Here is a 70,771-nt window from a genome sequence, read left to right as displayed (position 1 = left end):
GAGTTTTGGCCCTAGCCACGTTTGCTGATAAAATAAGTCTCGCGCAGAGAAACACTTCCTTCCGTATGCATCCAGCAACGAGAACGTCGTCAAGTGAGCAGTGATGTCTTCGGCACTTTCATCAGCACTGGGGTGGTCTCGCGAACATCAGATGGGCTAGAACTTCGCATACAGATAGCGAGACTGAAACAAGCTGGATACCCTGCAAAGATTTTATCGGCTGTGCGCGAAAGCTTGCTGCGGCAGTACAAATACATTAACATCAATCGAACGTCTTTTCACCCACGAAAGGAAGTGTTCGAAACCAAGGCTTTATTCTTGGTTTTGCTACAATCTTGAGCAGACTGTCGCAAGCTGCTATGTGTCCGTTCGCTCCTCCGCACATAAAAAGGCTATTTCTATATGCGCGAATGTGAACCACGAGGCAGTGGACCCCAGATGTTATACGCAACATCAAAAGCCGTATGCGTCATGTGATCTAGGCGCAGCCTACAAGTTTCCTGTGTCGTGTGGTATGGTGTATATCAAGATGAGCTGTAGATGTTTTATTGAGCGAACGATGGAACACCCGAGGTAGGTTAAGAACGTTTCTGGAAGCAACCTGGGTCTGCATATCAGGCATAGTCTCCCAGGCGAATGCAGTTCCCGTTTGCAGGATTCTGTTTTCGCAGCTAGAAGGAAAGATGCGCTAACACGCAAAGATTTGGAGGTTGTGGCAACTGCTGCTTTCAAGGAGGCGTGCATCAGCACCCCGTCCGTAGCACGTACTGATAAAGGCTTTAAATATCTCGGTCAATTATATGCATTTTTCGCCTACGCCTTCCTTTACATGGCTTGTGATTGCCTTCACGCTTGCTCTCAGCAAATGTTGTTACCTTTGCCTGTTGTTTGCTTTTAGTTATGTTTAACTTCTGTCTTTTTAGCTTTTCAAGGGGCGCTTTGCTCCTCCCGTATTTTAGTGGTTTTATTTCTGTGTTGTACTTTTATCCTATGACAGGAATACTTCTGTTTGACTGCATTACAGAGCATTCATCACCATCGTTTGCTTCCCTTCTTTCCCTCCTTTCTCTCTATATGTGCCCGTTTTTATATCGATAAAGCTCAGCTGTTAGTCAGTCTTGTGTACCTGCGTTCCATTCTGTATGATGTTTTTGTTTGCTGTGGTTTCTCGCAATCATATTCCACCAACTAGCTCTTAATAAGATTGTTGTGATGTGTGCCGGTTATATGAGCCAAGATTCAACACAAGATCTAAGATATCACTAATAATTATCATATATCAATCACACGTGTGAGCGTTATTTCACACATTTAATGTATACTTTATTTGAACGCCGCAAAACCACGCACAACTATATCTTACAAATATCACAGATGTTTCTTTCAAGATGTTTCTGTCTACTCTAAGTAAGGTCTGTGCAACATATTTGATATTTATCTACCCCTCGCAAAGTTCCGGTACCTTCAATACTGAGAAAAATACGTTGCACAAGTCCTATTTGTCCTTTTTGTCCAGATCCACGACGAAATCGTTTATTCCTAAATAATAAAAACCGAATTACAAAAACCATTCATTACATCCTTGACGCTCGCCTGTAGCAAGTTAAACTTTCTGTTCGCCTTCTTATGGTTTTTTCATTGTTCAGTTTGCCTTGATTTTGGCGATATATGTATATAAATATACATATATATATATATATATATATATATATATATATATATATATATATATATATATATATATATATATATATATATATATATATTTATATACGTGAAGGAAAGAAGCCAACAGTCGGCGAGGCCGAGGAAAGCATTGGGGATTGTACTTTTATGTCTTTTTTTTAATTATTACTTCGATAATCACAGAAATTAGTAATGTAATCTGTTTAGGGGAAAGAGAATAAACACAAAGTAGAAGACAAAACAACGTGCCGATGGTGGGAACCTAACCCATGACCTCCGAATATCGCGTCCGGTGCTCTGCCTATCAAAGAAGTATGGAATTGCTCCTCAGTGCAGCCACGACCACTCAATTCATTCTCGCCCCAATTATGAATAAAGAAACCTGTAACTGAGCTAATTATGCAGTATGATTAGCTACGCATAGCTAAATGGATATACCGGGAATGTCCTAATATATTGTTGAGGGTAGAAATAGCAGAACACCGAAAGTCCGTTCGCCAGTCTTCGAGCACGAGCGCACTTCTGTCTCTTCGTCTTCTCAAGAGTGGCCACACCAGTTTTGCAATACATGTGGCATTACACCCTAGTCAAAAGCAGAGTCGCCCGATTCGAAAAGACGGGAAGCGAAAATAAAAAGAAAGGTGACAGAGAAACGGTCAATATCAAGGCAGGAAAATAACGGCATGCACGAATACTGCACTTAACAGGAGTGGTACTGTTTCAGAAGGCTGACATGCACAATGTAATTCTGAGGACCACGACGCGACAAGCAGACAGTCTCTTCAGGAAGGAATTCGTAATTAACGGCACTAACACGGCAAAGGAGTATATAGGGGCCAAAAAACCTACGCAATAGTTTTCCTGAGCAACCTCTCTGTCGGATGGGGAACCATATCCAAACGTAGCCATCGCGATGATATACGACTTCCCGGTGACGGAAGTTGTATCGCTGGACATCAGGACTTTGTGTCTGACGAATGCGCCGCCTAGCTAGTCGGCGGGCTTCTTCGGCAAGCTGGGCGAATTCTTCGGCGTCGAACAGGTAAGCGGGTGTACCATCCTGGAGGAGTTCGCTTCTAACGTTCTAGTCACATCCCGTCTATGAAGATGGCGGAAATGCGTGTAGCCGGTAGTTTCTCGCACTGCGGTGTTATATTCAAACATCACGTAGGACTGAATAGCATGCCAGTCTTCTGAATTACGACGGCGTACAGAGAGATCATGTCGGTGAGGATTTTGATCAAGCGTTCCGTCAATCCATTCATCAGAGTGTGATAGGCGATACTTCAGCGGTGAGCTGTGCAACTGTGCTGCATTACTTCCTCCACGAGCTCTGCATTAAATGCGGTTCCGCGGTCAGTGATAACAGCTGGAGCGCCGTGGCGCAGAAGAGTTTTTGATGAAAAACTGAGCAATTTCGGCAATAGTAGCAAGCCGGAGGGCTTTTGTTTCGCAGTAACGTGATAAATAATCGGTGGCAAACAGCAATTCATTTGTGACCCTGACATGACTTAGTGAACGGGCCTCAATACGTCAATACCGACTTGATGAAATGGAGATGTTTGTGGGGGAACAGGTCAGAGCTAACCGGCAGACTTTAGAGGCAGGTTATGGCACGGGCAATCACGACAGGTTTTCACATACTGTCTCACTGTTGCCGCAAGTTTGGGCCAGTAGTACTTCTGATGTATTCTTGCCAATGAGCGACTGAAACCAAGATGTCCATACGAGAGTTCATCGTGGAATATGCGCCGAAGTTCAGCGCGAAGGGCAGCATGAAATACTATTATGTGCATGGGCTTATACGCTGCGAACGTTCGTTTTTGCAAGAGTTCTTGTGTAGCTAAAACGAGGCCAGCGCTCGCGAAAAACGTTGAGGTGGTAGTGGCATGCGGCCTTCAAGGTAATCAATGAGCGGACGAAGCTCAAGGTCTTCACGCTGCGTTTGAGCAAAGGTTGACGTTGTGACTACTCGAAGGAAGGTTTCGTCGTCCAGAACAGCGTAAGCCAGGTCTAGTAACAGTGGTGCACGCGAGAACCAGTCTGCATCGGTAGCTTTTCGCAAGCCACATATACCACAGCACCATCAAAAGTTTGTATTTGTAGACTCAAACCCCACCGGACAAGGCGTCCAGAAGTGTCATAGAGGTTCTCCAGCAGCACATGGAATGATGGCCACTGACGACCCGTGAGCGGTCGTCCGTAAAGGTATGGTGCGGCGCCCAAACCAACGAGAGACATACTTTTTCCATTGTCGAATAGTTCTTTTTGGAACGAGAGAGCACGGTTGGCGTAGAGATGACATGCTCATTTTCGCCCTTCCACTGTACAAGTACGGCACCAAGTCCAACATTGCTGCAGTCTGTGTGGAATTCTGTGGCAGCGTTCTCGTCAAACTTCCCTACAATTGGTGACAGCTGTAGCCGCCTTTGATGGTTGTTCCTGGCCCCAGAGAAAAGGAGCGGCATCTTTGGTAAGGCGAGCAAGGGTTCCGATGTTCCAGGCGACAAAACGCCGGTAGTATACACACAGGCCCAAACACTAGGACACGGAGGAGCGCTTTTCGCTTGATGTCGAAAACACTGCCCCCGCGATCGTCTTATCAGGGTCAGGGCGGATGCTATCGGAGATGACAAGGTGGCCTAGAAATCTTAGCTTGTTGAAAGCATAGTGGCACATCTCCGGTTTAAGGGACAAGCCAGCAGAACAAATGGCAGTGAAGATGGCATGAATGCGGTTTAGATGCTCGGAAAACGTCTCAGAAAAAAAACAGCTACATCATCTAAGTAAACGAGGCAAGTGTTCCACTTGAGGCCGGAGAGAACAGCATCCATTATTCTTTGGAAAGTGGCCGGTCCTGAAGAGAGTTCGATTGGAAGCACCTTAAATTTATATACGCCATCTGATATTACAAAGGCGCTTTTTTCACGATCACGCTCGTCGACTTCAATTTGCCAATAACTGCTGCTCAAATCCATAGACGAAAAATAATGTGCAAGGAGCAGGAATTCCAAGGAATCATCGATTCGGGAAAGGGGGCAATCGTCTTTTTCAAGTTGTTGACCTTTTAGCAACCGACACAGAAACCTAATGTGCCATCTTTTTTCCTCACCAGCACAACGGGGCATGCCCAAGGACTTGTTGACGGCTGTTTAATATCATCGTCTAACATTTGGCGCAGTTTATGGCAAATCGGACCTCGTTCCGTTGGAGACACTCCGTAGGAGTGCTGCCTCACTGGTCGTTCGGTGTCTTTGGTAATAATTTGATGTTCGCGAACGAGTGCAGAATGTCAAGAAGGCTCGACGGCTCTGTTGGCGACAATTTGGCATCATTGTTCAGCTTGGCAGTGAGAGGAGAAGGCTGATGTTCAATATCTGCTGAAATTTCAAAGATGCGGAGGCGCTTGTTGATTGTGTGGGTGGCTTTGAAATAGCCAATGCCACTGTGTCTAGGCAGTGTATAGGGCTCCGAACTAAAATTTCACACAAGGAGGTGGGTAGTCCAAGCACGATGCGCTACAACAGCACTAGTGACACAGATTTGCCTCCCAAGGAGCAAATACGCGTTTCCTTCTGCGATTACCTGAGCGTTATGTTTGTCTTCACAGCCAACTGCGACTACCTTGCTGGCTTGAGAGGGTAGGCGAACATCCTCATCGTGGATGCGCAGTGCCATAACGGATCGTTCGTCATCTTCGGTCGGGAGTAGTGGAGCAGTAGAAAAAGAAACTAGAAGCTAGCGAAGATTTATAACTGCTTCATATTCCCGAAAAAAATCAATCCCTAGAATTAGTTGCCTGGAGCACTCACCGCAAAATAACGAAGCATGCTGAAAACGCAGCCGAGCAGTTTCCAATTCGAGCAGTGTATCTTCCAACCGGATGACTGAATGATAACCTGCCATACGAACTTGTGGGCCGAGCTACGGCGTCATCACTTTGTTGGGTTCAATGGCCAGTGCCCGACTCAACTGAATAATCGGCGCCTGTGCCCATGAGGACACTGACTGCAAGGCAGTCAGCATACACTTGCAGGTCAACGGAAGCAATCTCGGTAACCTCGATGAACGTCGGCGGAGTGGCAGCGGTATTACCAGGCGTCAGTGAAGGATGTTAGGAACTACAATGAACAGCAGCCGCTCACCCGGAGGTCGCTGATTCTAGTTTCCCAGGCGCGGACTGAGAGACCTGGGTCTGGCAGGCACGGAGAACACAGGACAATTCGGTGAAACACTGCAAGGAGACGACGACCGTAACTGTCTGCTGAGAGGACTGGAAGAAGGGAGACGGCCGGTGAGGTGCTCTTCAACTTCTTGCGGTCGTTAGCGAAAACGAGGAAGATGAGCATCAGGTGTAAAGCCCTTCAGGCCTATCTGGCGGTAACAGTAGTTTAGATATAAATATCCTGGCATTCCGCAATGATAACAAAGAGGACGGCGTCTATCAGATGCAAGCCAAACGGCTGCCCTCCGTGTAGGCTACTAGGTCTGGTTACGGGCTGCAAAAGTCCAGAATCGCTGCTGGGGTGGTTTGGGCTCTGGAGGAAAGCGGGTCGGGTTAGGCGGAGGTGAGCGTTGAAACTCAGCATAGGAGAAACCTGAAGGATTAGCAGGCCGTTGTATGATGAGCTGCATCGCTTGTTGTACTTCATCGCGAATAATTTTAGAGATGGAGGCGGCAGCTGAGACGGTGAGTGCGGAAGTGTTGCAATTCCTCCTGAACAATCCGACCCATAAGCACCAGGAGTGCATGATCGTGGTTATCTCGTGGCAAGGTAGAGGAATTGACGGCTGATATTTGTATCCTGTCGTCATACTGGACGGTGCGTTGCAGCAGTTCTCGTTCCATGGTGGTAGCTTTGCAGACAAATTCCTCCAAGACTGACAGCGGCTATGAGTGAGACCAGCAAACAGCTGCTTCTTTACATCGTGCATTAAAAAACGTAGATTTTTGGTTTCGGCCATGTTCGGTGTAGCACGCCGAAGATGTCGGGTCCCGTCTTGGATTCAACACTGGAGAGCTTGTTCAGCCCTTGCGTTCCGTTCGGGGCTTCCAACGCGACCGAGAAGCTGACTATGAAACTCCTGCCAAGTCGTGAGGGTTGACTTAAGATTCTCTGAGCACGTCTTGGCAGAGTCCTCAAAAGCAAAGTAGACGTTCCGAAACTTATGATAGTCTTTCGAGTTGATGTAGGTGGCGACGCGATCTTAGTGGTCTAGCTAGTCTTGAACATCTTCAAATGTGTCGCCAAGGATCCTTACACGCGTGGCGACTGGATGATGAACGAGGAGAACGTTGTATCCGTTAGGCCAGTAGTGTTAGTGGCTGTTGTGAGGGGAATTTTGTCAGTGGGAGACTTTATGTGCGCAGACAATTCGGGTGGAAGGCCTTGCAGGCGGCGGCTTGTTCGAAGGTCGGTGGGCGCGGTAAAGTCGTTACTACGTTATCACTTCTGTCGAGGACAAAGAGCAGATCTATACGGTGGCTGCAACAAATGCTACAAGCGAGAATAGCGGAACAGCCAAAGTCTGTTCAGCAGCCTCCGAACACAAGCGAACTTTTGTCTCTACGTCTTTTCACGAGGCGCCACAACAGTTCTACAATACATGTACAATTGTGGGTATGGAATTGAATCAGTACTTAACCTTGCAACTCATTGCTCCTCACCCGAGTCCTGCTTCCAATCTTCTTTATCCTCCATCAGCTTTCATCATTAGGGTAAATATCCCTAATCACTATCCTGTAGCGCTCACGTTTCAAAATAGTCCTGGCACCATTTATACACTTTCTCCAAGACCGTATTTGATCACCCACACTTTCAACACTTAATCTCTTCTATGACTGGTCGAATATACCTTTGATGACTGATGCTCAAATGGCATATTGTACTTTCTCATCTATAATTACTGATTATTTGGCTTCCTGTACATCAGCCGTTATTTGTCGCAAACATTACTCATCTCCTAACAACCCTTGGATTACCAAAGGTCTTCTTACGAGTCTTATAAATAAAGAAAATCTGTACAGAAAAACTAAACGACAACCATATAACACTCGCCTACATCAACGTTATAAAAAGTACTGTCGCACTTTGGCAATACTTTTGAAGAATGCCAGGAAACGTTATTACGAAAAGTAGATTCTTAGCTCCGGCTCTGATTCCAGTAAACAGTGGCGCTTTATTAACTGTTTTCTCAACAGGAACTCTAATTCATCTATATCAACAGTCATTCATGACGGAATACCTGTTCATAACCCTGTAGACATTGCCAACGCTTTCAGCGAATTCTTTTCCTGTCCACCTTTGGCTCCTACTTCTACCTACACTGACTGTCCCGCTTTCTCTGAGCATTCATTCTTTCTTGCCCCTACGTCACCTTCTGAAGTTAAAAGCACAATCTTAAACATGAAAACGTCGTCCGCTGGATTAGACAATATTCACGCCAGTAATATGAAAGCGATTGTAGATAGCATTGCTGGTGTCCTCGCCCAAATTATTAACTTAATTTTTGAATCTGGTGTTTTTCCTCAAGAACTAAAGGAAAGTAAAGTCGTGCCTATTTTCAACAAAGGGGACAAAAACCTGATTAATAATTATAAGCCCATCTCTGTCCTTCCATTTTTCAGTAAAATCATTGAGAAGCTGATTCACGTAAGACTCTCTAATTACCTAGCAAATTTTAACATGCTGCATGCGAAACAATTTGGATTTCGTTATGGTTTTTCAACTAACCTCGCTTTGACTTACTTCATCGAGAAATGCAAACTTGAAATAGATAACGATAACTACGTCGGCTCGGTTTTTCTTGATTTTACCAAGGCTTTTGACACAATTAATCACGATATACTTTTTGCTAAACTAACGTTCTTATGGCATTAATGGGATCCCTTTAAAATTTTTTCGTAGCTTCTTATCTAATCGAGAACAAACAGTGTGTATATCAGGTTTCTTTTCTAATAAAAAAGTTATTAACATGGGTGTCCCACAAGGCTCAATTCTTGGTCCACATCTATTCCTAATCTATATAAATGATCTTCCTAGCTGTCTCTCTCCTACCACCGATTGTATTCTTTATGCAGATGATACTACCCTTATCTCGTCACATAAATATCTGGATATCTTGACATCCAAGCTCAATTCAGATCTGATTAACATTGCTCCTTGGTGCGTCAAAAATGGTCTTCCGATTAACCCTACTAAATCCAAGTTCATGGTGTTCAGCTCAAAGCTTACTACTGTTCCAACTTTTCTTTCAATTAGTTATTGCCATATACATCCCTCAGATACTTGTACATTTCTTGGTGTTGAACTGGACCACCACTTGAAATTAACCACCCACATTCAACAACTTCGATATAAAATATCATATGGGATCAGAATTCTTCTAAAGGTACGTCATTACTTTAGTTTACATACTTTGTTTCAACTTTATTATGCTTTCATTCATTGCCATCCTAACTATTGCATCACCTCTTGGGATCAGACATATCACTCTCATCTTTCTGCACTTCAGATTATACAAAACCGAGCAGTCCTTATAATCACTTGGTCAAATAGGGATTCCTCCATGTCTTTTTTATACTCTCACCTTAATATCCTTCGTATTTCTAAGGTCATAAAATTTAACCTTGGAGTATTTGCTTATCTTGTGTTAAATAATCGTAACCTTCTGCAGTACATTCATATGCAAGAACTGATCAATCGAAATAGTCGAAATCAATCGAAATCAATCGAAAAAAAAAAATAGTACTAGATTTGCATCCTACAATAATCTTGCACTTCCAAAAGTTCGAACTATGGCATTCAGACTGTCGGGTTTTCGCTATTAAATCTATTCAATTTTTTACCTCATTGTATAAAAACCATCTCATGTGGATCTTTATTTAAACGTGAGCTCCACTCATATATTGTTTATTCCTGATGCCATTTTTTTGTCACTGCATATCTATCCGATTTGCTTCCTTTAATCCTGTTTAAGTGTATTTGTTGCTCGCTTTTTATAATGCAATATTGTTTTTTAAATTTCGCTAACAAGTGTTAAATCATGTAATGCTGCTTCATGTTGTTATTTGTTCTTTTTTTCGTTTGTACATAGAGGTCCCACTATAATGTCAAACTTTGGGAACTCTTTCTGTAACCTTCTGTATAATCAAATGATTTATTTATTTCTGAATGAACTTTGAACTTTGAAACTTTGAAACAATATAGAACGTAATGAGATAAACAGTGCAATTTTAGTAGAACACTGAAAAGGTGGGTATGTAGACAACGAATGTACCATTATGGATGCACTGTTGCAAGGAAAATGTCGGAATCTCCAGTTTGCTCAAATGTATCCGCTTCAAAACTCGACACAAAAGTGCAAAATTACAAAATGGCAAAGATATTCCTGTAACCGAAGGAAACACAGGCAACAAAGAACACTCATTTCGAGCTTAAGCTTGCACGCTTAGAGGGAATAATAGAACTCAATGCGTGTCTATATACATTTCAACGTAGCACACATCGATCTGTGTGTCCAGTAATATCAGAACCAATTTCCAGCTGTATTATGTACACTACGCATGGTCTCCTTGAAAACGCAGAAAAGCGTTTTACCCCATGAAGCATTGAACATTATTTGAGCAGAACCACCGCATTGCATCAATATTTATTATAAATATGCCGCATGAAAAAAAAAACTATTTCCATTCTAAGCTTTCTGACCACAATATGATTTAATTGTACCGTTTGCGTGCGGAAACACAAATGAAAACATCGCGATGAGCCTGGGCTGAAAATAGCCGCAAGCCTTATCCTCCTCGCAAAATGGCCGGCGCATGCATCTGCTTTCTTTGATGTCTACGAATGAGCGCTACTCCAGATGTTTTTTATAAACTCCTGTGGTTGAATCGAGCTAGATAAGCAATAGCTATGTTTTATATTGCATTTGCGCTGTTTAGCGTCCAATTTTGCATGCTATTCTTCGAGGAATTGTCAGCGCTATATGGCAAACTATATTTCTTATAGTAAGCGTTGCATGTAGCTAGAATCTTTCCGGCCTTTGTTATAGACAGAAAATGTGCTACTGAACATTATCGCTTACTTGGAGTAAATTGTTTTCGGAAGGCAGACCGTGATGAAGGAGCCACTCTGCATTTTTAATTCTGTCGGCCATTTTTGCCCATTTTGTCACGCGTAAAGGAGGGCGAAATGTTTGATTCATAACTAATGCGCATATATTTAACTATTTCGGGTTTCCAGCGCTTACGATGTGCTCTGTACCACAAATAGCGTGCGTGACGTGACTCTTGATCTTTAAATTAGCTTCTTCTCTAGGCTTAGGTTACACTTGAGTAGCTTTTCCCCTAAACATTCGACATAGGGAAAACAAGGTATATCAGTGCATATTATTAATTTTGTTTGAAGAATTTCTTAGCACTGTTCGTGGCTGTCATTTTCATCTCTACATGTTGATCAAGGTCGGTCACCTGCTCCTGAGAAGACGAACTGTAGATGGAGTATGTCTATTTATTAGCTTCTGCTTCGGCTGATGTGGAAAGAGAACCGTGAACCTGCCGGTGCTTCGTGTCTCAGAAGAAGTGGAAGTGTCTCTTGATCCAACGTCAATACGCGCCACCTCTTGGGGCTCCGTTCCGGTCGTATTGCTGGCGATACATCAACAGTCAAGGCGCAATTCGATTCGTATTCGCCTGCTCCATCTACCTGCTCTATTTTGCTTCTGACTATCCTCGACCAGGGCACACAGATGTGAGTATGTAATGAACTGACAACGTATGCTTTAACATGCACAGCATAATTATTGACTATTATTTGAAGAGTTTTATTCATTTCTCCGGTACATTAAATACAATCGCTATGAAGAGTGTTCATTCTCTTTCATTCGCTGCGCAGAACAGTGCAGCTTTTGGCCATATTGGATAGATGATATTAGTGCTCATACCATCGAAAACATGATGCATATAATGGAGTAAACCCTGCGTGCTGAAATGCTACAAAATGAGCCTACTTTCACGTTACAACTAAGGCTTCAATAAGCGCAAATGTGATTTATGTGATCTGTGAAACTGCAGCAAAAATCTGCTTTATTAATCAATTTGAAGCAATGAGGACACAAAGCAATTCAACATATTGTTACGTGGCAGGAGGCATTCACACGACGTAAACACTAGCGCACTCACACAGAACTGGACACAAGAACAACGCGCATCGGACTTGAAAACACAGAGACGCCAGCGATTTAAGCCCCGAGCACGTGCCAAGCGTACACACACTTTGTCAGTCTCATCTTCGATGTGTCTACCCGTAGCATAGCCCCTGGGCACAGAATTACCGTCGCGGGGCTGCTTAGTGAGTGTCGGGCAAGGTACGTTGTAGGGCTTAAGGCGCGAGACGTGAACAATATAGGAGTGTCCGATACGGGAAGCGCTCTCGGAGAAGGCAGGGTCAATCTCGTAGGTGACGGTTGTTAATTAGCGCATCACACGATTCGGGCCCACACAGCGGAAAAGAAGCTTTTCCGAGAGCCAAATACGGCGAGAAGGCACCCAGAGCAAAACAAGAAACCCAGGTGAGAAAGAGCTGTCGAGGTGGCGGCTATTGTAGTGCGCTTGTTGGGAAGCTTCGGAAGCTTGCAAGCGGGAACAGGCTACATGGTTAATATGGTCAGCACGGGCAATGGCTTCACGCACATATTCGGACTAGGGGGGGGGGCAAATGTTCGAAAGAAAGTGTCAAGCGGCAGTTGAGGCTCACGGCCATACAAGAGGTTAAACGGAGAGAAGCCGGCAATGTCGTGACGAGATGAATATATGCAAATGTAACGTTGGGAGGGTGACGTCCCAGTTACGGGGATCGGAGGAGATGTACATGGTGGGCATGTTAGTGAGAGTGCGATTGATCCGCTCAGTGAGGCTATTAGTTTGTGGCTAGTAAGCGGTCGTCAGCTTATGTTTAGTTGAGCACGCGCGAAGAATGCCGTCCACAACAGCTGAAAGGAAGGTGCGGCCACGGTCAGTGAGCAGTTGGCGGGGAGGTCCATGATGAAGAATAAATTTGTGAAGAACGTCGGCGACATCAGCGGCAGTACTTGTGGGGAGCGCGCGCGTTATCGCGTACCGGGTGGCATAATCTGTGGCTACTACAACCAATTTATTGCCAGAAGTGGACTCAGGAAAAAGACTGAGAAGGTCGAAGCCGACACGGTAGAATGGCTCCGGAGCGATGGCGATGGGCTGAAGAAAGACAGCGGGAGCAGCAGCAGGCCCCTTTCGACGCTTACACGCATTGCAAGGCCCAACATAACGGTGCACTGAGCGGTAGATGCCAGGCCAGAGAACCGACAAACAGGAGGTAACGACTAGATGGCCAGCAGTTGGGAGATCATGGAGTTCGTGGAGAGCGACTGTTCGTAAGTGCATGGGCATGACTATGAGAAGATTAGGACTAGTAGGCTGAAGATTCCGGCGGCATAAAATTCTGTCAGCGAGAGCAAAGCGGTTCAGTGAAGGGTTCGTTTGGGCGGACGTTAGGCGATTAATGACAGAGAGAAGCTCCGCATCCCGACTCTGTTCTTCGGCAATATTTGTAAACGCTGAAGCAGAGAACAGGTAACGTGTGCATGTACTAGTGGCAGGATCAGTGTGGACAACGGGGTAACGAGAGAGGCAGTCGGCATCTTTGTGCAACCTGCCAGACTTGTAGATCACAGTGTAATCATACTATTGGAGTCGTAGCGCTCAACGGCCGAAGCGGCCAATGGGATCCTTCAGAGAAGAAAGGCAGCGCAGAGCGTGATGATCTGCGACAAGCACTCGCGTTCGGTAATAGAGTTGTTCTACTCTGCAGGGGGTAGAAGCCGGCTGGCATAGGCGATTAACCGATGAGTGCCGGATTGGCGCTGGGAAAGGATGTCTCCAATGCCATGGCCACTGGCATTAGTACGGACTCTGTCAAGACCGGTGCGGTGGTAAGCTTTCTTATAAGTCGCGCAAGGACTTGGTATTGAGACAACCCTTAGAAAAAACTGACATTATTTTCGAAGATCTGTGAGCGGCTAAGCAATGTCGGCAAAAGTGAATAAATCTGCGAAAGTAGGAACAGAGACCCAAAAAACTTCGAACGGCATTGCTACAACGCGGCGCCTGGATGACCTTTACTACTCGCATCCTATCTGGATCGCGGAGAACCTCCGTAGCATCAAAGACATGACCTAGCATATTGAGCTGACGACGGGCGAAAAGGGATTTCGAAGAGTTGAGCTGTAGTCCGGCATGGCGGAAGAGTGAAAGAACTTTAGAGAGGTGTGTCATGAGGGACGAAAACGTAAATGAAAACACAATTACATCCTCTAATAGCACAGGCAAGTGGACCAGTTGAATCGTTACAGCAAGGAGTCCATCATGCGCTCAATAGTGGCTGGCGCGTTACATAAGCCAAAACCTTAAACTGATACAGACCATCTGGAGTGAAAAACGCAGTCTTCTCTCAATCCTGGTCATTTACAGCAAATTGTCAATATCCAGATCATAGATTAATGGACTAGAAGAATTTGCCTCCAGCATCGTCGATTCTAGAAAGTGGATAAACATCTTTCTTATTGATCTTATTCAGGTGTCGATAATCCACACAGACGCGCCACGAGCCATCTTTCTTCTTGACCAGGACAACGAGCGAAGCTCAAGGACTATGAGAGGGCTCAATAATGTTCTCCAGCATTTTTGCCACTTCCGCCTGGATTACGTTGCAATAGGCATACACACGACGCAAACACTGGTGCACCCACACAGAACTGGACACAAGCACCAAGCGTATCGGACGTTAAAACACAGAGACCACTGCCAGGCATTAGGGCCCCGAGCACACGCCAAGCACACACACACTTCGTCAGTCTGATCTTGGATGAGTCGACTCGTTGCAATATTTTGGGTTCTTGTATGTTTCATATCTATTGAGTGCCAGATCAAATAATCTTCATAACAAGCTGAAAACTACTTTTTGTAATGAAAGCTAATTGCAGCACCTTTAGAATTTCCATGTTTGCAATAACCATAGCAAGAGGAAACACATTAGAAATATGTTGTTAGAAACATTCCTCAGATTTCTTCAGTTGAGAAAAATAATGGCCGTAGGCCTATTTCAGTGTAAACTTTCCTTTAGAGAGACAAATAGTTGGTTTTGAAATGTGCTAATACTTTAGAATCTGATCTGAAACAGATAATGTGTTGATTACGTCTGTTGGGTAAAATTTTCGATTATGCATAAAACCTACGCAGTCGCCGACTGAATACGTACAATCCAAATCTCCCACGCCCAGCGCAACGGCTACAGAGGAGGAAAACAGAGAGAAACCTCGCTACTGCTGACTGTTATGAACCCATATGTAGGCGCCGGGGCAGACAGCCCCACCAGGGAGGTGTCGCCATGCGCTGTTCACCGTCTTGCGTGCGTTGTGGACCTACAAACCTCTCAACTTCATCATGTGCGCCCTATAAGACACTACTGTGCATGGGTTCGGATGCACGATCAGTAACGCCGACCAAAGAACACTTTCCACTCGAACCATTTCCGTGACTGCGACTACGTGTAGTTCCGAATGCAATTTCTCTAGAGCTTTTCAAAAAGGCATAGCTTAATTAGGACGGAGATTGTCCATTTCATTCGCACTAAATAATCTAATGAGTTACCATTCCAAAAAACCGCTTTGCTTAAAAGAGGAAAAGGGAGGTAAGCACCTGTACTTCTGGTTGTAATTATATTAATTTATGATGACTTCTCAGCTTCATGCCAAACGCAGCATTAACCGTTGATAAGATATGTTCATTGAGTGCAATCTTACGATGGGACTGGTAGACAGAATAGTGTGAAATGCGTGTCTCGTTTTCTTGGGCAAAGATACGCTGAATGGTTTCCGTTGCAAAGATCACACAGCTCATCAACCGCCCACGCTTCTGATCACACGTGAACGAGCAGGTGATTAAGAACCCGCTGTTGTGATGCCGCTCGGTTGTGACTATGCAAACGAGCAGGTGAATAAGAGCCCACTGTTGTGATGTAGCTTGCTTTTGAATGTTCGAACAAGCAAGCGATTAAGAGCCCGCTGTTGTTTTGCAGCTTGGCTGTAAGTATGCGAAACAGAAGATGATTAAGAGCACACTATTGTGTTGCAGCTTGGTGTTGAAACCGCGAATGAGCAGGCGATTAAGAGCCCACTGCTGTGTTGCAGCTTAATTGTGACTATGGGAACAAGCGGGTGATTAAGATCTCATCGTTGTGATGCAGCTGGGTTGTAACTATGCAAACTAGCAGGTGATTAAGATACCGCTGTTGTGCTACAGCCTTGTTGTGACTATAAGACTGAGCAGGTGATTAAGAGCCCATTATTGTGATGCAGGTTCGTTCAGACTATTCGAATGAGCAGGCGATTAGGAGCCTACTGTTGTGTTGCAGCTTGGGTGTGAATATGCGGAGGAGCAAGTGATTAAGAGCCCACTGTTATGACGCACCTTGGTTCTGACAATGCGAATGAGCAAGTGATTAAAAACCAACTGCGTTATGCAGCTTGTTTGTGACTACGTGAACGAGCAGGTGATTACGTGCGCACCTTTGTGATGCTGTTTTATTGTGACTATGCGAATGAGCAGATGATTAAGAGCCTGCTGTTGTGATGCAGCTTGGTTATGACTATGAGAACTAGCAGGTTATTAAGAACTCACTGTTGTGTTGCAGCTTGGTTCTGACTATGCGAACGGCAGTTGGTTAAGAGCCCATTGCTGAATTGCAGCTTAGTTGTTATTATGCGAACTAGCGGGTGATTAAGAACTCACTGTTGTGATGCAGCTTGGTTGTGACTGTGCGAACGAGCAGGCGATAAAGATCCCACTGTTTTGTCAAACCTTGGTTTTGACTATGCTAACTAGCAGGTTATTAAGAGCCCACTTTTTTGATGCAGCATAGTTAAGTCTGCGAATTATCAGGTTATTAGGAGACTGCTGTCGCGTTCTAGCTTGGTTCTGACTAAGCGAAGGAGCAGGTGATTAAGTGCGAACTGTTGTGTTGCCGATTGGTTTTAAATATGCGAACAGCAGTTTAGAACATCCACTATGTGTTCGCGCTTGGTTGTGACTATGCGAATGATTAGGTAATTAAAAGCCCACTTTTTGATTAAACTTTGTTGTGACTATGTGAACGAGCAGGTGATTAAGAGTCCAATGTTGTGCTGCTGCTTGAGCGTCACTATGCAAAAGAGGAGATGATTAAAAGCCTACTGTTGTGTTCGAGCTTAGTTGTGACTATGGGAACAAGCAGTTGATTAAAAGCCCACTATTGTGTTATAGCTTGGTTATGACTATGCGAACGAGCAGGTGATAAAGAACCCTTTGTTGTGATGCAGCTTGGTTGTGTCCGCTTTTCGAGATCGTACCCCGCACGGTACTTGTCTGACGTGCTCGTAGAACCTCTACGGGAGAGTTGTGAGCTCAGGCATGTACCGCACAACTGCGTATGGGTGCGTCCATATGTATAGCACACTTACCGAGGTTTGGCTAGATGCGTCCAAGCAAGTTATCACTGAAGTTATGTGGGCTACGTGATTTTGCACCGGTTGCTGCCCCGTCACTTTAGATAGTCCTGTCTAGTTGTGGATGCCAATTAAATCAGAAATGGAATCGACGAGGCTATTTCAGGATTTGAAAACAATTTTTGAAGAGAACGGCACTTCTCGTGGCGGTATTGTAATATTGTTTGCGTTTCATCGTATAACAGTATGCCGCGATGCTTGCCATCCATTCGCGCGGTATATCCCCTTGGCTAGCGCAACTGGCATAAGAATCGTTGCAATGATTGCAAACCTTTGCGACATGTACAAGTTCATTTGGTGGAAAAACACTGCAGTGATCAATAGCGGGCTTACCTCTGAAAACGGTTCAATTGTACAGAGCGCTCGTAATACTGCACATCTCGATTATGGTGCCATCCGGTCAGCCATTACGATTTGCTTGATTTTGTTTGCTCGGTTTGTGTGGTTCACCGTCCAAAAGTGGCTCAGGCTGAGAGACGCTTTAGTGGAAGACTCCTGAAATTGCGACCACCTGAGGTTCTTTGACGTGCACTGACGTCGCAGAACACAGCGGCGCCGCGACCACGATTTCTATCCCACATCATTTGGCACACTAGCGCCATAACCACTTCACCACAATTGTAGGGCGAAACATTATGAAGGCCTCCTCGTACTTTCACAGCTATTCAATTATTGCGTCCTCATATTTTCAAAATTTACTTCGTAAAATATTTGTTTTTCTCAGAGAAGAACAACGGAATAATAATGATAGGCCTACCCCTAATAGTAATAATGGACATCTGGGCCACTTGATAGAAACAATTGCTTTCAGCAGGAAAATATATCAGCAGCGGTGGAAAGTGTTTGGTATTATTCTCGTTTTGAGAAGTGATCTGCGGTAAAGGTACTCTAAACAAAATTACAATTTTTAATTGAGGGTAGATAGATCCTCCAACTACAAAAATATTTTGTAGTTTGTAATTATTGGCAGGCCGAGATATTTTCTGATAATAAACGTTTATATCATTCAATCTTTAAACAAACTCTTGTGAAAAATCAGGCAAGCGGTGAATTTAAACAATATAAGTGAGTACCAAAGCTGAAGTAATAGCAATGAACAGATTTTCTTACAGTTAACTCGCCTGTAGTTCTAGAGAGCCCTGCGTAAGCAATGCCTCATGAGGATTCAGAGCAAAAAAAGCTTAAGTTATGCGCTGAAATGTAGGACAAATTAGGCGCCCAAATGAATTCATAAAAAGATGAAATTTTTTACTGAGTGTGGCCGCTTACCGCTAACGCATGTTTCAATGCGGAGGCCCCAACGCACAGTTGCCAGTGGAAGGCAGCAAAGTGCACACGAAACATCCGCACAGAATTCCGGTGATGGCGAGGGACAGTGGTAGTTCCGAGAGTTCCTCAACATTTTTCTCTACGACGTGGCGGAGCGGCTACTCCGGCGACTCACGCGGAAAAGACGACAATAGAATGACAGTCCTACTTCAAGCAACAAACCGGAAAACCCGGCGATAATGGTGGCTGTAGGCGATAATGGTGGCACATTTATGTGCCTTTTATGTGACGTTTATGTGCCTTTTTGTGTCCCGTTTTTGGCGCAAGTATACATAACCTTTCAAAGATTAACCAACTCGCCCAAACAAGAGTATTACTAGTGACTGAGTGAATTGGATATGCCAGACCCCTCTTCGAGCGTCTGTTGTCGGGGGCCCCGGCGTTTGGAGGCGCCCTACATGCGAATGTCTAGCGCTGTTGCGTCATCCTTGGGCAGGGCATCGAAGCTTCAGAGAACTGACTGTTTTCATGAAATATCATTCTGTGCCTACATGTTGACATTTCTGATCCGGATGAAAGAGGTTGATGCCTCAATGAAGAAAATTGTGGCGTGCATGCTATCTCCCGGTTTCATTTTCATGTCCTCTCCAGGTGGTCATAAACAGAAGTAGGCGGGTTTTATTGCTAGAAACGCACCATTGGTGACCCTCTGGATATATTGGGGCTTCGTGTTGAAAAATAAAGTGCTGCCTTTCACCGCTGTTAGAGCAGTGGCCTCGTGTAACGAGTCATGTGATCGACGGGGGCGATGGCCCGTCAGTTACCAGCGGCACTGCATTGGAGCGGACCACAACTGTCAATCCTAAAGGGTTCAAAAGGAGAGCAAGCCACGGTAACGGCCATAGAGGGCCAGTCAAGAGGTGAGAGGCCATCTTGTGTTATTTAAATATAGTACAGAAGCGAACATAGCGATGTAAAAAAATTAGATTTGCACCATTGGTATATCTGATTAGGGCGATCGTATGCCTTCGGACGCCTGTTGACTGCACCAGTAATTTTATTATGGTCCGTTCGCTTTCATCAGAGAGACCAGATTTTTTTAAATGTCGAGATCCGGCAGTGTTGAAGCAGCAGGTGTAAAAAATGAGAAAAGAATATTTATTCACAGTATTTACCGCGCCTGTAACGCCAAGTGGGGCAGTTGAAATCACGCAGACATGGTGAAGAACTGTAACTAAAGAATAAAATAATCTCACAAAGATAATATGTATAGGACTCCAATGCTTGGCTGAAAGTTTAAGTTAAAGCCTCAAAATAGTACACGTACATGGTGCCTCATAGTACATGGTGCCTCAATCAAAACATTACTGTCCTCAATAAATTTCTCTTTTTGTACCTTTAATGAAAAGAAATAGAGGCTGTCAATTTCAGAGGCTGGATCCAAGGATACTCAGTATTACCCATGTTGCCGCCCTCCACGCAACTGCCCCCCCTCAATTCCTGACACCCTTAGAGACCCGCTCGCTAGCCTTCAGCAACAACAGGGAAATGGCCACAAACGAAGCCAGAAGCGGTTATACCTGTGGAGCCTGTGTTCCCTACGTACATTACACTGGATGTTCTCGCCAAACTTCGGACATTATGTCTATGATTGTTGGCTCATCGGTGAGCAAAACGGGGGTAAATTGCCGTTTTAAATAACGCCGAGCAGTCTGCCAGAAAGGCGGTATGATGGCCTTTGCAGGCAATGATGACCAAGTTTCCTTCAAGGCGATATGTTCTAATACGGGCATGGCCTGGCTCCCTTGCAGAAACATCCTCCGGGGGCAGCTGACAGGTGCGGAAGGTTGTGGTGTTCGGCGAAATTATTGCGCCGGTGCGGCGGAGCCTGTCGGCCTAAAATGGGAATGAGAGGTGGAATAAGAGTGTCCGCATTGCTGTTCTAAGTGCTCGTAATTGTGACAAAGTGACCCGGTTTCCCACGCAAGGGACCTACAAAGAGGCAACTGTTTCCTCAAATACTCTATGCCGGGTTTGCCTGACTACAAGAGAAACAGGTGTTATGTCCTGCAGCGGGAAAGCGAGTGGCTACCTGAAGGCAGGTATACCTAATTCCATGTCGTTCACACCTGGGCATCATCGCTCGTTTTAACGCAGCGTTATGCTAAGGTCCACGAAAACACTGAACCCGCATTTCTAGAACTTGGAGCTGGTCTTAATAGGAAATAGTAAAAGTCGATTGTATACCTCACCTAACAAATACAAACGCAGTACAAGGATCGCAAAGTTGAAAAAGGATTTATGCTCTTTTTTGGACCCACTGTGTAGTTATCCTGCCAGCTTCAATGACTACAGTATGCTCCCTCAACGGCATTTTATTATAACTTCTTGAGCGCACTCAACGCACTCAACGAAATCGTAGACCTTCAAACAAGCCCACTAATCACTTCGCTTACGTTGTGTAGAATTCACAGCAGATGCCGCTGTCCTTAATTCACTACATTCCCCTGAAACGTGGGGCATCCTAAAATATATTCACAGAGAAGAAGGGTATGCAGCTCAGCTGACACAAATAATCGTAACTTACATTAAACTTGGCACTGGAGAAATGGTCTCAAAATTCACAGATGAACGGACTGACTAAGCGTCTGGTCTAAATCTTAGCCGAATGCGAAGAGTTAGTACAAGATTCTTTCTCACACTGTTATTCCCATCTAAACACGCGATTCCAAAAACAACCAGGTTTATTCCTTTGCAGACTGTCTGTGGCAGGAAGTCCGCGGCAGCTTCTGCACAACTGCAGTGCTGCTGCACATCAGGGTCGATGAAAACCTCGATTCGTTGTATACCTTAAGCGAGCATTTCCTAATTAAAAAAAATGTGCAAAGGTTTAGTCTGAAACAATAAATGAGCTGGAATACAAAAAGGAACCGCAGTTATGGCATATTCGCTTAACGATCGCATAGTTACAGTTCTCATGGAGGGACTTTGTGAGGAGTAGAAACCGAAAAAAAGAGGCAACACGTTGGCAGATGACAACAGAGGCCCTGGTAGTTGTTTCCCGTTATTTTTCATACAGCTCTGTGTCGTGAAAAAGGCAAAACCTTAGCAATGACGCTGAATTTAATAAAATGCAGTGAACCTTTTTCGGAGCACTTTCCTTTAAATGTTGTAGCCAGATAACATGTTTAGCAGATGCAAGGTGCCGAGTCATTTCGGTGGTTTTAAATGTTTGTTTCCAAAAGCAGGTGGGCAATTTGGTCTGATATACAGATTGAAGTCGATGTTATGGCGAATGCCTTATTTGGCCAGTAATCTCAGAGCATTGTATACATTCAGACATATTTACTTCTGCATATAAAAAGTGCGAACACATTAACATATATTTTACGCATTTTATAATTGCTCTAGATAACATGAAACAAATTTTTTTCATGATTACACTCAGAAGTAATGCAACTTGAAAAATGAACCTTCCCTTTAAATGAAGGAGCAACCTTTCCCCTTACTTAAGGTTAGAACTTTTATTTATCCGCCGCATGTTAGAGGCATACATTTACTGAACTACCGTTTTACAGCTCGGCAAATCGCTGAGGTACAAACTATTTATGATGTCACATGAATGCATTTCTCTCTGCTTTAACTTGGGTGGGTGCCGTTGGGTGAACAGATTTTAAGAGCACAATTGCAAATTTTTCTACTTTTAGCTGGTCTTACAGTACGACCGCGTGATACATGATATGAAAGTGAGCCGTTAGAAAGGGTTTTCGTTCTCAGAAATAAGGCGATTAAGCATATTTCAATGTACAAAGCACAGAATATGATTTTCGGCTTATACGAATGTTAAACATTTTTTTTTACTGCAAATAGCTCCACAGTATTCATAATTATTATGAATAGTTCAAATAAATATCTAGATAAAAGCATTCAGTCATCTTGAAAACGTAACACAGCTTTTAGAAGGATTCATTATGGATGAAAGTATAAACCAAATTTATTCATGCTTTGAAATATATTTATGTCTCAGGAACCATATACTAATGCTGCTGCTTGCTCTCATGGAGTAGGGTGTTTGGCTTTGAAGTTCGGTAATGCTGCTAACGGGAGTGCGGCTTTGCCAGATTACGAGACGTCAGAGGATGCTGCTTGGAACGCATACTGCCTAGTGCTTTCGGTATTCGCAAAAAGAATGTCTAATTTGGATCGGTAAAATACGAAATATTCTAATTGGCGGCAGAAGGTGACCGCGGATTGGTAAATACGTCATCATCGTAATCTGAAGCCACTGATTCCGAATTCCAAGAGGAAGAGGAGTGACGCCTGCTAAGATCCGGAAGTGAACGCGTAGGTGAAGGAGGACTGTGATAATTAGTTTTAGGCCATGAATGGCGACGCGGGTGAGTGCTTCGCTGCGTTTTTAGGTGTTCGTAATTATCAGAGAGCGAAAACTGAACCGAAGGAGCTTGACGTCGTCTAGTTTCAGGATATGTACGACGACGCCTGACAGGACTTGTCAGAGATGTTTCAAATGCAGTCCTATGAGCCACAGTATCTTGCGGCCTGGTCGGTGAACTTCCACGCAAATCAACTTGAGCAGGTGGAACATAAACCCAGCCAGGTAAATCTTGAAACGGAGTGCCCTGAGTTGGTAAGCCATGGGGCGTGTAGTCTACGACTGCGAATTGAAAATGATAACCCCCAGACGCAGAGGCAGGAGGAGAGGAATGGCCAGGGGAAGAAACAGGGGACGTCAGACTGTGTGGTCTTTTTCTGGCTCCCGTGCGTATGCGAGAAGAGGGCCCAGGTGACGAACCTGTGGAATGTGGAAATTCAGTGTTAAATTAGCCAAAACTACAATTAAGCATGCATATATAAGACAATCATAATCAGCGTTTTATCAAGCTTACTCTAAAAATTTTGAGGGCAAACTTCTTTCGAAATATTTTCGCACAAGACTTATAATAGCGCCGCAAAGAAAGCCCGCACTGTGCGCACCCTATCGCAGGTAAACAGTTTTTTAAGCACATCAAAAATGGTAATAATTGAAGTTTGTGCGAGTATTCTACCCCACGATAAGGTTGAATCGATGGTACATAATGACTTTTATTTTTGACCGATTTACAAACAATGAGAGACCATTTAAATTTATTTATAGTTTTCACTCCATCTCACCTAATACATGTATACGTTCACTAGAGTGTAAACGCGTCCCCTTAAAACAGTCACACATCTAAAAGACACACAGTCAATGCTTTGCATTCTGCGGAATGGCCTGTATACGGAAAGGTCACCCAAAATTTGAATATTAATTTCACAGCTTATTTACATCATTAAAAGTTCGTCAATAAAACAGAAAATTGAGTTTATTGGTGCAACATTTCCGAATTACACACCGCAAAAGGCGAACGACAAGCGAGCAGACAGGAACAGGGGAAAGACAAGCGAATAGGCGGGAACAGCGCTGTCCCCGTCTACTCGCTTGTCCTTCGTTTGTTGCGCTGTGTGTTTAGCAAATTCGTCCTTTTCTAGAAAACGTAATGACTAACATATGCTACGCTCGTTCCGGCAGCACCTTTACACCTGCGTTTGGTTTGGTTTATGGAGTTTAGAGCCGCAAAATGATAAAGGCTTTGAGAGACATCGTATTGAAGGGCTGACATAGCACACACAATGGCTCTTTGCGTTTCGCCTGCATCAAAAAGCGGCCGCAGTGCCCATAATGGAACTCGCCCATTTGGGCACAGCAGTCGGAAAACATGGATATTATAATTTCCGTTATAATACCAGCTGAAATTTACAATAGCAGCTGTAAATATGGACGGAGAAAATATACGTATTCAAAATGCAGTTTCGTTATTTGCTATGCTTGACATTCAATAAGACACACATTTCCCCAAGATACTATGCAGTACCTTATCTTACTCAATAAGCGCAAAATGTAGGGACAAAATTACATGTGGCTGAGAGTAGTGATGTGCAAGAAGGGTCACTCTAGTACCGATAGCAATTTTTTCCGCAAAGACTAAGTTCAAGGATAAATTTGAAATGATTGCTTAGTAGAATATCAAAAAGCAGCAAATTTAGAAAGGGGTATGTTATCGTTGTTCAAACAACGCGGAGTAACAGTGATCGCTTGTTGATGACGTTAATGATGGATATAAATTTGTTTTTAGTATTTATTTCAAGCCGATGTTTTGACACCAATCAACTAGGTATAAAAGTTCCGCACTCAAAGTTGTGACTATATCATTTGTGTTTACGTAGACAGTAAGTAGTATGGGATGATCTGGCGACGAAATATTGTTAGATTTCTTACGCAATCTGGAAATCTCGTAGCTCCGTATTAGGAAAAGCAGCGTTCATATTACTTAAATGTTTCATTCATTAATAGATTGTGACTCGGACAAAAATCTGCAAACTTTACTATTAACGTCTGTGAATAGGATTACTGTTTAAATTTGTTCCAGAGGCTACAGTTTGGACGAAAAGAATAGTGTGTATCAACTGTATTAGATTTCATCATCATCCTCAGCCGAACTACACCCCCTGAAGCGCAAAGGCTACTCCCATATTGCATCAACGAATCCGGCCATATGCTAGCTGCATCCACCTAACCCCTGTAAACCTTTTAGCCTAATTAGCCCACTTTTCTGGCGCGCCCTGCTATGGTTTCCTCCCATTGGAATTCAGGTTTTTCTCCTTAAAGACCTTCACCTATCTTTTCTTCGCGCTATATGTCCTGTCCACGCCCAAGGCTTCCTAAATCTCCACTAGAATTTAATTAGGTCGAGTTATTTCTCTGACGTACGTTTCAGGCTTCCTACATTTTAACGTTCCACCTGCCACTTTGCGTTCCATAGATCTCTGCTTTGTCCTGAGCTTAAATACAGCCTTTTAGTTAGCCTCCACGATCCTGCCCCATACGTGAAAGGTAAGATGCAACTGTTACAAACTTTCTGCTTGAGAGATAGCGGTAAACTGCTTGACATATTCTGCGACTAATTGCTAGAAGTGCGCTATCCTAATCTCATTCTCCTGATTATTTCACTTTCGTGGTCTGGATCTGTGGTTATCACTTTTCCTAATAATACCCATTCGCTTACCGCTTGCAGTATTTTGCTATATATTCTAAACCGCTGTTCCTTCCCGATTTGATTGAACATTACCTTAGCCTTCTTTTTCTGCTTTTTCTATCTAGGTCATCAATTATTCTTTCGAATTTATCTCCTGAGACGCAGAAAGTCAATGTCATCATCGAAGATTACTGAGGTACGTTTATTCACTCCCTATCCCTCACTGCTCTCCTTCTCAGTTCATGAATGCTTTGACTAAGAAAGCTGTGAATGTAGTGGTGGAGATTGCATCTCCCTGTCTTTCACTTTTCCTTACAGGAATTTTGTTACTCTGTTTATTACTTTTCTGATATTACATTTAATTTTATGGTTTTATTTTCTACACTTTAACAATTCGTCTGACTGTAAACAAAGGTCAGATATTTATTAACATGTATAAAAACAGCACCTCTCAGCTTTGGTCAATACAAAATTTGATAAGGTCGTTTGAAGTAGCGGGAGCCTAGAAATTTAGAAGTTTTTAAATTAACTGCATTTGTAAACGCCGTGATTGTGCAATAAAATTTTTATAGGAATAAATTATGCCCCACACATCATGCTTGTGGAAATAAAGTTTGCTTTTTGAGCTCACTAAGGATGTTTATTTGACTGACTATTAAATAATGACGGTTTTGCTCCTGTATCTATTTCTCGTTAGGTAATCGCTTCAGAAATCGGCTCGTTCAAAGAGATTTATTCTGATCGCTGCATGCGCTACTTTATTTTACTTTTGTAAAGAACGCGGCCTTATTCGAGACTGGTAGTCATCGCCTAGGGGCCGTGCCTGCTGGCCTTGCAGAACTCAGCCTGCTGTTACGCTTTTACTACTTCTCGAGTTCCCAAGCTCTAAGAAGCAACCCCCACCTTACATTTGGTGGAGATGCCTGGTGTTGTCGATGTTTTCACCTTGAAACTCCACAGCTGCACATTACCATTTGCTGTGATGCCTGAAGATGTGAAATACTAAGCTATACTCGTGGGTGCGACCGCCAGACATGTCGGTTCTCTTAGCCGTTGAGACCCCGCCATCTTCAGCATCATCGACGGACATCGTGTCTTGGAGTGGCTCCCGGATCCGATCAAGAAGCCGCACCTTTTGGCTTGATTTGGTTTGTTGGGTTTAACGTGCCAAAGCGAATGAGGCTATGAGAGGTGGCGTAGTGGAGGACTACGGATATTTCGACAACCTGGGGTTCCTTGGCGTGCACTGGCATCGAGGAGCACACGTGCGCATTGCTGTTCGCCTCCATTGAAAAGCGGCCGCCGACGCCGGTATTCGATCCCGCATCCTTGGAAATTGTGGTCGTGCGCCGAACCACTGCGCCACCCCGCCGGAGCATCCACACATTTTATTTGACCGGATTCTTCACTGGCCAATTCGTGGCGCTCGTCTGACATTCGCTCCATTTTCTACTTCTGCGGATTGTCTGTTCATGTCGTGCGGAATCGCCGCAGACGGTCTCCAATTACGGAAAACGAAATCAGTACTACCGTCCTGCTGAACCCGCGCCATGGTGAATGCGTCAATACATTGAAGCTACTCAAAATACAAGATGAGTAAAATGCTTCAAATTGGAGTTACTCATAACTTAATTGCCAATGAGCCTCACCTCAACTACTAGGGAAGAAAAAGAATGTTTTTGTTCTTTTTTGCGTTCATTACCGCTGCAATAATTTGATCCCTAGAAAAGACCACTGACCTCTGCTCTGTATTTAAGATGCTCTAAACTGCCTGCATGCGGAGAAGCTCCTTACGTCACTCGACTTGCACTCTGGTTTTTGACAGGTCCGAACGCCAGCTGAAGAATAAAAAACCGCATTTGGGACAACCAACCTCAGTACGAGTTTACCGCTGTGCCGTTCGACCAATGCAATGCTTCGGCAACTTTTGAGCGAGTGATGGACACAGTTCTCAATGGCCTCAAGTGGAAGGCGTGTCCGTGCTTTTTTGACAATACCGCCATCCTTCCGCGTGATTTTGCAGCCCTTCCATGTCACTCCAAGGGACATAGATGCGTGTAAAGTTGGGCGGAACGATATATGCTTCAGAAACTCCGGAATAAAGTTGAACTAAAGAATGCAAATTTGATGCCCAAGAACTCACAATTTGATGTCGCGTTGCTTCGAACGACCATGTAAGTCCTGATTCCGCCAAACTTCGTACAATTACAGTTTCCCCAGCTAACCTCCACTAAGAAATAAGGAAGTCTCCTCGAATTGTGCTCTTATTCCAGGCGCTTCATTCGCAACTTCGCATCAATTGGTGGTTCTTTGGCTAGAAGCTTGTTAGTGATATCGCGTTATCCACTTAGTCACTTGCATGCGACTACGTGTAAGAAACCCACCCGTCTTTTCCTCACGGCTCCTTTCATTTTTTGCCCTGTGAGCCCATTGGCTCCGACTGATGAAAACACACACGCCAGGAGTGTTGGTCTCGCTGCTGTGTTTGCCCAGCGGAAATCTGACGTCAATGAACCTGTAGTGGGTATGCCAGCATCACACTTTCCGAAGCTGAGCACAACTACTCTAATCAAGAAAGATTGCCTCGCCATAGTGTGAGCCGTAGGCAAGTTTCGGCATTACGTGTACGGCCGTTCTTTCGACATAGTTACGGACCATAATTGCCTTTGTTGGATTTCTTCATTAAAAATAATTATGGTCAGCAGGCCGCATGGCCCCTACGTCTCCTGGAATATCATACTCACGTCGTGTATCCGTAAGCGTGAAGACGGTGACGCTTTGTCTCCCTCTCCGCTAGCAGACAAACGTGCCTGCCTCTGTAAAACAAAGATTCCTGCACTATCTCCCGCTAGCAGTGACATGCATTCTTACAGCCTAAAGCTCGCTATATTTGCGCTCTTCTTGACTTTATCTCTGACTGATTGACGGTTACATTACCGCGGCCTCTGCGGCTTCAACCACCTAATTTTACAATAAGAAACAACCTTCTCTAACGCCAGAAATACCATACTGATGGACGCAAATGGCTCCTCGTTATTCCCCGACAATAGTTCTACAGCTGTTCAGGTTATCACGCAGACTTGCAATATGGTCACGCGGGCGTTTGGAAGACTTACCTTCACTTGCGCCTCCGAAACTACCGAAACAATTTTGTTTTGAAACACACACGCTCGCCTGTCGTCTGCCAATGCTGAAAGACACCTACTCCCCCCAGGCAATCGGTCCCTTGTCCACATCGCCGGGTTGACCATGCTGTCAATGATATATTCGAGACTCTTCCGCTCGGTGCATTTAAAAAAAAAATGGGTTACTGCTAATATTCATTACTTGACGCGGTATGTTATGACCGCTGCGATCTATGCTGTGACAGCACACGATGTGGCATCCTTTTTTCTGAAGCTGTTCGTCCGATAGACACGGCGTCACTCGTGACCTCAGACACCGCTTCCGCATTTTGTGTGATGTTATCCAAGCTCTGCTCAGATTGCAACGCTATTCTTCGGGCTTGCACTGCGTACTATGTTTAGTCAAAAGGCCTACTGAATATTTTATTCGCGCTCTGATTGGCATGCTGCTATTACGGCGGCTCTAATCACCCTCACTGGAAAACGTTTTCTCGGTAATTTGGTACGATAATTCTGTGCGGCTCTTCGGTACAGAGGGGAGGACAAAGCAAGAGTGGTAACAGGTCAAGTGAACCACACATGCCAAGTCCTGAAAGAAAGGGCTCAAGGGCAATCGAGCAGGAATCAAGTTTTGAAGAACATGTGCAGCTTATGCTATTGCGCACCGCCAATAGAATGTACTACATGTGCCGTGAATAAACTGTACAATTAACGCTATATGGGATTGTTTCCCTAGTAGGTGTGGCGCAGAGGGAATACATTGAAAGGATTTTATCACTCCTTTGGAGACATATATTCCTTCTGGTTCCAATTTTGTACATTTATCGTTCACATAAGCCTCTCTATATTTTCAGCTCTTCGAAGAATTAAAACCTGACAGGAAAATATAGAATTTAAATTCTTCGAACTTACGCTCTTTTTGATTAAAATGCAGGGAAAGTGCTTCCGGGAGGTTTTTCCTGTCTCTGACCAATGGCAATTTTAGCCTATATTCTTTGATTGTCTTGTGTCTCCGAGGTACTGTTTATGATAGAAGGAGCATGGCGGGGCGTGGCAGGTATAGTTCACTGACCTGTTATTATTCTGTGTCTTTGTCCTTCTGCCCTCTTGGCGGAAAGCTTTTGAGAACAGTTCACCTGCAAATGCTTTCTTTATGAGGACCCTTTAGAATGCCTGTCCCCTAATCTTCATTCTCCCCGCATTGTAGTTTTCTGTGCTGCTGCGCTTTTTATTTCCCTTTTAAGGTCGCAAGAACACCAGTTGCAGGCTCAGAATTACATAGCGAAGAAAAATTTTTTTTTTACTCCTTAACCTAAGTTTTTTACCTGCACTGTCCTCCATCCCTCATCAGCTTTTCTTCATCGGAAGCAAAAGTGTTTTCAGACCCCTGCTTGTGGTCGCGCTTCCCCTACGAAGGCAAATCCAGTTGCCGAAGCGTAACTTTGACTTTGAAACTGACGGTCCCCCCATTACCCTTTTTCAGAGGTCTTTCATAACGTGTGCCATCTTGCCATCTTCCGTCTCTCGTTCTACCCTTCATTATATGAGGGAATCAAACCCTGTCTGCTTTAATTTATGAAGGAAATGCAGTCGGCGATGATTACGTTTTCTTTGGGCTAATGCATGTAAAAAAGCCGAGAAGCCTTTGTGAGAGGTTAAGATTAGCATACTTTTTCAGAACTGAGGAGAGGTATTAAGTAACAATGACACGTATTTCAGAACTTCCTGAAACCTAGCATTGATAGTGGCGCTTATCGAGGATTAAGGTGAATGATGGTCCTTGAACCTAATCGCAGTGGGTATAAAATAAGACAGCCTAAGTTTGGAAGGAAAGGGCGAGGTGGGAGGATATGATTCAGAAATTTTTTATTGTGGCTGAGTGTTGCGTATGACTGGAGTGATTTAGAGAAATCCGTGAACCATTCCCTTTGTACAGAACGAAGTTCAGCTGAAGATGGTAGCACACTAATTTTCAGTGATTGCGATTGGTCATCTTGAGGAGGCTGGCTGAGCACAATAAAAAAAAAACGTCTTAACCTTGGTATGTGAAAAATCAAGTCGGACTCCTTACACTCTACATTTCCTTCCCATGTACGCTTTTGAGGCTATAAATAATGCATTGTAGTTCATTAGGCGCTTACAATAGAACCATCCAATGCAAATTCTTATTTCTGATAATCTCCCAAGTCGATTAGAGATTCGAACATATTAAATTGTTCAAATTAAGTAGTCAATGACGACTAGCGTCGTGTCTATCCACACCTTATGACTGCTAATGAGTAATGATGCGGAAAATGACGGGAGGAGCGAATAACATCTTTGTTCCATTTCGTACACATCACTCAGGGCATCATCATCAGCCTGACTAGGCCCACTGCAGGGCGAAGACCTCTCCCATATTTCTCCAATTAGCCCTGTTCTGTGCTAGCTGCATCCACTTGACCCCTGCGAACTTCTTAACCTCATTCACCCACCTAACTTTCTTCCTCCCCCTGCTACGCTTTCCTTCCCTTGGAATCCAGTTTGTTACCCTAAGCGACCATAGGTTATCTTCCTTTCGCACTACATGTCTTGCCCATGCCCATTTCTTCTTCTTAATTTTCACTAGAATGTCAGTAACTTTAGTTATTTCTCAGACCCACTCTGCACGCTTCCTATCTCTTAATGTTACCCCTACCATTTTTCGTTCCAAACATTATTCTCATTCATAAGAAAGGGGACACTAAGGACGTTAAACATTACAGACCAATAAGCTTACTGTCTGTTACGTATAAGGTATTTACTAAGGTTATCGGTAATAGAATCAGGACAACCTTAGACTGCAATGAAGCAAAGGATCAAGCAGGTTTTCGGAAACGGTACTCTACTATCGATCATATCCATACCATCCACCAAGTGAAAGAAAAATGCTCAGCATATAACAAGCCCTTATACATAGTATTCATTGATTACGAAAAAGCATTTGACTCAGTTTAAACTTCGGCGGTGGTGCAGGCATTGCGAAATCAGGGGGTAGACGAGCCATACGTGAAAGTGCTGGAAGATATATATAGTGGCTGCACAGCAACCATAGTTCTGCATAAAGAAAGTAACAAAATTCCCATAAAGAAAGGTGTTAGGCAAGGAGACACAATCTCCCGAGTACTATTCACAGCTTGTTTAGAGGAAGTATTCAGAGACTTGGAATGGGAGCAGTTAGGGATAAGGGTAGATGGAGAATACCTCAGCAATCTGCGATTCGCTGATGACATTACCTTGCTAAGCAACTCGGGGGATGAACTGCAAATAATGATTGATGACCTAGACAGGAACAGTAAAAAGGTGGGCTTGAAAATCAATATGCGGAAGACTAAGGTGATGTTCAACAGCCTCGGGGAGGAACAGCAGTTTACATTAGGTAGCGAAATACTGGAAGTAGTAGGCGAATATGTCTACTTAGGACAGGTAGTAACCGCAGACACAGGGCATATTGCAGTTCAATATTTTTTCTTCATGACGCTCAATTTATCTTTTACGAATTGGCAGCAAATTATTAACCTAATATGCTAAATGCTGTGGCAGGCTCCATTTACATATGAGTTTAGACGCTGCTGAAAGCAAAACGAGTTTTCATATTTACTTTCACTTGATGAGCTGGATGACCCATGGCGTCCTGCATAAGCAAAATGTGTGGATGTCGTTCTGAAACAAACGAAAGCAAGAGCTGTAGTTTCCAAACGTAACAAAATCAGACACGCTAACCAGACATCACGCAAATGGCACTATAGTAATACTCGACAATAACAACTGGGTCTGTGAGCAGCCTGCTATCTATAGCTGTACAGGATTTTTTCATCCCAGATCTAGAGTAACTGATGCATTTACTGGCATTGCAAAACTTTTTCCTCGTCTTCTTGGGCTGCCTTTTGCTGTTTCCTTAGATCACTATGACCTGTGATGGCTTTCTCATCTGGATTGACCAGGGGAGCGATGCAAGTACGGAGGAACGCCTGCAGGCAGCGACCGACATCATTGTCGATTACGCGGCTGAAAGGGGACTTTCGTGCTCCCCACAAAAATCGACGTGTTCGTATATAACCCTACGTACATCCGCTGCAAGAATAGTGGGGAGTTTCAAATTCAGGTAGAGAACAAAGCGGTGCCAAAATTAGACCTGATCAGGATTCTAGGGATGGTCATCCAATCTCACGGCCATAACGGAGAGGTCCTGAAGAAATTAGAAAGTTACGCGGTGCAAACCCTTGGGCTCTTGGGTAGGGTCGCCACTAAAGGAAGAGGCCTCAAGGAGAGAAGTCTACTAAAACTAATCCAGGCGTAAGTAATAAGCAGAATTAGTTACGCCACGCCCTACCTGGACATCAAGGCTGGAGAAAAAGAAACCATAAACTGCCAAATCCGAAGATGCGCTAAGAAGGCGCTAGGACTCCCCATGGGTACCTTGAGCGAACGACTGCTTGAACTCGGGGTGCATAACACGTGGGCAGAATTGCCGGAGGCAGTGCGAGTCTCCGAATTAGAGAGACTAAGCACGACCGAGACGGGCAGGGTGATCCTTGCAACAGTAGGCCTTAACCCAGACAGAGGAGTTCAAACAAAAAAGTCACAATTACTAGGGAAAGCAGGAACGTCTTAGTAGTCCACCCCCACCCCCTTCCCAGAAACATGCATCAAGAAGTTATTGTCGAAAGAAGGGCCAAACGAGCCGAAGCTCTAAAACGACGGTTCAAGAACATGGGAGCGAAAGAAGTAGTCTATTTTGATGCGGCAAGTGGCAGAAGAGGTGCGGCTGTAGCCTCGCTAGCCGATGGCCGAGGGACGCCGGTATCCGCGGCAACCATCAGAGGCCGCAACATAGAGACTGAGGAGGAAGTTACGATAGCGCTAGCTTGCTTAGGAACGGAAGCCAAGTTCATAATTAGCGACAGCAAAACTGCCATCCAGAATTTCGGAAAGGGGAGGATATCACAGGAGGTAGCGAAAATCCTCACCCAAAGAACGCTGAATAGGAAAATTCAGTTATTTTGGACACCCGCTCACGCTGCCGTCCCTGGTAACGAGGCGGCTCACGAGCTAGCCCGAGCTCTCTAATTCCGTGTAGCCGGCGAGCCCCCCGAACACTGGGCATACGAAGAGCATCTGCAAAATCACGGGGAAATCATCAACTATTATAAATTGGGGCGTAGACTGGTACCCCCACCAGATGGTGGCCTAGTAATAGAGAAGCTGTCGCTTGGAGGCGGCTGCAAACTAATGCGTCCATAAAACCGGTCTGGGCGTTTCACGCGCTACCAGACCTTAGAGATAATGATCTATGCTTACACAGTGGGGCGAGAGGGACCCTTTATCACATAATTTGGGAGTGCCCACAATCTCTAGGGATAGGAGAAAATATAAAAGAAGAGAAGCCTGGGATACCCTTCAGCGAAGCGCGGACCCTGCGATCCAGCACCGTCCATCTGGCGGAAGAGGCCGCAACAAGGCAGGGGCTACCTGCCAGCCTATAATCCGTGGGCGCACGACTCCCCGTCTTTCCCAGTACGCGTGCCGGGGGCGGGGGAAGAGGACGCCCATTTTAGATGGAAATAAAATTTGTGCTACCAACCAATCCCCTCGGGAACCCTAGTGGTCTTTTCGGTCACACGCCGTTACAATTAAATCAATTAGCCTTTTTTCCCTTAAGTGTCTCACCAGCACTCCAGCAAGAAGAATGCTTGTTCTGTCGCCCCTATGATTATCCCTCCTCCTTTGTCTTCAAATCTGGTGCAAGTGTCTTCTAATCTGCCTTTACCCAAACTAGCGACGAAACGTTATTGGATGTTTTCTTACATGTTTATTGATCATTGTATTACTGGTCACATTGATCCTACAGTCGTTATGTTCGCGTTTGGAGGAAATCAGCTGTACACCTAAAAAGTACGATCGGAAGGCACTGGGAACTTGCAAGTCGCTGTCAAACATATTACCCTTCCAGCTTCATAATGCTCTCTTTAGTGCTCATTTTGGTGTCTGTCGCCAAGAGAAGTTTGCGCCGAGGTTTCTTTTCGCTGGATTTCTATCGCTCCATTCAGCGATATAAATGGATGCATGCGAGCTACGTCACCGCCTTAAGCCTACCGGTTTGCCCTCAAGACAAAAGAATGAATTGTCGCCAGTGCGGCGCGTTTTTTTTTTATATTTGGTTTGTATTTTATTGGGCAGTTCCCAGTTTCAGCCCTGGGAAAAAACAATTTGCTTCCGAAAACCATTTTGCTATCAGATACACTGCTGTCCGGGCCATCCATAACAACTGCACTGCAGACTTTGCTGTTATTAATCTACAACACCTCTCGTCAGGAGGGTCATGACTTGCCATTCGCAGCTAACTGCACACCATTACAGTTACCAATACTGAAGTCAGCTAATGAAGCGAATGTACTCTTATGATGCCGCCTAAGCTGTTCATGACAGGATCTCTGCTTCCGAAACGCACATAGGGCCTGGGCAATATTCGCCGCCATATTGCTCTCTAGACTCAAGGATATCTTGTTTTTGCTTCGCTCTCATCTGGAGAAGTAAGACTGCGAAAATATTGCGCCCTACTGTACACAAGTGTAAAGTATTTTGCGCTCAGGACCCAAGCTCAACTAAGAAATTGCACCTCTCCATGCGTAGCCCTTCTCCGTAGCACGAACCTCGGTAATAACAAAGTCAACTAGCGTCATGTTGTAGTTCATGTTGTTGTAAAGTCACGTGAAACTGTGCTTTCTAAAATGCACAACGCGCTGAATTTTGCGCGGCCGGAAGAGGCAAGTGTTGCAGGGCCTTATGTGATTGTAGTGAGCTGGTGAGGAAGATACTTTAGTGTAGAATCAATGAATGATACCTTCAGTGACACCATTTCTATGGCTGTTTGATAGTTGGGGAGGATACTGGTATATTATGAATGAGAACATAATTTTAGCATTAGAAACACAAAATTATGAAAACCTCTACCGAACAGACAAGATAGAACTGGAGAGCGGTCAAAGATTATCCACATGTGCAAATTGTCCCACACGAGGAAGTATAACATTGAACATGTCGAGCAAGCATCTAACGAACTGCAGTAGACTTTAAATGAGGAAAAAACTAGGCATAGAAAAAATTGCTGTATCCTTTGGAAGACCAAGAAAACAAATTCGATTACTTTTATGGATAAGATGCTAAAAGTAGCCGAGAAATCCTATTCTGACCTAAGCCGTAACTGAAATAGTGATGATCATACTTGGACTGGGAGAAGCGAAAAGGAGTTAGACATTCCACTATTAACTAATGACGAGGTTGACATAAGTTTATTACCTATGAAAAGCAGAAACACGGCTCAGCAGGATTAGGTAACTACAAATTTGTTGAAGGATGATGGGGATGTGCTAAGAAAAACTGGTCACTCTATTTTACTAGATGTCTGAAGATAGCGACGGTACCAAGGTCTTGAAAGAACGCTAAAGTTAACTCAATTCGTCAGACATGGGACGCTAAGGGCTTGGCAAAATTACACAGAAATCAGTTTAGTTTTCATCACGTAAAGGTAGTTACTAACGCAATCGAAAATTCAGTGAAAGCAACGTCGTGCTCCAAATAACCAAATTAACAAGCAGGTTTTCAGAAATGGTATGCCACCATCCAACATATCCATATTATATTCCAGGTGATATGAAAATTATCGGAACATGATCCGCGGTTAGCGGTGACGTAGGGGTACAGAATCCGCCTCGCATGCAAGAGGAAAGCAGTTCCAATCTCGGTGCCGAGAAATTCTCCACTGGATTGAAGAAAAAAAAACGTGTGTCGTTGGAATTTCATAAAACAGGTTTGGGGTGCCACCTGATGCCGGCGAACACCTCCTGGCAACGCGCTCCCTCATCACTTTTGGAGTTGGCCACTCTGATGCAGTAATTTGCCGCTACCTCCAATAAGTCTCACAAACAGCCGGCCCTCAGTCACCAGCGGCTGCGGAACAACTGACTGCGGCGGCGGTCAAACCTGCGACGCAGCGGGAGTGCTAAGAATTTCTGGTTCCGATTACAGGACGCTATTATAAAACTCACCCTGGCAATGTTTAATGCTGGAACCCGAGTTAGAGGCTAGTTAAGCATTGCTGTTAAAGGAACTAGAGGGTATGTTATGAAATATCACAGTGCTGAGTGATGTGAAGAGGCTAAATGAGGCATATACAGTAATGGAGGACGGGAATGTACTGTGTTATCGATGTTTTCCGGAGAAACAAGAACAAATAGTAGGTATCGTTATCAATTGGGATATAACTGGTACTATAGATGAATTCTACATACTATAATGAGAGGGTGGCAGGCATCGTAATTGAGGTAAATAAACGGTATATGCTGAACGTCACACAAGCTTACGTACACTCATGAAGTCATGATGACCAGACCTTAGAAAGCTTCAAATGAGGATGTAGAATCGGTAATAGGGAAAATAAAAACACATTGCTCCCGCTGCAGAATAGATGCTTGGTGCTAACCCACGAAGCCGACCTTAGCCAAGAAGCAATTGACAATACTTTCGGAATTATCTTAACCGAGTGCACGGTAGAAATAGGCCGTAGAATTGTTAAAGAGGATACCGGTAAACTGCCTAAGGAGGCGAAAGATTTGATTAAGAAACACCGAAATGTGAATGCTTTCAATGCAACAGACCGGAGAGAACTGGAAGAGATATCAAAGCTAATCAATAGGCGCCGTGTGGCCGACATAAGGAAGTATGTGATGGGGAAAATTTAGCATGCTCCTAAAAACGGTCGTAGCCTGAAAGTGGTAAGGAAGAAATTAGGCATAGGCAAAAGTAGATGTATGCACTAGGGGACAAGGTGAGCAATGTCACCACGAATATGGACAAGATAGTCGAAGCAGCCGAGGAGTTCTCTACTGATCACGACAGTACCCGTAATAATCAGGACTAGAATGAAATTGGCTGTAGTGAAGAGCGTTCAGACGTTCCGCCAGTACAAAGGAAGATATTAAGGAAGCCTTAGAAGCTATGAAGATGGAGAAAGCAACTGGGGAGGATCAGGTAGCTACCAATCTGTTGAAGAACGGAGGGGATATCATGCTAGAAAAACTGGCCACCTTGTATATTCAACAAGGTTGATGACTGGGCACGTTGGTATGGGTTAATACTAAACCAGCCAAAAGACGAGACACCGCAAAGAGGAGGACAGGACAAGGCTAGACTATCAACTGAATGTTTATGATCGGAAGAAAACAACGAAGACTCCTTCCGAAACGCTCGCGCACAACCCAACCGGTGGAATGCAAGACATTGGGAAGAAGACGATGACGAAAATTCAAAGCCAATTCAAAGTCAAGGCCTAACTAACGACTTTTCTAAAAGATCAAATTCCTTACAATGAAGGCTAAGCGACGCCTTAGCCACACACTTGTCCTCGGCTTTAGCAATGTAAAATGCTTCAACCAACTACCTGCAGAGTTGATTACCATGGCTGTAAACTACAGCCGTATTATTGAAGTCAGGCGCACAAAGGGACGGGTCATGCTTCGACTTACACTCTCGGGATTGCACATGTAGCGCAAGATTGGAACTCGCCTTCCCTCCCAGAGAATTGGAGTGTTCCGTCAGGCGCACATTTAGACATCTGCCTGTCTGCCCGTAGTAGCACCGGCCACAATTCAACGGAATGCGGTTGACCACATTCTTTCTGCAGGTGGTGAACTTTTTCTTATGTGACACTGCACAACGAAAACTATCACGAGGTACACTGTCGAGCACCTTTCTAATTCTAGCGCACAAGCCTCCTATCTTGTTTCTCGCTATAAATACAACGTCAACGTCGTACCTTGCCGCCAGTTTCTTAAGTCGGTGAGAAACGGCGTGGAGGTAAGGTATGCCAGCCACCTTCTTTCGTCGCGTCGCCACACCAACATCACCCTGCACCGTTTTATTCTTCCTCGATCGCGTTAAACCTTGTATATGCAATGCCTGCTGTCATCAAAAGTATTAGAATCAATTAAGAACGCTTATATTATCCCTAATTATAACAAAGGAGACACTAAGGACAGAAAAGTACAGACCAGTCAGCCCACTATTCGTTACGTACGAGACATTTGCCAAGGCAATCGCTAATAGGATGAAGACCACATTACACTTTAATAACTGAAGGGTCAAGCAGGAGTTTTGAAAGGATACTCTACCATTAATCAAATCCCAATATAATTCAGTTGATAGAGAAGTGCTCGGATTATAACCAGCCCCTGTAGATAGCATTTATTGACTACGAGAGAGCATTTCACTCTTTCTAAACCTCAGTGGTCACGCTGACATTGCAAAATCAGGCGGTAGGTGAGCCCTATATGAAAGTGCTGGAATATATCTATAATGGCTGCACAGCCACCATAGATCTGCATAAAGAAAGTGACAAAATTATTGTTATGAAAGCTGCTCGACAAGGAGTCACCATTTCCCAATGCTATATACTGCTTACCTAGAGATTGTATTCAAAAACATGGAATGGGAGCAGCTGGGCACGAGGGTCGATGGAGAATATCTCAGTAATCCGTGATTCAAGCATGGAACTGCCTTGTTAAATACCTCAGGGGACGAACTGCAACCTATGATAAATGATCTAGATAGCAGAAGCAGAAAAGTAGGCCTAAAGAATAATACGCAGAACTAATGGAATGCTAATGGTATGCTGGACAGCCTGGGAAAGAAACACCACTTTAAAATATGTAGCGAAGCATTAGGAGTGGAAGGTAAATTTGTCTACTTTGGAGACGTAATGAGACCGCACATTTAGACCACGAAAGAAAGATGACTAGGAGATTAAGATTAGGATGGAGCACATTTGGAAGGTATTCGAACATTGTGAGTAGCAGCTTACCGGTATCCTACTGGCACTGTCATATGGGGCTAAAAAATGAAGGTTCAAGAATAGGGTTCTACTTAAGTTGAGGACTACGCAGAGGCCCATGGAAGGAAAAATGGAAGGTGTAACGTCAAGACATAGCAAGCGTGCAGAGTGGGTCAGGGAAATAAGTTACTGGCATTCTAGTGGAAATTAAGAAGAAGAAATGGGCATGGGCAGGACATGTACGCGCAAAGAGAGCATAAACAATTGTCGTTTAGGGTAACAAAGCAGATTCCAAGGGGAGGAAATCGTAGCAGGGGACGGCAGAAAGTTAGGTGTGTGGAGAGGTTAAGACGTTCGCAGGGGTCAAGTGGATACAGCTAGTACAGGACCGGTTTATTGGGGGGAAATTGGGAGAGGCCTTCGTCCTGCAGTGGGTATAGTCCGGCTGATTATGGTGATCATGAATGTGATCCGCTCTAATCATAGCATTCGTTGATTACGAGGTAGTATTTGAACATGTCGAAACCTCAGCAGTATGCAGTCATTAGGAAATCATAGAGTAGATAAACCGTAATCGAAAATACAGGAAAACGTTCATTTGCTGCGCAACAAGGAGAGCGTGCCGTTAGACAAGGAGACACGATCTCGCCAGCACTAATGACAGCTTACTTACAGGAAATATTGAGAGACAGAGTGGGAGAAAATAGGAATAAGAGTTAATCTGAAATTCGCTAATGGCATATTTTACTAAGTAACTCAGGGGCAAATTGCAAGTTGTGAATGGTGTCCCAGATAGGAAAAGCAGAAAGTTGGGTCTAAATATTTATATATGGTACACTAAGTTAGGCTTCAACAGACTGGGCAAGAAGCACCAGAATACATATGTTGCCGAGCACTGGAAGTGTTAAGCGAATATATCTACTTAGGAAAAGCACTGACCTCTTATTCAAACAATGGAATGGAAAAATCTTGGAGAATATTTCTGGGGTGGAGCGAATTTCTTAACTGCTCGCGTATTTTTGGTGGCAGCTTATCGGCATTGCTCAGAGGGAAAATATATAACAGTTTTATCTTGCCAGTACTCACATATGAGGCGTAAACGGGGTGGCTAACGAAAGGGTTATACATACTTCGAGAACAAGCAAAGTTATTTGTCGGAGCATGGCATATGTAACGTGTTGTGATAGGAACCATGCAGAGTGGGTCATAGCAATACCTCAAAGTAATGATATTATAATAAAAATTAAGCAACAATTGATTGGAAAGGACATGTTGAGTGAACAGAGGATAACCGATGGTCGGTAATGCTTACAAACTGGATTCCAATAGACGGAATGTAAAGCTGTATGCGGCAGAAATTTAGGTTCGCAGAAGATTTTAAGACGTTTTAGGGGTACGGTGGACGCAGATAGCACAGGGCCGGTTAATTGGTGGAATATGTAATAGGTATCAGCCCTCTCCTATGATGATAAGTGAGCAAGGAAGCAAGGAAGTGTCTGTTTCCGTGCAGATGAATTCCGATTCGTGAAAATTAATTTATAGGCAGCCTAGTTTAGCGGAATAATCTCTCCTGTTAATCTCCCTTGAAAGTAGTTTCAAAATACGATGTTGGACCAAAAATTCCGGGTGAGATCTAAAGGCGGAAGCACTTTGAGAGATATTGTCAGTAATAATGCTTACCTCGGAGGTTTTGCATAAATGGCATTTGAAGCACTCTCGTTAAAATGACCAAACTGATGTGACACTCAGTGATACATTGAAGGCATTTTTATTAACGTAGCTTACATAGTTATTCAGTATATCCAACGTCAGGGCTGGTGTTTCGAGCTAAACATCCCTACACATCTCTGTGACATAGTAGCTGCTAGAAAATGTAATGGGACGCTGACTGGCTGGCGAGTTGCGTGAAACCGAGGCCCAGCTTGACATTGGCTAGTTATTAGAAGGTGTCAGCTTGAGCAGCTATTTCATGATGGCAGTAGGCATCACCGGGACCTTTAGATCCAAAGCGATGCGCGGTAATCCTAAGTCCGCAGGTACGTCAGGAGGGCTATATTAATTAGCGAATTTCAGTCTCAGTCTACTGGACTCTAACACCGTCCGGTAGGCTGCGCTTGCAAACAGAAGCAAGATGCATACTTGTTTTACTTGAAAATAAAATCTGATATATTTCTATATGCTCATCAAGCACATAAATTCTTTGAAGCAGTTATTTTTATTTTTGTGTGCATATTGTCCCCTACCTTATCCACGTAATTTGCTACACATTCTCGCGTATAAATGGGGCCTCAGATTGAAAATAACAGTGTCTGCAAGATATTATACTTCTATGAAAGTCTCAAAAAACAAAAGAGAGCAGCGTCGACAAAAGCCAATGCATATAGCACTTTATACTTACACACAAAAGACGACATCAGTTACCAGCTCAATCCAATTCAGCAACATAAATTTCATTGTGTTATCTACCGTATAGCAATTCTATCAAGAAAAATTATTCTTTAACTTAATAGGCCAGTGAAAATCTTGTTACCGGATGATATTCGCCCACATTAAATAGCAAAACCACTGCCAGCTCTGCAAATCATATGCTACACCAAGAAAACATTTATTCTGCTTCCAAGAGCGAATGGCCTCTGTTAATCGAATTCTGAAGCCTGAACCTGACACTAAAATTTATTGCCCACTTGATTAATTTGCATGCATCAAAATGTACTTTATGGCGATATCTTAGAACTGCTTTCCTATAGTGACGTTAGTCCGGGTCTCAGTGCTGAGGTATGTGATGTAGGAATATTTCAAATTACTATTTTAGACTGGAAGTAATATTTCAGTTTGTTTCCAGAATTCGAAGCAAATAGGGGACATTTTAACTCATAAATGTGCAAACATTCTTAGAATTGTCCTATATGATGTTCCAATTTTGAAAGAAAATGAAGGTACAATAATTGCCGTGCAGGCCAAGACAAATAACCCGCCATGGCTGAGCTTTGCCTAATTGGCGGTAATTGTTTCACATTTTCTAAGTACTTATTGTCTTTTTGCACCACCGTATTTAATACCCCTATAAAGGGCGCAAATGCACTTACGCTAATTGCACTTCGCATCTCGGAAGACATTTTACGCCACACAGTGCTAAGCGGGAAAGAGGAGTGCACTCGCATTCGCAATCGCAGATACGAAACTGGCAACTGAAGAAACTGTTAAAGCTATGTGCCAACAGTAAAAAACTATCAAAATGGCAACTGTTCGAAAAAAAATTGAAACCTCCAATTGTAACGTTCCCAATACTGCTTTTATTATACGAAAACACAAAAAATGACAAAATTTCATACTGTACCATGACTCTCAGATTGCACATCGACAAACAGCATGAACAACAAAATCCGCCACCTACGTGAGAATGGTGTCGCCGCAGTGGCGAACTGCTCTAAATGTGAAAGTTGCCTACGCAGTTATAGACGTGGTTTTGTTGTATTATTTCGCCCTTATCTGTTAAAAAATAATTACTAAAATAAAAATATATGCAAGGTACGCAAATATTCTTGTACGCATATCGTATTACATAATACATTGTGCGACTTATTGCTGCCGACGAGGTGGCACACTCGGCCCTCAAAGCCTGTTTTGCGAACGCACTTCGACCCGAGTGCACACTTTGCCATGTGCACATATGTTACGCCGTTTAGACGAGTTGAGTAGTGCACGTTTCTTAAGTAGCAATTCCCCTAAATGCAGTTTATTCAGTGTGCTTGGCTATAGAAAGAAAGCAAGCTAGTGGGCGGAATAGTCAGCTAGAAATAATCAGGTTGATTATGATGATGATGATGATGATGATGATGACAAGCAACTAACAAAGAGCGGCGTGTGAAAAAGTTGGCGTAGGGCTATTCGGACGCGATGTTTTCTATATTTTCAATACGTGGGCACTCGAAAACATTTTAGATATAAATAGTTGTATGGAAATAAGCTTTGATGCGAATAAATTTATGCGATTAAAATATGCTAAAAGACGCAATCTTACGCGTCTAGACCGCTGCACAGCAATAGCAACCATTCGTTATGTTCGTCGAGTTGCTGCTGTAAAACTGCGTGTGCGTAAGTAATACACACGCCAAAGCAAGACGTGTTCTGTGTTCACTTACCTGTTGGATTTGTGAAACTTTATGAAAGTGGTCATTTTAATGGCTCTCCCCTTGGTGTATACGCTCCTCTTTCGCTTGCGGGTAATGCGATAGCAGTGGAATAGCAACGTTCTGCGGGGAACACGAATGGTTGCTATTGCTGTGCAGCGGTCTAGACGCGTAAGATTGCGTCTTTTAGCATATTTTAATCGCATAAATTTATTCGCATCAAAGCTTATTTCCATACAACTATTTATATCTAAAATGTTTTCGAGTGCCCACGTAGTGACGGACTCCCAACCAGCCTGCAGGGACTACCTGGCCGGAAAACCTCACAAAAGAGCGTGTGCAATATTACGTTCCATCTCCCAGACGCACACAATTACATGGACACCTGGACACGAAGGCCTAGAAGGAAATGAGGTAGCGAATGATCTAGCCCGAGCTCTTACAAACCGGGCGGATCCCCATCCCTACCTCGCCCCTCTCCTAGGACCCTACGGCGACAGGCTGGAACACCTACGGTTAGAAAAAAGAATTTTCACACCACCACACAAACACCTTCCTTCCTCCGACGCTATAGACTGGAGAAAAATACAAACACATTCCCTAATCTTCAAATTTTAAATAAGATAAGCCCAACAAAATACACGAGTTACTGTCCTTGGTGCGGTGCAAGCCCCACACTCTTTCACATATCTTGGGAATGCCAGGACAAACCTGACCCAACGTTAATAGTGCCATGCCCGACACACGAGCAGTGGGAGGCGGCCCTGACCAGCGACAACCTGGACCAGCAAGCCTGGATTATCCAGCTAGTCCGCAAGTCAGCTGCTGCCAGCGGAGCCCTGGACTAGGGGCACCGACCACCCAGCTCCTGCGAATATTTACTGATTATATGCTCATTAAAAGTTTTCTCTCTCTCTCTCTGCGGGGCGGGTTACGTCCAAAACATTTCGTTTCCTTAAAACTTCTACTTCATCATACAGAGCACAAAATGCCCTCATTTTTTTTTTTACAATATTCGTAGTATGCACACAGGGGTCGAGCAAAGAGGCGAGTTCACCGCACCAAGAAGCTGCGGGATAATATAGATTATTAAAGTGAAACAGAAACGGCTTTCGAGAAAAGCATGAGGCACAGTAGAAAAACCTATGTTAGTAGAAATACAACCATTTCTTCTCTAGAATGCATTAAGTGTGCCTTTTCATATATCTACTCGTTGCAGCTAGCGGCCTGCAATGCTTTTCGCAGGGGAAAGCCCGAGTCTAGAGATCTGTGCAAAGGACCTGGCGCGCAGCTTGCGAGCTCGTCGCAGCATACGCCAGTCTGTGCACACCTCAATGTCGGAATATACACAGGTGTTTAATAATTCTTTTTTTTCTGTCCACATATTTTAACCCACCTAACTGTAAAAAAAACGCAATGAACTCAAAAAGAGCCTGCAACAATCTTCTTGAGTTTGGGTTTATATTTTATAGAAGGTTATGGTTGTTTTTGAAAACTCCGAAAGAGGTCACGCGTTATAGGACATGGCACAACACAAACATAGATGGCCGTCATATTTTTGTATTCGTGTCCCGTCCTCTTTGCACTTTACTTCAGTGCAGGTAGCGCAGAGTTCACGAAGGTATTTCAGGGAAGAGTGGTGTATGTGTGGCCACTACATCTACCTAATCGGACTTAAAATCTAAATGGTCTGCATGAAGAGGTCGGCACCACGTGAAGCTGTTTTCTACGCAACTTCAGAAAAAAGCGTGACGGACAGCATATCGCTCTCTCAACATGCACTGGCCGTGAGGTTGCCGGATATAATTGGATATCCGTCGCATCTGCAAAACGTACTTTTTTAGAAAGCTGCCAATTTATGTATGCTGCAAAAATCACTCATGCAGGCAAACCGCATTTGGATTTTCGCACAACAGCCTCTGCATGGATATTTTCTGGATAATAATTTTGGACTTCCTTTCAACGCTTCCTATATGTAACGCCTCATTTCTCTGAAGGTCACCACAGCTGTCTCATTTGGTCCAGAATAAATGTACGCACGAGAAGCTGCTAATTAGCTTCCCTTGACGTAATTTTGTACTTAGAAACCTATGTACTGACGCTTTCGGAGGGCTCAGGGTCATGCCGGGGTGAGGCTTCACGTCAGCACATAGAGAAAGCGGTGCTTGTAAAGAATAATTATTAATGTAATTCCAAGAATAGGGTGAATATTGGCAACTCAGGAACATTACCCATGAATTGTCTAAAATACAGTAACCTCGCCTAGGGTCAAACTAGTCGCTACAGCACGTGTCATGCATCCTCAAAGGACATTTAGCTTCACACGTAAGAGATCCATCTTGCCAGCAGAAATCAGAATGATTCTAGTCAGCGCGTACTTTGATTACGCAAACCTTATTTTTTCTAACGATATAATACATTGTTCTAATTATGGTGAGACTTTTGTAGGAGGCGTCTAAGAGAAGCCCTTTAGCAGTATAGCATTGTTTAGGGACTGAACTGAGAATATACTGTTTTGCACACAGTTTCAGAATAAGTTTTTTCAACGGCAAGTATGCAAGAAATAAAACACACACCCTCCTTTGGCTATTCCTATTCTTTCCTCAAGCAGACAATAGTTCCAAAAACATTCTTTTTCTTTATATTACCATAAAGACAGTATTCAGTACCGACAAGGTCGAATGCTTTGAAACTGCGGCTACATTCGTTAAGTATATAAAGCATGATGCTAGCTGAGATATCAAGCCCAGAGCTTTTTAGACAATTACATTGGCTGAATTTATTTAGAGTTTGGTTGCAGAAAAACTTAAATTACTGATGTACTCCGCATCTCGCCATACATATAAACGTCACCCTTCGCTCATCTATTTATTCAAGTTTGCTATTCAGTTTGCATTTTTTTGCAGAAATGTCCTAGTGTACTCGTTTCTGATAACTCAAGCATTTTAATTCTCCCAAAATGCTGCGTAAGTTTTTCAGTTACCGCAAACTGTGATCGTGAGACAGCATGTTTTCGGTCCCTGGAGCCAACGAATTCTTTGTGCTTTGTATATTGACAGTGACAAATGCTAAGTTTGTTTTTACTATTATTCAAGTCGTTTCTTAATAAAAATTCTATAGCGTCCCCTCCCCCCCCCCCCCCAACGAAATCATACTCTGAACTGAAATTTTTAGTTCTTCTGTACGACATTTCGTTAGCTATTTAATACAAAGCGCTATCCCAGCCAATTTTCTCATCTTTTTCTAAACCCTATTTTTTAATAAGGAGTCTTATTGATGAACATCAGGCAAAACATTATGTGCAACAAAAGTTACCGTCACAAGGGAGAACGATGAATGACTCGAAAGAGAACACAAAACAAGAAACGTATCTACTTCTTCCTGGGTCCTGATCCCTACGTAGAGTATTCTTTTGCTTTTCAAGGTTCCGTAGTAAGTATTAAAATCTATTTTCACCATCTGCCATCCCGCCTATAAGAACAGACGATAAAGAGCTGCAAATACCTTCCATTTGAAAGCCGAATAAATGAGTAATAACTTTATTTAGTGTCCGACAAGGTTACGTTGGCTGGACATTGCTCTCCTACATGCGAAAGTGGAGATCTAGTCTTGTCACCGTCTCTAGGGCCGTACTGGACGGACCAGAGCCAGACCGCCGAGGCTGGATCCATAGCGGCGGCCCATCTCGGCTTGAGGATTCTGTGAATAAGGTATGTCGTTGTGCTGAAAGTATTCAGCAGATCTTTTAAGTTATGATGCCATCTTGGTGTGTTTTGGGAGCTGTTTCAAAGGCGTGATAAATGTTTGAAGACTTTGGTGCTGGCGTTCTAGTTCAATGGAGTTCTTTCGCGAAGCAAGCAACCTTTAAAATATTTATTTTCGTTTTGGAAACTAAGTACTAAAATTGTGTTTTCATTACCACATGCCCGTACTAATACCGATTTTCTGCTACATCGTACATATAAGCACGTTTTCTTTAAAATTTGTATTCGGCCCTCTAAAAGTGTGTATTCGGCCCTCTAAAAGGGCTAAACAAGCGGAGTAATGTTTTAGTTCAATAAATCGAAATGCGTGTTTCGTAAGCAATTTTCAGTTTTAAGCAAATCTTGCAGGCGCCAATTTTGTTTTGTGAATTTGTTTATCTAAACGACTATTTGTCTTGTTCTACTGCTAAGAAGGTGGGGTTTCCTTCTTTTTGCGAGAGCGCGTGAGCGCAAGGGGCCCGAAGAATTGCTTCCGATTCCGAGGGAGCTCCCTTGGCTTGGACAGAAGACAGCTCCTACCCACACGTTTCTTGGGAGGGAGACACTTGCAAATGCCCATCCCGTCTCTGTGTGTTTGTATGTTTTCTGGGCTTACCTACGTGTTGTAAGTGAGAAAGTCAGCTTTTCCGCAAAAGAGGAGAACGTCTTTGTGAGGAGAAACAACAGCGTGAAACGGGCGATATGAGCAGTGTGCTCGAGAGGGTGCGAGAGCGATTAATTGTGCGGAACCATGTTAACTTATTTCGATCACAGCTTGTACATAGTGTTTCTATTAAAAATCAATATTCATAACTGACTTTGTAGTCCGTCCTTTTATCGTATTTGCATTCGTTTTTTTTTTGCGTTAGCTTCGGCTAATGTTGAATCAGAAGTGGGATTGACCTTTAACCTGCGCAGAATCTTCAAGTTTGACGGCATCTTAAACTTCTGGCTATCAAAAAGCATAAAAAACTACAAGAGCGGCCACACACTGTTGTCAACAAGCGACAAAACAGCTAGACGTGAATGAAAGGACTGAGTGAATCAGTCTGAATGGACTCATCCGATTCGTCCTGAAATTGAGCACTTTTAACTGTTTATTGGAATTTCGCTTCCTAGAATAGCTGCGTACACACTTCACTGTATTTTTGTTTGAAATGCATGGTGTCTTGAATAGGATTTTGTGTTAGATTTTAGGTGTATTCTGTGTATTGTCTCCTTATGCTTAATGTTCTGTTTTTCATTCTCTTCGAACTGCAGCGCATCATTTATATTAGTCTACATTTAACGAGCGTTTTGAGAAGTCCCAAGATCACATTTGATGATTGCTCAGCTGGAAGTTAGGTATGGCCCAAGGAGAGAGAACATGTCTTATGTGATAAGCTAAGTGTGGTGAATGAGAAGACCAGCATTATCATTGAGTTGCTTAAGGCATCAAGCTTACCGCCTTTGTGAGCATGCGCAAATCAATCAAAGCCGTTTCTGGAGTGGATACTCAGAAACAGCAAGGAGTTGGCTAGGCAATCAAACTGGAACAGCGACTCTACAATATTGGCATAAGTAATTTAAGCTCGAAAAGCTATGTCGCACCTCTTTTAACCGGCCTTAGACTGTCATCGGAGTCTCCGTGCGCGCATAGTCATTGAAAGATTTTGAAGATCTCTTCTGCCAGACCTTCGTCAGCCAGTTGAGCATGGCAGAGCGTACGAGCGAATGAAGGAGCGCGTGCAACATAGAAATATGAGTACCGGCGCATACTTTCATGATAAGTTGCTTTTGTACGCAGGGCTCACTTGGAATTTATTCAAACGCGTTAGCAGTCGATCCGTCTGTGCTCAGTACTGGTAGGGTCTATGAGCGATGATGAGGAAGACCTCATTCATGATATTCAGGAATGCGAGAGAGAGGAAAAACACAGGCCGCAGCGACACGTATAAGAGATAAGTTTCGAGGCGGGTAAATTCATATTAAGATATGGAAATGCGAGCCGACCAAGAATTTCCGGCAAGGCATATGACTAGATAGGCAAGACCGCCCCTACGAAACAAGAGAGAGCTCAAAGACTCGCATTTGGACGTAATTTTCCAGGGATAGTTCCGAACCGGAGTGCAAGGTAACATGCCTACGCTGTGAGAGATGTTGACTCATGCAAATACACCGTTGGCAACAAATTACCCTTATTGAGGAGAGCACTTCACAGAGAGAGCTTCTGTTAAAACAAGTGACCGTCAGCGGTAAAATGAGAATAATTGGATTGGCGGACACTGTAGAGCGAGAGCTGCAAAATCCACGCTTTAGCTACTGCCCGTTGTGGCATCGGACATAGGGCGGACAAAAAGCCGTTTTATGGATTTGTAAACACTAAAACTCTCTCATTGTGTGCGCGTAATTCCGTCTCCTGAACGGTAGGGTCCCGCAACTTCTTTCTCCTCACTGGTTGACTCTCAGCGAGTTTTACGGCAACTGTTACCGCGAGCTGTTTCAGAACGCAACCTAAAGGTAACATACGCTCACTGATGGCATGAAATGATTACGGTGAAGGTAATTGAATTTTATTACCATTATCATGACTTCACCTCGTGGCTCTCTTCATAGCTGGTTTTGTGGCTGTTAAGAATTAAATACATCCCATAATGCAACCCAAAGGGAAACAGTAATCTTTGTAGCCTATTTTACCAATGCGATTTGAAAAAAAAATGGCACTTACAGGATTCAAACTTATGTTTTATTCTCACAGGGCTCAGGTAAGTAATGTCAATCTATTTCAGCAATCTGTCGCCAGGTGATGGTGCTGAGAGGACCCTACCGTTTAGACAACGGAATCACGCACTGTATGCACAATTTGGGCCTGCAACGCAGACCTTCAGGTAGGCGGTGTAATCGCGAGACCTGCTGCAGTTTTTGCTGTTGCAGAGGAAAAATATCTGTTGACATGATGATAGGAAGACCATTCACGGAACTTCCAATATCACGTATGGGAGCGCGTGTGGTTTGCTTCCACTTTTGGTACAGGAACCTGCGTTGATTCACTCGCCAGAAGGGAGCACCAACATAGAGGTTACGGTTCATGACATCAGAAGACGGTCAGGTTAAGGATAAAATAATCAACTGAGTAACCATCACAACAGAGAGCAATCTCGAAGGCCAATTGTTAGATGTTTGTTACAGGGTGTACTTGTCGACATTTAAGCGGTAAATTGACGCCGCCACTCTCTCCTATCGAAAGTGGAATTACTGTTACAAAGAAAAGACAAATTTTTAGCGTTGGGGTGCCTGTTGATATTGTTGCGGGGCGTAGCGGAGGCGACCATGGGAGGGACGGGGCTCGAACTCATGTGTCCCACGGTGCAGCTACAGGGGACGCCCAAATTGGCAACCTCTTGCTACGAACTACGACTTGAGTGAGAGATATCGTCGCTAGGTTGCTGCAGGTTAACAATATAATTCAGTAAGCGGGAGATTCACCAGCAATGTGGATAAATATTTGAGCAAGGAAATAGCAGAGGTATGCATGGTATCAGGTAAGCTGCCAATTGCAGAGCATGAAATTGCCTTTGGGAAAAGCGTTACCACCGAACGGAAATCCGAGCAAGTGTAGTTTCATAGAGCTGGTATAAACAACTATCCTCTTCACTGACATCCAGGATTATGAAAAAAAATAGTCAGTGGAAGTGCGCCCCTACCATGCCAAACTTTGCAAAGCCTCCAACAACCCTGGTGCGTCCTGCTAGGGCTAAATCGAATTCGAACCGCTCCACCGTTCGTTTCGAGATTCATTTGAGATGTTGGAATTTAGAGAACTGAGGTGGTGAGCTCAAATCCACAAAGACGGTAGCCTTTTCGAGAGTGTAGAAGCAGTCGAATATATTTTCAAAGGGCACCCGGCGATCGTAAAACCCGACCGCAGAAAAGGTGATTTTCATGAGGAGAGCACCTCAGATCACTGGAACCCCGATAAATCACATGCGAGATGCTAAGAGCAGCTTTTGTAACAATGAGCCTGCCACCAAATATACGTCTCGCTATTGATCTGACTTAGCAGTTCACAAAACATTTGCAACCACAGTGCATTTATTGCAGTTGGAAGGGTATCCAGTGATGGACAACGCTACTGGAGATGGAGGATCTACATCGGAGAGAGTCTCAACAAATAAAACGTGCGGTGCCACAGGGCACGCTTCCGTGAATGCCCTCTACTGACTGACTCACTGAAAAACTTTACTGCAGGGAGGAAGCTTCAGATAGCTGTGGCATCCTCTCGCAATCACTAGGTGAACTCCTCATTAGAAGAGCCCATTGGCAACCTCCGCGGCTTGGGCTCGATGGACCAGGGCCTTTTGGCTCACCAGGTCGGAGCAGCCGAGCAGGGCTGCCTCCCAGTCCTCCCATGTGGGGTTGGGTTTGGGGTGAAGCTCGGGGTTGATTGACAGGTCCATACCATGTGGAAGATTTCCGAAGACTTCCCGCAGAGTGTGGGCCTTTTCCTTTACAGGCATGATCAAAGTGTTTCAAAATTTCCGGGAACAACAGCGTTTCGATATAAAGACAGAAAAGTGTGCGTTCCTCCACCTTTGCAAGGCGCTTAAAAGATTTGGGATAAATTGCATGACCGGATTAGAATTACTCAGTAATTTTTCGAAAAGTGGGGGCCGGATTGGTTTCGGGATCCGTATCGAAAGGGTGTGTGGCGTTGCCTGTATAGTGATTGCGCGGGTGGCGGTGTCTGCCGTTTTATTGCATTCGAGGCCCATGTGAGCTGGAGGCCTACAATCGTTTGAGTCGCAGGGGCGCCGAGGTAGCTACTGTTTTGAAGGATGTAGTATGCAAAGAGGAATGTACCCCTGTTTATTATTTCCTCAGGCCCCTATAGAGTGGGGAAAAATGACCCGCGAGCCCTGGTCTGCGGCGGCTAACGCGATGGTAACCTCTTTCCCATGTGTTATGTCTTGAGCTCGGATTCTTAGGCTTTTCACCACGAAGTTTTCGTGGCCGACTGCAGCCATGTACCCCCCTCCCCATGGTGAGGGCCGGAGGCGTCCGCGTAGATTCCATGTTGCAATAGTGACGGGCCAGTTCCTCCGCCCGCGCAAGGCGCCTGCTACTGTGGTCGTCACGTGTCATGTTGGCCGGAAGAGGGTGCATGTACAAGGCGTATCTCCAAATGCCAGGAATGCGTACGTGTTCTCCTATACCTGTTGGGTGTTGGATGTGTAGTCGAGTTAATAGCCGGCGCCCCTACAGCGTCTTTGAGAGCCTTGTATATTGATTGGCCAAGCGCGCCTTCCGGAGCTCCGCGAATGTGTTTACGCCACCAGGCCCATGAGATGCTGATTGGATGTGTTAATCGGGAGATCGAGGGCACTCTTCTACGCCTTTCTGAGAATCACTTCGAGGGCGTCCTCGTCAAACCTGCGCAGGTGGAGGTAAGAAGTCGGTTAAAGAACTCGACAGGTCACGAATTCATGCGCGAGTAGCAAGGCGTCTGTGCACCGTAACAATGAGCGTTAGTTTGATATCCGAAGCACCATCCCGCCCACCTGGTTCGCCCCCCTGCGTAGTTCTGCTGGTGATGTATCAGCCCGCCGATGTTTGTGGCTAAGGATATCACTTACTGGAATCTCATTGTGTTCGGGCATCGGGCCGCTGGCCAGGGATAGTTACATTTTGGTAGTTCACTTAGGCAACGAAATAAAGTACACAAATTCGGATTAGGGCGGTGAGCATTTAGGGCAGCAGCGTCGGGCGTAAGCGTCCAGGATCTCCGCCGCTTTTCTGCAGGTTGTCCTCAAAGTCTTTAACCGATCCGTGTTTGGCCCAGATGGTTATGTCGTCGGCTTACAGCGCGTGCTGCAAGCCTTCAACCTTCTTCAGCTGAGCCAGGAGTTTCATCATGGCCAGATTGGAAAGTAACAGCGCGAGGACCGCGCCCTGTGGGGTTCCTCTCGTTCCCAGTTTACATGGGCCGTGTTTGTCTTTTATTTGGATGAACGATCGTCAATGCAAGTGAAATTGATTGAAAAACTACAAAAATGTCCACAGTTCGTCCGGGGAGAGATGGTGCAGGAATTTATCGCGTGTGACATTGCCGAAAGGCCCCTTGAAGTCAAGGAAAAGTACTGCCTTATCGTTGAAGGAATATTCACAGGGTTGATAATTTTTCGGTCGAGTTGCTGCAGAACATCTTGAGCGGACCTCCGCGGGCGGAAAGCGAACATGGTGTCTGCGAATGCATGTTCATTTTCCAGAAACGCTGACAGCCTGACCCGCATCATGATCTCCATCAGCTTTCCCGCACAAGACGTGAGGGAGATGGAGCAGAGATTGTCTGTACTTATGGCTTTGTCGGCTTTCAGGATGAAAGTTACCAGTGCGGTTTTTCATTCAATTGGTAGAGGTGCCTCACCGAGCCAGATCGACTTGATGAAAGCGAGAAGAGTTCCATAGGAGGCGTTGGGAAGGGTGGCAAGCAGTTTCACAGTTATCGTACCCCGTCCCGGTCCTTTCCTCGTTTCATTTTAGCCACGGCCACCTTCAGGTTGTGCACCTGGAAAGGTTGATCCAGATTCGCGTTCTCCGAACCAGCATACAAGTACGCGGACCCTCTGGCGTCCTGCTGAGTGGAAAGATACTGTTCGTGCAGTTTGCATGCCAATTTTGATGTATTTCCATCGATTCTATGAATAGCTATTTTCTTGGCGAGGGTTTGAGTCTGCTCTATTAGGGCGCGGGAAAGGCGCCAGGTGCTCCGGCTAGCAATTTGTCTGCCCGCCGTCTTGTAGGGGTCTACCCGGTTAGAGTTGGCTAGTTGTGCCGCGTACTTTGCCGCTCGCTTGTTGAAATCGGCGATACGAATTTTGAGCTTTCTGTTACGTTTTGGGTGGCTCTATTTGCCGTAGAGGCTCTACCGCGCCTCCCAGAGGTGAAAAAGAAGGTTGTCCACCTTCGAGGTGGCCTCCAAGATTTGAATTTGTGTTTCCGCCGAACTAAGGTGTGTAATAATTCTTGTGCTCACGCGTGGTAACCTTGTTCATGGACGGAGGCCGAAATGGTGTAGCTTTGCTGGAACTTATTCCAGTCGGCGAGCCTAGCTTATGCGTGGGGTCTTGCCAATGGTTTAGTCCTTACGGTGGTATTGATAAGGCATCAGCCACTACCGACGGTTTCATTGGTGTTGGTCCATTCTGAATATACAATGGTTTTCGGTAAAAATGAAATCCGGACGTATATCCCGGGTCACTGAATTACTCATCCGCGTTGGATATGGAGGGTCAGTGTGAAGTGTCAGGCTCAGCGTGCACGTGAGTTCCGCTAGCTTGCGCCCCCGCTTTATTTCACTCACCTACCCCCAGAGCGTGAGCGTTGAAATCGTCCACAATAACCAGGGGGCCCCTGCCCGCAGCCTTCAGAGCGCGGCTTAAGAGTGCTGTGAACGTTGCATTTTTGAGTCTGAGGGAAGATTAGTTGTTGAGTACGTGGAGTGGTACATCTTGTTTCTTGAGCGTAAGAAGTGTCACCATCACATAGGAATATTTAGTGTGAAGTTCCAAGTCAGCTAGATTAGCCGTGTAATTGTTATACGCGCAGACGCAGGAAGAGGGGTCCTGCAGACAGTTGATGCAATTTGGGGGTTGACGCCGCTCCCTGTCTCCTGGAGGGCAACCACCGCAGGAAGAAAGCCGAAAGTTTAAAGGTAAAGTCGGAGATTCGCCCTCTTTGCGCGGGAACTAAAGGTCCGACAATTCCACAGAACAATTTGGACGGGAGTGGCCGAATTGGTTTTGGGGGAGCGCGTGATGTTAGGGCTGCTCGCCATGATCATTTAGGGTGAGGAGGGGTTGTAGTTACGCTGCTCCGGAGCTAAAACTCGCGGGAAATGGGGCATCCTCCATACCGGAGAGCGAGAAGTTTCGTCATCGTCTACCTTAGAGGTGCGTCTAGACCCTTTGTGAGGGCGGCCGTATAAGATTCCGCCGGGCCTGGGCGAGGTGCACAAGGAATGCGCAATTTCTTGGGCAATCATCGAGGGGATCGTCTCTTGCAATATGGAGATGGCATCAACCATCAATGAAATTGGAATTTTTATGTCGGCGAATAGGACATATGTGGCCCCGAAGCTGGCCTCAAATGCGGTCTCCAAGCTTGTCACCCTCTTAGGCGCCACGAGCTAACTCTCCATTACCTCGGCCGCGGTAGGGGAGGGCGGAGAAGGACTGGGTAATTTTCGATTCCAATTCAGTAATTTTCTTTAGCAGCATGTCGTTTTGGGCACTGATTGCTGCTATGTTATCTTGCTTTACGTTACGGGCCCTTGGGAAGGAAGTGGAAAGGGGTAGCCCCACCCGAACCGCTCACCTGGTGTTCGTTTTTGACTGTGTTAATCTAGGCCCCAGTATCGCCGAGCATTTTCGTCGCTCGTTTCGCCAGTCCGCCGTGTGGTGGCTACACCGTCAATGGTCATTTTTTAGCTCACCCTGTAGGTGGGTTCTCGGTGTTGGGGATTTCCTAGATTTCCGCCGGGAGGAGGATGACGGATTTTCTTCTTGGACGCCATTTTCATTCGTGTTCATCTTGAATGTGCTCAATCTTGTCATAATTCTGGTAACGGGGCTTCTCCTTACCCACGCAAGTGATGTGTGCCTTGCTGGGTGTTCAGAACTTCCGGGTTTCCAGAATGATGCCGGCGCGCCAGCACACTCGGCCTTTAGGAGTTTCCGTGGTGTCCGAGTTGCCACGATCACGCAGTGGCACAGGCTGCCGCCGTCTTGTCTCAGATAGCGTCATTCTAAAAAGGAAAGTCTATAAAAGTAGCATCTGATTGATACTCACATATAGGGCTAAAACATGAATGTCTCCTAAAAAGAACCACGAAAAGGAAACAATTAGGAAAAGGATTGGGATGAAGACGATTTGTCAAATACTCCCAGATTATTAGGAGAAGGTCATCGGCATTGCAGGAGAGAAGAGGATATAACAGATGCATTTCATCGGTGCTGATCTATGGGGCTGAAACCTAGCGGTTAACTTCAAAAGAGACAAAATGGAAGCAATACGTTATTTAAATTGGGACGGAGCGCATTTCGTAAGTACTCGCAGATTTTTAGGGGCAGCGTACCGGTATCATTCAAAAGGAAAGTATGTAGCGGTTGTATCGTGCCAGGACTCACCTATGAGATCGAAGCGTAGAGGTTAACTAAAAGTGACCACGAAAGGGAAAGAGCAACGAGAATACAATTAGAATGGAGCGCATTTGACATGTACTTCCAGGTTATGAGCAGCAGTTTACCGGCATCCCGAAGAGAAAAGTATATATCAGTTGCATCTCATCGATACTCACATATGGGGCTTAAACGGGGGGGGGGGGTTCTAAAAGAGACCACGAAAGGGAAACAATTACGAAAAAAGATTGAGCTGTAGAACAATTAGCAAGCAGTCGCAGACTATAAGTAGCAGCTTTCCTGCATTGCTGGAAAGTAAAGCAGATAACAATTGCACTTCAACAATATTCACCAAAGTAATTGAAACATGGAGGTTAACTAAAAGGAATCACACAAGAAAACCAATACGGGATTAAGCATGGGATGGAGGGCATTGAGTAAGTTTTCGTAGATTATTGGGAGGACTGTACCGGTATCGTTCAAGAGGAAAGTATGTAGCTGTTGCACCTTACCGGTACTCACTTAATGTGGACCTTAACTACATGGGCTCTGCTTAAGTTACCAACAGATAGAACTATGAAACGGCAATGGTTGGAGGACCGTTTAGAGGCAGAAGCATGCAGGCTGGGTCGGCGAAATATCTTGACTTCATTGCATTGTGGTGGGAATAATGGTGTGGACGTGTACAATATGTGTAGTGTGAAGCGAAGATAACCTATGGTAGCTGAAGATAACCAACTGACTTCCACTGTAATAAAAGCGCAGTACATGGTTAGCTGGGTGGATAAGGTAAACGAATTCGCAAGTGTCAGGCCATCATCATTCCAAATCGACTCAGGCTATGAGAGACGCCGTAGTGAAGGACTCAATGAATTTCGACCAACTCGGTTTCTTTAACGTGCTCTTACATCGCACAGCACACGGGTGCCTTGCTTATCGCCTCCACTGCGAAGCTGCCGCGAGGCGGGTACTTAATTCTGCATCCTTGGGAACCATAGTCGAGCGCAGTAAACACTGCCCCTCCCAGGTGGGGTATATATATATATATATATATATATATATATATATATATATATAAAGCTCCATAGGTTCTGAATAATTTGTATTCTGAAATCGAGAGCGCGCGGGCGGCTATTCTTTCGTTTCCATCAAACAACGACCACTAGGGTCAGTATATATAAATAAATATAGATTTCCTTCGATATGTATTCATAACACGTTGTACGTAATCGTAATTGCACAATTAAATCAAGTGTCCAAAACGATCGAATGTAACTGAGATGCACTGGGCAGGAAAAATCGCTGTTTAGTTATACTTCACTAATACTTATATATTCCAGGAACGAGTTTATAATTTGAATTGGAACACTGGGAAACAGATGAGGTTCCATATCGTCCATGATCGACAGCAATAAAATATCCAGAAGGCTTGCACCGGGCTCAACAAATCGGTTTCTTCGTTTGCCAAGTAACAGATTTGCAACAGACTTGTCCTTTAAAAACATAAAGCATAAAGATGGCAAAGAATTCTTCATGCTTGCACAACCAGCCTAATGCGTTTATATGAGAGCTCTGACGGCAGAGAATACGTATTTATGGTTCGCGTCGCGCACCATTTCTGTCGTACATTTAGAAATTATAATTGCTCCCCTCTCTCCAACTGCTCCTGAATTCTTGGCAGCTAATCCGAGTAGAAAAGTCCACATTAGTAATCTTGTAAAACACGTATCCATGGTTGAGCTCCGCTAAAAACCAATAAGGTCTTGTGAGAAATCTCCCTAGCATTATTTGGCATGATTTTGCGTGCCGACCTGGATGCAGTTACTTATACTCTACTAGCAAACGGCGCCAGAGGCGAAATGAGGTGCCGGGCTGCCATAGGTATATTTGTTTTCCATGCCATCGCCCCAGTAGCAGCTTTAATGGCTCACCAACTGGTGGCGTCATAGTTGCTATCGCTGCAAACGAGGCACAAGAGGAATTTCTGTTCTGCATTTATGATCCTAGTTTGCTTTGGCAATAATGTGTCGCTTATATCCTAATAATATTTGAATACAACGGAACATAATATTGCGCTTTACACTGTACGGGGCATTGAAATAAGAAACGAATAAAATATTTCATTAAAATTACGGTTAGAAATGCACTACCAAAAATCATCGCGGAGCTGAGACTTGGAGCGTCTGTTATTGCTCTATTATGGTAAAGTTTTAGGTCAACCTTTATATTTTTACTGAAAGCACTTACACTGAAATGTCGCATTTCAGGTGAAGGAGCAGTTATTCGGCTTATTTTTTCGGCCCTCTGTACTTCTGATCGAATGTCTGTTTAACGCTACTGTTACCTGCAAGCATCCGTCTGGAAATTCGTTCGTGGTATGTTCATGTAGAGCATTGCTAAAGTAAGAAGGGAGCAGTGCATGCCGAGCAGCGCTGGTCATATTTGTGCTTTTAGTGTTAGTAATGTTTTGAACGCTCCTTAAGGCAGTCATTCGCAAAATGCTATTTCTGTCTGATGTATGACTTTTCAGAAAAGGAGAGGTTCATGCCGGCTAAGCTGGTGGCAGGCTATAAGAAATGCTTCTCGTGCTTTTCATACAGTCTGCCAAACGTTTCTCACAGCAATGAGATGTGTCAGCTGGGCTCCTGTATTTGTCTTATTCTCCTCTCGTTCGGTCGTTTTACGCTTCAAAATGTCTCTGTAATGCAGTGCAAAGCAGTACTTGTAAACGTGGCAACAAACGCCTACCTAAACGGTGGCCAAAATTCATCTCGAAAATAATGTGCGTAGTTTTTACGTGCTTTACTATAGGGATAAATTAGGCATTAGTTCACTTATACTGAGGAGCGAAGCTGGGCAGGGAGTAAGTTCTGTAAAGACTGAAAGCACGAAATAGATTGGCTCGTAATGTGCATACTATTAGGAATCATGCATATCTGGATAAATCTTTTAGCATTTCTTTATCACTTATAAGAAGCGCAATACTATCGGGCACGACTAGTAGGATGAAAACGTGTTCCCGCTTCTTAGTACACACTTTGAGTATGCGCGTCGGTTTCTTAAGATCCAGCTTCATCAGGGCCCAAAGTTCTTTCTAGGCTCCGTATCCAGCGGAAAGACCTACCTTCTGAACCCCTTTGGCATCAATCCGGTCCGCAAAATTACGCAAAAGCTGGTTATTTTCCTGTGTTTACTCTCATACGTGCAGCCCCGCCACCATGCTGCGTATCCTTTTGATCATGGTTCAAGTTTTGCAAACCGATCCCGTCTGCGAAACCTTCATCACGACCGCCAGCTATCGCGGCCTTGTATCAGTGTAATGGTCGGTGATCGGGGCACTTCGAAAGGAGCCCACCCCCTGAGCGATGGCTCTGTAATCGAGACAACGTAATCGTGCTCGACGCTGCACGTCATCTCTGGAACATTCTTCTAGAGACTGCGCGGAGTACTTCTGCGTGAAAATCAGGCAAGCTGTGATCATTGATGGCGCCAAAACGTTGAGAAGTGTGGCCCCGTCAGCAGAAAACATTTCGCTGTCGTCTGAAAGACGCTCCGCTTATTTCATTCAGAGCGTGATTATGAGCCAGTTTTTTTACAGTATGCAAACCAATATTTCCGAATCGCGAAATTCAGCAACTCTTTACACTTTCATTTGTTCATTTATGCGTAATAACTAAAATGTTTAACAAGAAGCGACATAAGTTCCGGAGAGCGATGAAGATGGCCAAGCAGGTTTTAGCATATAGCACGCAGCAACCCCGATAAGTGCAGTTGTTCTTTTTGTCTAGATTCAGGACGAAATTATTTCTTCCTAAATAAAAAGGTTTAATTAACGATATCCTTTCATTTCATCTTTGACGCGGGCCGGTGGCAACCTAAAATTTATTTTATTGTTGTTATCGTCTTGTTTTATTTTCATCCGGTTGTCGTTGTTATTCCCTTTCCCCTTTTTGTCAGTTCCTCTCTAGTTAAGTTTATTGTGCCATTCGCTTACCACATGGCTTTTTTCCCAACCATGTTGTCATTCACCAAGTTGGCCGATGTAGCTCAGGTGGACGACCACCGGACCCAATATTCGGAGGTCATGGGTTCGGTTCCCACCATCGGCACGTTGTTTTTCCTTCTACTTTCTATGTATTTATCTTTCGCCTAAACAAATTACATTACTAATTTATGTAATTACTGAAGTAAAAAAGGTATAATTAAAAGTACAGTCCCCAATACTTTCCTTGGCCTCGCCGACTGTTGCCTTCTTTCCTTCATGTATTATAACGAACACCCTCATTTCCCCTTCATTTACCTGCTTATATATATATATATATATATATATATATATATATATATATATATATATATATATGAAGGAAAGAAGCCAACAGCCGGCGAGGCCAAGGAAAGCGTTGGGGATGGTACTTTATGTCTTTTTTTTTAATGTTTACTTGGATAATCACATAAATTAGTAATGTAATCTGTTTAGGGGAAAGATAATTAGACACAAAGTAGAAGAAAAAACAACGTGCCGATGGTGGGATCCGAACCCACGACCTCCGAATATCGCGTCCGGTGCTCTTCCAACTGAGCTACATCGGCCGCTGTCCCCCCTGCTACTTGCTTGGGTATTTATGTTGTCTGTATACGAACCTTGAGAGTGTTCACCAGCGCCACCCTCAGTCACAGCGGCGGACGTGGAACGTCCTTTGTTACCGCCAGCGTCACGTAGAACGTGGTCAAGAGCGAGGGCGACGGCTGTGCTAGAACCCTCTTACGCTACCTGTGGCTTCAAGACTGCCAGAGCCGAGACCCCCGTAAGCTACAAGCAGATCAATTAAGGGGAAATGAGGGTACTCGTTATAATACATGAAGGAAAGAAGCCAACAGCCGGCGAGGCCAAGGAAAGCGTTGGGGATGGTACTTTATGTCTTTTTTTTAATGTTTACTTGGATAATCACATAAATTAGTAATGTAATCTGTTTAGGGGAAAGATAATTAGACACAAAGTAGAAGAAAAAACAACGTGCCGATGGTGGGATCCGAACCCACGACCTCCGAATATCGCGTCCGGTGCTCTTCCAACTGAGCTACATCGGCCGCTGTCCCCCCTGCTACTTGCTTGGGTATTTATGTTGTCTGTATACGAACCTTGAGAGTGTTCACCAGCGCCACCCTCAGTCACAGCGGCGGACGTGGAACGTCCTTTGTTACCGCCAGCGTCACGTAGAACGTGGTCAAGAGCGAGGGCGACGGCTATGCTAGAACCCTCTTACGCTACCTGTGGCTTCAAGACTGCCAGAGCCGAGACCCCCGTAAGCTACAAGCAGATCAATTAAGGGGCAATGAGGGTACTCGTTATAATACATGAAGGAAAGAAGCCAACAGCCGGCGAGGCCAAGGAAAGCGTTGGGGATGGACCTTTATGTCTTTTTTTTAATGTTTACTTGGATAATCACATAAATTAGTAGTGTAATCTGTTTAGGGGAAAGATAATTAGACACAAAGTAGAAGAAAAAACAACGTGCCGATGGTGGGATCCGAACCCACGGCCTCCGAATATCGCGTCCGGTGCTCTTCCAACTGAGCTACATCGGCCGCTGTCCCCCCTGCTACTTGCTTGGGTATTTATGTTGTCTGTATACGAACCTTGAGAGTGTTCACCAGCGCCACCTCATTTCCCCAGCGCCTCATTTCCCCTTAATTGATCTGCTTGTAGCTTACGGGGGTCTCGGCTCTGGCATGCTTGAAGCTACAGGTAGCGTAAGAGGGTTCTAGCACAGCCGTCGCCCTCGCTCTTGACCACGTTCTACGTGACGCTGGCGGTAACAAAGGACGTTCCACGTCCGCCGCTGTGACTGAGGGTGGCGCTGGTGAACACTCTCAAGGTTCGTATACAGACAACATAAATACCCAAGCAAGTAGCAGGGGGGACAGCGGCCGATGTAGCTCAGTTGGAAGAGCACCGGACGCGATATTCGGAGGTCGTGGGTTCGGATCCCACCATCGGCACGTTGTTTTTTCTTCTACTTTGTGTCTAATTATCTTTCCCCTAAACAGATTACATTACTAATTTATGTGATTATCCAAGTAAACATTAAAAAAAAGACATAAAGTACCATCCCCAACGCTTTCCTTGGCCTCGCCGGCTGTTGGCTTCTTTCCTTCATGTATTATAACGAGTACCCTCATTTCCCCTTAATTGATCTGCTTGTAGCTTACGGGGGTCTCGGCTCTGGCAGTCTTGAAGCCACAGGTAGCATAAGAGGGTTCTAGCACAGCCGTCGCCCTCGCTCTTGACCACGTTCTACGTGACGCTGGCGGTAACAAAGGACGTTCCACGTCCGCCGCTGTGACTGAGGGTGGCGCTGGTGAACACTCTCAAGGTTCGTATACAGACAACATAAATACCCAAGCAAGTAGCAGGGGGGACAGCGGCCGATGTAGCTCAGTTGGAAGAGCACCGGACGCGATATTCGGAGGTCGTGGGTTCGGATCCCACCATCGGCACGTTGTTTTTTCTTCTACTTTGTGTCTAATTATCTTTCCCCTAAACAGATTACATTACTAATTTATGTGATTATCCAAGTAAACATTAAAAAAAAGACATAAAGTACCATCCCCAACGCTTTCCTTGGCCTCGCCGGCTGTTGGCTTCTTTCCTTCATGTATTATAACGAGTACCCTCATTTCCCCTTAATTGATCTGCTTGTAGCTTGCGGGGGTCTCGGCTCTGGCAGTCTTGAAGCCACAGGTAGCGTAAGAGGGTTCTAGCACAGCCGTCGCCCTCGCTCTTGACCACGTTCTACGTGACGCTGGCGGTAACAAAGGACGTTCCACGTCCGCCGCTGTGACTGAGGGTGGCGCTGGTGAACACTCTCAAGGTTCGTATACAGACAACATAAATACCCAAGCAAGTAGCAGGGGGGACAGCGGCCGATGTAGCTCAGTTGGAAGAGCACCGGACGCGATATTCGGAGGTCGTGGGTTCGGATCCCACCATCGGCACGTTGTTTTTTCTTCTACTTAGTGTCTAATTATCTTTCCCCTAAACAGATTACATTACTAATTTATGTGATTATCCAAGTAAACATTAAAAAAAAAGACATAAAGTACCATCCCCAACGCTTTCCTTGGCCTCGCCGGCTGTTGGCTTCTTTCCTTCATGTATTATAACGAGTACCCTCATTTCCCCTTAATTGATCTGCTTGTAGCTTACGGGGGTCTCGGCTCTGGCAGTCTTGAAGCCACAGGTAGCGTAAGAGGGTTCTAGCACAGCCGTCGCCCTCGCTCTTGACCACGTTCTACGTGACGCTGGCGGTAACAAAGGACGTTCCGCGTCCGCCGCTGTGACTGAGGGTGGCGCTGGTGAACACTCTCAAGGTTCGTATACAGACAACATAAATACCCAAGCAAGTAGCAGGGGGGACAGCGGCCGATGTAGCTCAGTTGGAAGAGCACCGGACGCGATATTCGGAGGTCGTGGGTTCGGATCCCACCATCGGCACGTTGTTTTTTCTTCTACTTTGTGTCTAATTATCTTTCCCCTAAACAGATTACATTACTAATTTATGTGATTATCCAAGTAAACATTAAAAAAAAGACATAAAGTACCATCCCCAACGCTTTCCTTGGCCTCGCCGGCTGTTGGCTTCTTTCCTTCATGTATTATAACGAGTACCCTCATTTCCCCTTAATTGATCTGCTTGTAGCTTACGGGGGTCTCGGCTCTGGCAGTCTTGAAGCCACAGGTAGCGTAAGAGGGTTCTAGCACAGCCGTCGCCCTCGCTCTTGACCACGTTCTACGTGACGCTGGCGGTAACAAAGGACGTTCCACGTCCGCCGCTGTGACTGAGGGTGGCGCTGGTGAACACTCTCAAGGTTCGTATACAGACAACATAAATACCCAAGCAAGTAGCAGGGGGGACAGCGGCCGATGTAGCTCAGTTGGAAGAGCACCGGACGCGATATTCGGAGGTCGTGGGTTCGGATCCCACCATCGGCACGTTGTTTTTTCTTCTACTTTGTGTCTAATTATCTTTCCCCTAAACATATTACATTACTAATTTATGTGATTATCCAAGTAAACATTAAAAAAAAGACATAAAGTACCACCCCCAACGCTTTCCTTGGCCTCGCCGGCTGTTGGCTTCTTTCCTTCATGTATTATAACGAGTACCCTCATTTCCCCTTAATTGATCTGCTTGTAGCTTACGGGGGTCTCGGCTCTGGCAGTCTTGAAGCCACAGGTAGCATAAGAGGGTTCTAGCACAGCCGTCGCCCTCGCTCTTGACCACGTTCTACGTGACGCTGGCGGTAACAAAGGACGTTCCACGTCCGCCGCTGTGACTGAGGGTGGCGCTGGTGAACACTCTCAAGGTTCGTATACAGACAACATAAATACCCAAGCAAGTAGCAGGGGGGACAGCGGCCGATGTAGCTCAGTTGGAAGAGCACCGGCGCGATATTCGGAGGTCGTGGGTTCGGATCCCACCATCGGCACGTTGTTTTTTCTTCTACTTTGTGTCTAATTATCTTTCCCCTAAACAGATTGCATTACTAATTTATGTGATTATCCAAATAAACATTAAAAAAAAAGACATAAAGTACCATCCCCAACGCTTTCCTTGGCCTCGCCGGCTGTTGGCTTCTTTCCTTCATGTATTATAACGAGTACCCTCATTTCCCCTTAATTGATCTGCTTGTAGCTTACGGGGGTCTCGGCTCTGGCAGTCTTGAAGCCACAGGTAGCGTAAGAGGGTTCTAGCAGAGCCGTCGCCCTCGCTCTTGACCACGTTCTACGTGACGCTGGCGGTAACAAAGGACGTTCCACGTCCGCCGCTGTGACTGAGGGTGGCGCTGGTGAACACTCTCAAGGTTCGTATACAGACAACATAAATACCCAAGCAAGTAGCAGGGGGGACAGTGGCCGATGTAGCTCAGTTGGAAGAGCACCGGACGCGATATTCGGAGGTCGTGGGTTCGGATCCCACCATCGGCACGTTGTTTTTTCTTCTACTTAGTGTCTAATTATCTTTCCCCTAAACAGATTACATTACTAATTTATGTGATTATCCAAGTAAACATTTAAAAAAAGACATAAAGTACCATCCCCAACGCTTTCCTTGGCCTCGCCGGCTGTTGGCTTCTTTCCTTCATGTATTATAACGAGTACCCTCATTTCCCCTTAATTGATCTGCTTGTAGCTTACGGGGGTCTCGGCTCTGGCAGTCTTGAAGCCACAGGTAGCGTAAGAGGGTTCTAGCACAGCCGTCGCCCTCGCTCTTGACCACGTTCTACGTGACGCTGGCGGTAACAAAGGACGTTCCGCGTCCGCCGCTGTGACTGAGGGTGGCGCTGGTGAACACTCTCAAGGTTCGTATACAGACAACATAAATACCCAAGCAAGTAGCAGGGGGGACAGCGGCCGATGTAGCTCAGTTGGAAGAGCACCGGACGCGATATTCGGAGGTCGTGGGTTCGGATCCCACCATCGGCACGTTGTTTTTTCTTCTACTTTGTGTCTATTTATCTTTCCCCTAAACAGATTACATTACTAATTTATGTGATTATCCAAGTAAACATTAAAAAAAAGACATAAAGTACCATCCCCAACGCTTTCCTTGGCCTCGCCGGCTGTTGGCTTCTTTCCTTCATGTATTATAACGAGTACCCTCATTTCCCCTTAATTGATCTGCTTGTAGCTTACGGGGGTCTCGGCTCTGGCAGTCTTGAAGCCACAGGTAGCGTAAGAGGGTTCTAGCACAGCCGTCGCCCTCGCTCTTGACCACGTTCTACGTGACGCTGGCGGTAACAAAGGACGTTCCACGTCCGCCGCTGTGACTGAGGGTGGCGCTGGTGAACACTCTCAAGGTTCGTATACAGACAACATAAATACCCAAGCAAGTAGCAGGGGGGACAGCGGCCGATGTAGCTCAGTTGGAAGAGCACCGGACGCGATATTCGGAGGTCGTGGGTTCGGATCCCACCATCAGCACGTTGTTTTTTCTTCTACTTTGTGTCTAATTATCTTTCCCCTAAACAGATTACATTACTAATTTATGTGATTATCCAAGTAAACATTAAAAAAAAGACATAAAGTACCACCCCCAACGCTTTCCTTGGCCTCGCCGGCTGTTGGCTTCTTTCCTTCATGTATTATAACGAGTACCCTCATTTCCCCTTAATTGATCTGCTTGTAGCTTACGGGGGTCTCGGCTCTGGCACTCTTGAAGCCACAGGTAGCGTAAGAGGGTTCTAGCACAGCCGTCGCCCTCGCTCTTGACCACGTTCTACGTGACGCTGGCGGTAACAAAGGACGTTCCACGTCCGCCGCTGTGACTGAGGGTGGCGCTGGTGAACACTCTCAAGGTTCGTATACAGACAACATAAATACCCAAGCAAGTAGCAGGGGGGACAGCGGCCGATGTAGCTCAGTTGGAAGAGCACCGGCGCGATATTCGGAGGTCGTGGGTTCGTATCCCACCATCGGCACGTTGTTTTTTCTTCTACTTTGTGTCTAATTATCTTTCCCCTAAACAGATTGCATTACTAATTTATGTGATTATCCAAATAAACATTAAAAAAAAAAGACATAAAGTACCATCCCCAACGCTTTCCTTGGCCTCGCCGGCTGTTGGCTTCTTTCCTTCATGTATTATAACGAGTACCCTCATTTCCCCTTAATTGATCTGCTTGTAGCTTACGGGGGTCTCGGCTCTGGCAGTCTTGAAGCCACAGGTAGCGTAAGAGGGTTCTAGCAGAGCCGTCGCCCTCGCTCTTGACCACGTTCTACGTGACGCTGGCGGTAACAAAGGACGTTCCACGTCCGCCGCTGTGACTGAGGGTGGCGCTGGTGAACACTCTCAAGGTTCGTATACAGACAACATAAATACCCAAGCAAGTAGCAGGGGGGACAGCGGCCGATGTAGCTCAGTTGGAAGAGCACTGGACGCGATATTCGGAGGTCGTGGGTTCGGATCCCACCATCGGCACGTTGTTTTTTCTTCTACTTTGTGTCTAATTATCTTTCCCCTAAACAGATTACATTACTAATTTATGTGATTATCCAAGTAAACATTAAAAAAAAGACATAAAGTACCATCCCCAACGCTTTCCTTGGCCTCGCCGGCTGTTGGCTTCTTTCCTTCATGTATTATAACGAGTACCCTCATTTCCCCTTAATTGATCTGCTTGTAGCTTGCGGGGGTCTCGGCTCTGGCAGTCTTGAAGCCACAGGTAGCGTAAGAGGGTTCTAGCAGAGCCGTCGCCCTCGCTCTTGACCACGTTCTACGTGACGCTGGCGGTAACAAAGGACGTTCCACGTCCGCCGCTGTGACTGAGGGTGGCGCTGGTGAACACTCTCAAGGTTCGTATACAGACAACATAAATACCCAAGCAAGTAGCAGGGGGGACAGCGGCCGATGTAGCTCAGTTGGAAGAGCACCGGACGCGATATTCGGAGGTCGTGGGTTCGGATCCCACCATCGGCACGTTGTTTTTTCTTCTACTTAGTGTCTAATTATCTTTCCCCTAAACAGATTACATTACTAATTTATGTGATTATCCAAGTAAACATTAAAAAAAAGACATAAAGTACCATCCCCAACGCTTTCCTTGGCCTCGCCGGCTGTTGGCTTCTTTCCTTCATGTATTATAACGAGTACCCTCATTTCCCCTTAATTGATCTGCTTGTAGCTTACGGGGGTCTCGGCTCTGGCAGTCTTGAAGCCACAGGTAGCGTAAGAGGGTTCTAGCACAGCCGTCGCCCTCGCTCTTGACCACGTTCTACGTGACGCTGGCGGTAACAAAGGACGTTCCACGTCCGCCGCTGTGACTGAGGGTGGCGCTGGGGAACACTCTCAAGGTTCGTATACAGACAACATAAATACCCAAGCAAGTAGCAGGGGGGACAGCGGCCGATGTAGCTCAGTTGGAAGAGCACCGGACGCGATATTCGGAGGTCGTGGGTTCGGATCCCACCATCGGCACGTTGTTTTTTCTTCTACTTTGTGTCTAATTATCTTTCCCCTAAACAGATTACATTACTAATTTATGTGATTATCCAAGTAAACATTAAAAAAAAAGACATAAAGTACCACCCCCAACGCTTTCCTTGGCCTCGCCGGCTGTTGGCTTCTCTCCTTCATGTATTATAACGAGTACCCTCATTTCCCCTTAATTGATCTGCTTGTAGCTTGCGGGGGTCTCGGCTCTGGCAGTCTTGAAGCCACAGGTAGCGTAAGAGGGTTCTAGCACAGCCGTCGCCCTCGCTCTTGACCACGTTCTACGTGACGCTGGCGGTAACAAAGGACGTTCCACGTCCGCCGCTGTGACTGAGGGTGGCGCTGGTGAACACTCTCAAGGTTCGTATACAGACAACATAAATACCCAAGCAAGTAGCAGGGGGGACAGCGGCCGATGTAGCTCAGTTGGAAGAGCACCGGCGCGATATTCGGAGGTCGTGGGTTCGGATCCCACCATCGGCACGTTGTTTTTTCTTCTACTTTGTGTCTAATTATCTTTCCCCTAAACAGATTGCATTACTAATTTATGTGATTATCCAAATAAACATTAAAAAAAAAAGACATAAAGTACCATCCCCAACGCTTTCCTTGGCCTCGCCGGCTATTGGCTTCTTTCCTTCATGTATTATAACCAGTACCCTCATTTCCCCTTAATTGATCTGCTTGTAGCTTACGGGGGTCTCGGCTCTGGCAGTCTTGAAGCCACAGGTAGCGTAAGAGGGTTCTAGCAGAGCCGTCGCCCTCGCTCTTGACCACGTTCTACGTGACGCTGGCGGTAACAAAGGACGTTCCACGTCCGCCGCTGTGACTGAGGGTGGCGCTGGTGAACACTCTCAAGGTTCGTATACAGACAACATAAATACCCAAGCAAGTAGCAGGGGGGACAGCGGCCGATGTAGCTCAGTTGGAAGAGCACCGGACGCGATATTCGGAGGTCGTGGGTTCGGATCCCACCATCAGCACGTTGTTTTTTCTTCTACTTTGTGTCTAATTATCTTTCCCCTAAACAGATTACATTACTAATTTATGTGATTATCCAAGTAAACATTAAAAAAAAGACATAAAGTACCACCCCCAACGCTTTCCTTGGCCTCGCCGGCTGTTGGCTTCTTTCCTTCATGTATTATAACGAGTACCCTCATTTCCCCTTAATTGATCTGCTTGTAGCTTACGGGGGTCTCGGCTCTGGCACTCTTGAAGCCACAGGTAGCGTAAGAGGGTTCTAGCACAGCCGTCGCCCTCGCTCTTGACCACGTTCTACGTGACGCTGGCGGTAACAAAGGACGTTCCACGTCCGCCGCTGTGACTGAGGGTGGCGCTGGTGAACACTCTCAAGGTTCGTATACAGACAACATAAATACCCAAGCAAGTAGCAGGGGGGACAGCGGCCGATGTAGCTCAGTTGGAAGAGCACCGGCGCGATATTCGGAGGTCGTGGGTTCGTATCCCACCATCGGCACGTTGTTTTTTCTTCTACTTTGTGTCTAATTATCTTTCCCCTAAACAGATTGCATTACTAATTTATGTGATTATCCAAATAAACATTAAAAAAAAAAGACATAAAGTACCATCCCCAACGCTTTCCTTGGCCTCGCCGGCTATTGGCTTCTTTCCTTCATGTATTATAACCAGTACCCTCATTTCCCCTTAATTGATCTGCTTGTAGCTTACGGGGGTCTCGGCTCTGGCAGTCTTGAAGCCACAGGTAGCGTAAGAGGGTTCTAGCAGAGCCGTCGCCCTCGCTCTTGACCACGTTCTACGTGACGCTGGCGGTAACAAAGGACGTTCCACGTCCGCCGCTGTGACTGAGGGTGGCGCTGGTGAACACTCTCAAGGTTCGTATACAGACAACATAAATACCCAAGCAAGTAGCAGGGGGGACAGCGGCCGATGTAGCTCAGTTGGAAGAGCACTGGACGCGATATTCGGAGGTCGTGGGTTCGGATCCCACCATCGGCACGTTGTTTTTTCTTCTACTTTGTGTCTAATTATCTTTCCCCTAAACAGATTACATTACTAATTTATGTGATTATCCAAGTAAACATTAAAAAAAAGACATAAAGTACCATCCCCAACGCTTTCCTTGGCCTCGCCGGCTGTTGGCTTCTTTCCTTCATGTATTATAACGAGTACCCTCATTTCCCCTTAATT

The 70,771-nt window shown here is 45.0% G+C and overlaps 1 long non-coding RNA gene across 1 annotated transcript; it reads left to right on the top strand.

The window, feature by feature from the left end:
- The first annotated feature begins 23,050 nt into the window (after nucleotides 1-23,050).
- Nucleotides 23,051-47,233, top strand: LOC146181157 (uncharacterized). The gene is made up of 3 exons (XR_014700419.1): nucleotides 23,051-23,152; nucleotides 25,733-25,803; nucleotides 46,974-47,233. It is a non-coding gene; the product is annotated as an uncharacterized LOC146181157 (long non-coding RNA).
- The last annotated feature ends 23,538 nt before the right edge of the window (nucleotides 47,234-70,771 follow it).

Source organism: Amblyomma maculatum, chromosome 8, assembly GCF_055883805.1.
Source record: "Amblyomma maculatum isolate TAMU_Amacu chromosome 8, ASM5588380v1, whole genome shotgun sequence".
Classification (NCBI taxonomy): Eukaryota; Metazoa; Arthropoda; class Arachnida; order Ixodida; family Ixodidae; genus Amblyomma; species Amblyomma maculatum.
Note: the sequence above shows the minus strand (reverse complement) of the source record. Positions and strands in the feature narration are given on the sequence as shown.